General features: G+C 29.6%; 1 protein-coding gene across 3 annotated transcripts; it reads left to right on the forward strand.

Annotated features, from left to right (window-relative positions):
• Nucleotides 1–23,879: 23,879 nt before the first annotated feature.
• On the forward strand, nt 23,880–60,525 carry Art3 (arginine methyltransferase 3). Of its 3 annotated transcripts, XR_012755136.1 has the most exons (11): nt 23,880–23,986; nt 26,391–26,610; nt 27,693–27,861; nt 30,247–30,413; nt 36,973–37,182; nt 37,955–38,133; nt 47,590–47,822; nt 50,513–50,872; nt 56,108–56,255; nt 58,546–58,590; nt 60,154–60,525. XR_012755136.1 is itself a non-coding variant. In XM_075356212.1 (10 exons), exons 1-9 carry the CDS (start codon nt 23,964–23,966, stop codon nt 56,215–56,217), a joined length of 1,671 nt encoding a protein of 556 aa, XP_075212327.1. In that variant the 5' UTR covers nt 23,880–23,963; the 3' UTR covers nt 56,218–56,255; nt 60,154–60,525. The 3 variants fall into 3 exon arrangements, 2 of the variants coding, with proteins under 2 accessions (XP_075212327.1, XP_075212328.1); XM_075356212.1 differs by lacking the exon at nt 58,546–58,590; XM_075356213.1 differs by lacking the exon at nt 58,546–58,590 and having other exon boundaries at nt 60,179–60,525.
• The last annotated feature ends 1,267 nt before the right edge of the window (nt 60,526–61,792 follow it).

The raw sequence follows: 61,792 nt of genomic DNA on the forward strand, positions 1-61,792 counted from the left end.
GCGGTGACATATATATATATGCACACGTATGTATCTAGCATAACTCAAAAATGATTAGTTAAAATTAGTGTGAATTTAAGGATGGTGAAATTTTGGATTTAGGACTGTTGTAATATCTAGCTGTGCAATGCCCCTTTTGATTTCAATCAACTGGACCAAAAGTGTCCAAAAAAGCCCAAAATCCAAAATATTTGGATTTTAGTCTTTTTCTTAACTGCAGTAAATAAGACCTCATTGAGAGCTTTTCAACAATATATCGTAAGTGATACTTATTTTCATTGACTCCAGAGTTATAGCCAAATAAAATTTTAATTAATGAAATAAGTGGATCTTACAAGGGGAACGCACATTGGTTCAAATCTGACTTAATCTCCTCTTTTTTTTAACTTTTTTTTTTAAATTTAAATATATTGATTTATTAATAATTATTAACCTCAGATTGTAAAAAAAAAAACTTTATAATAAATAATAATTCAATAACAAACAAAAAATATGAAAAAATATCAGAAGTTATTAATAAAATAAAATTTTATGTTCTTTTCATTTCAAAAAAATGTGTATATGTAATTTAATAGGCATGCAAGGAAATCATGTGGTGTCCACATCAGATTTTACACTACTGTAATAGCTCTTTTTACTGCATACAGTTTTTCTTTTTGAACATAAAATGTACTAGTCACATTAAAGTAAATTGTTATATTATTTATTGAATTTAATGTATACACAGATTTTTTTTCACAGAAAAGTTTTCCAGGATTTGCACCATTAAATTTCTACATTTTCTTAACATTTTATATTTGAAATTTTTGCAGAACATAAATTTAATCTCTTCTGTACTAAAGAAATTCTACTTAATATACTATTTCACACATTTTGAGATACATTCTTATATGAAATGTCTTGGTCAATTTGATTTAAAAAAATTTTAAATCATTAAACTTTAAATTATTTAATCATAACTTAAAAACAATAGAATCTATGTAATTATTCTGTATTATAATAATGCTTTACTTTTGAGATGGGTCCCACCACCCCACCTCCCTGAACTGCACCCCTCACTATAACTGAATTTTTTACTGAAATGTATGCTGTTGCTATGACTATGAAACAACAATGATAAAATAACAACAATGAATTTTTTTTATTTTAATTAATCAAATTTATCTTAAAGTTTTAGCAGGCAAGATATCATGCTCATAATTATGAATAAAGTTATTGTTTTTATATTCATGATTTCAATCATATAACTGAGCAAAAAATATTTATTTTGTTAATCAGTTTTTTCACTCTTCAGATTTTATTCTTTAAAATTCTCATTAATTTATTTCATATTTTATGACACTTTTTCTATTCGTTGACATTTGTTATCAGAAAAGCGTCTTGGCCCAGTTTATAGGGTTTTCAAAAAATTGATATGATTTTTATTACAAAAGCAATCTTTTCAGTAAATGATTTTTTCAGTAGCAGTAAAATTATAAATTTAAAGTAACAGTATATAAAAAGAAGTAATGATATTTAGATAATTTTTTTTTTTTTTTAATTTATGTTTTATTCATAATTCATCTAGAGGAACAAGTAAACACTGTGACTGACCAAAGAAAAAAATTGTTACCCTCAAATTTATTTATCAAGAAATTGTGGTTTTATCGTCCTAAGGGAAAATTTGTAATCAACTAAATAAAAGCTATGTATTGTATGGAAATAATTGTAATGTACACTTGTTTATAGTACATTTATTTTTATGGGTTACCAATAAAAACTCCTTCAGAGAGGTAAATGCAAGTGTATTTGGTAATATATAGATTCACAAAAAAGGAGGAATTGCTTTCTCTACCTGTCACCGTTTTCTTATGACATTGAGATACTTAAGGTATCTGAAGTACAAGTGTCACTAATCAATATTTCTTTTTTTAAGACTAATCACACTCATTATACAGCCGAACTTTGATAAACAAAATGATGCTATTATTTATAGGGCTGAATATCATCTACACTTATAACTAAAAAAAGTGCTTTATCCTTCACTCTATGTAGTATACCTGGTATGGGATCTTGTTATTCTTGGAAATAACTGTTCCATTTTTTCAAGTGGCTTTCTTATATCAGATATGGTGCTAACATACTTACGTATATACAACAACCAGAAATGACATAATTGCTTAAAAATTTTCTCGAAGAATGCCTTCTCTTTCCTTCTAAATTCTAATTCTTTTTCACAATGTATTTTCAGGTACTTCGTAATAAAAGAGAAATATATTATCACATTATCTGTAGTTAATATTATATATATATAACATCAAACTTTGTGAGTCATCAATGAAGACCACCATTACATAACATTAATGGTCTAATGTAGAATACAAATTTACAGAAGAATATAAGTTGTATTTAACAGCAACAGTGGAATACTGGCTGTTTCTTGTCATCTCAAGAATTATTTCATACACATAGCTGTGTAGTCCTCCTCTATGAATCATGAGACCTTGCCGTTTGTGAGGGGCCTTGAGTGCTCAGGGATACAGAGTAGCTGGACCGAAGGTGCAACCATATCGGAGAGGTATCTGTTGAGAGCCAGACTAAGGAATGATTCCTGAAAGAGGGCAGCAGCTCTTTCAGTAGTTGTTAGGGGCGTGAGTCAGGACGACTTAAACGGCCATATCAACATCACTCAGTCCTCTGAGTACTGCGCAGCTGAAAGCAATGGAAAACTACAGCTGCTTTTTTTCCAAGAAAATGTGGCTCTCTGCATTTTCACATAGAAATAATGGAGGCGCCTTCCTTGGTAAAATATTCCGGAGGTAAAATAGTCCCCCGTTCGGATCTCCGGGTGGGGACTACTAAGGAAGGGGTCACCAGAAAATTAAAAAATAACATTCTACGAGTCGGAGCGTGGAATGTTAGAAGCTTGAAAAAGGTTGGTACGGTAGAAAATTTAAAAAGGGAAATGGGTAGGACAAATGTGGATATAGTAGGAATTAGTGAGGTTCGGTGGGAAGAGGAAGGCGACTTTTGGTCAGGTGATTTTAGAGTAATTAACTCAGCGTCAAATAATGGGCAGGCAGGAGTAGGTTTCATGATGAACAAGAAGATAGGGAGGAGAGTGGAGTATTTCAAAATGCATAGCGATAGAATCATTGTAATAAGGATAAAATCAAAACCTAAACCGACAACGATTGTTAACGTCTATATGCCTACAAGCGCCCATGATGATGATGAGGTAGAGTGTGTATACGAAGAGATTGATGAAGCAATTAAACACGTAAAAGGAGATGAAAATTTAATAATAGTTGGAGATTGGAATGCAAGCATTGGAAAAGGCAAGGAAGGAAATATAGTGGGTGAATACGGGCTGGGCAAAAGGAATGAAAGAGGGGACCGACTTATAGAATTTTGCACGAAGTATAATTTAGTAATTGCCAACACCCAATTTAAAAATCATAATAGAAGAAAATACACTTGGAAAAAGCCAGGCGATACTGGAAGGTATCAGATAGATTATATCATGGTTAAGCAAAGATTTAGAAATCAACTCGTTGACTGCAAAACTTACCCTGGAGCAGACATTGATAGCGACCATAATTTGGTGATAATGAAATGTAGATTGGGGTTTAAAAACCTGAAGAAAAGGTGTCAGATGAATCGGTGGAATTTAGAGAAGCTTGAGGAAGAGGAGGTAAAGAAGATTTTTGAGGAGGACATCGCAAGAGGTCTGAGTAAAAAAGATAAGGTAGAAAATGTAGAAGAAGAATGGGAGAATGTTAAAAAGGAAATTCTTAAATCAGCAGAAGCAAACTTAGGCGGAATAAAGAGAACCGGTAGAAAACCTTGGGTTTCAGACGATATATTGCAGCTGATGGATGAACGTAGAAAATATAAGAATGCTAGTGATGAAGAAAGTAAAAGGAACTATCGGCAATTAAGAAATGCTATAAACAGGAAGTGCAAACTGGTGAAAGAAGAGTGGATTAAAGAAAAGTGTTCAGAAGTGGAAAGAGAAATGAACATTGGTAAAATAGACGGAGCATACAGGAAAGTTAAGGAAAATTTTGGGGTACATAAATTAAAATCTAATAATGTGTTAAACAAAGATGGTACACCAATATATAATACGAAAGGTAAAGTCGATAGATGGGTGGAATATATTGAAGAGTTATACGGAGGAAATGAATTAGAAAATGGTGTTATAGAGGAAGAAGAGGAAGTTGAGGAGGATGAAATGGGAGAAACAATACTAAGATCTGAATTTAAGAGAGCATTAAAAGATTTAAATTGCAGAAAGGCTCCTGGAATAGACGAAATACCTGTAGAATTATTGCGCAGTGCAGGTGAGGAAGCGATTGATAGATTATACAAACTGGTGTGTAATATTTATGAAAATGGGGAATTTCCATCAGACTTCAAAAAAAGTGTTATAGTTATGATACCAAAGAAAGCAGGGGCAGATAAATGTGAAGAATACAGAACAATTAGTTTAACTAGTCATGCATCAAAAATCTTAACTAGAATTTTATACAGAAGAATTGAGAGGAGAGTGGAAGAAGTGTTAGGAGAAGACCAATTTGGTTTCAGGAAAAGTATAGGGACAAGGGAAGCAATTTTAGGCCTCAGATTAATAGTAGAAGGAAGATTAAAGAAAAACAAACCAACATACTTGGCGTTTATAGACCTAGAAAAGGCTTTTGATAACGTAGACTGGAATAAAATGTTCAGCATTTTAAAAAAATTAGGGTTCAAATACAGAGATAGAAGAACAATTGCTAACATGTACAGGAACCAAACAGCAACAATAACAATTGAAGAACATAAGAAAGAAGCCCTAATAAGAAAGGGAGTCCGACAAGGATGTTCCCTATCTCCGTTACTTTTTAATCTTTACATGGAACTAGCAGTTAATGATGTTAAAGAACAATTTCGATTCGGAGTAACAGTACAAGGTGAAAAGATAAAGATGCTACGATTTGCTGATGATATAGTAATTCTAACCGAGAGTAAAAAGGATTTAGAAGAAACAATGAACGGCATAGATGAAGTCCTACGCAAGAACTATCGCATGAAAATAAACAAGAACAAAACAAAAGTAATGAAATGTAGTAGAAATAACAAAGATGGACCGCTGAATGTGAAAATAGGAGGAGAAAAGATTATGGAGGTAGAAGAATTTTGTTATTTGGGAAGTAAAATTACTAAAGATGGACGAAGCAGGAGCGATATAAAATGCCGAATAGCACAAGCTAAACGAGCCTTCAGTAAGAAATATAATTTGTTTACATCAAAAATTAATTTAAATGTCAGGAAAAGATTTTTGAAAGTGTATGTTTGGAGTGTCGCTTTATATGGAAGTGAAACTTGGACAATCGGAGTATCTGAGAAGAAAAGATTAGAAGCTTTTGAAATGTGGTGCTATAGGAGAATGTTAAAAATCAGATGGGTGGATAAAGTGACAAATGAAGAGGTATTGCGGCAAATAGATGAAGAAAGAAGCATTTGGAAAAATATAGTTAAAAGAAGAGACAGACTTATAGGCCACATACTAAGGCATCCTGGAATAGTCGCTTTAATATTGGAAGGACAGGTAGAAGGGAAAAATTGTGTAGGCAGGCCACGTTTGGAGTATGTAAAACAAATTGTTGGGGATGTAGGATGTAGAGGGTATACTGAAATGAAACGACTAGCACTAGATAGGGAATCTTGGAGAGCTGCATCAAACCAGTCAAATGACTGAAGACAAAAAAAAAAAAGCTGTGTAGTCATTTTTGCATTACTAGGATTAGCATTGTCTTATCTCTCAAGTTCTCTTTAAAAGTACTAGAGAATCTATGAAATGTTTTTTTAAAGGTCTAAGATTTGGTGAAGGGAATAATGACATTCACCTCTCTACGGTAGAGAGGGGACAACGATTATATATATTAACAATTGCTAGTATAAACAAGAGGTTAACAAATGAAGAGACTGAGTTATTCCTGCTATAAGGAGTTCCCTGCATTACAAATATCATATACTCTGAACAGGATACTCTTATTGCCCTGGGATGAGAAACTTCCCCCAAGATGGAGGAACATCTAAGTAAGAGAATGGTATTAGAACACAGAAGGTACTGAAAAACCTCTGCACTAAACATCCTAGTGATAATTCCTTACATTTTGCTATGATGCCTGGCTTTTTTTTTAAATGTTTCAGAGTCAAAATAGCTTCTCATCTGATTCTCCAGAAGCAACAAAAGAAGTTAAAAGACTGATTGCATATAGGAACTCAGAATCTTAAGACTTTGTTACAGAGTGGAATATTAAAAAATCTCAAGAAGGAAATGAAGATAAGTGAAATGGATATCCGATGAGTTCAGAAAGTTGCTGTGTGCTAGAATTATGAAAGTGAAATAATGAAACTTTCTTAACAAAAACTATCTAAGGCAATTAAAGAAAGCAAAAAGGAAAGTGAAAACAGTGAGGAGACCTGTATGAGAATAAAAAATGCCATAGTAAAAGCAGCAAAGGAAGAAATAGGCTACTATAACAACAGAAATGTTAAAGAAAGTAAAATAAAGAAGCTGGATAAGAATAAGTCAGGAGAAAATGAAAGAGAAATGTATCCCAAATTATATAATGATTTGAAAAAGGAAACATAAAAAGCAAGCTAAAGTTGAAGGAAGACTACAATGATATTGAGGATCTAGAAAAGAAAGGGCAGTATGATAGAATGTACAGGAAGATGCACTACATGGGATAAATGGAAGAGTAATGGTAAAATGAGAGAAACTGAGGATAAGAATGGTGAAATGCTACATGAGAAGAAAAAAGCAACAGAAAGATGAAAGGAATACTCATACATGAAGGATCTGTATGACAATAGAGAAACCTGAAGAACTAAACAAATAAAAGGAAAGGGAGATACCTGAAGAGAATAAAGGACAATAAATATTGAAATGTGAAGTGTAGAAAGCAATTAAAAAGATGAAAAGTAAAAAAATTGACTGGAGTAGATGAACTTCCCATAGAACTGTATTAATACCTAAAGGAGTAAAATTAAGTAGGATAAACAGTATGAGAGAATTGCCTGAAGACTGCATAAACAGTAATGAAACCTATTCTGAAGAAGCCTGGTACCAGTAGATGTACAGGACACAGAACAATAAGTTTAAAAACCCATACCATTAAAATATTTTTAATAATCCTAAACTGGAGATTGGTAAAAATAATGGAAGAGAATGCAGGGGAAAATCAGTTTGATTTCAGGAAAGGGAAAGGAACCTAAGATCACATTAGGTGACTAAGGATGGTTGAAGAGAGATATTTAGAGAGAGAAAGAGGAATGAGTCAGTGTTTCATAGGTTTAGAGAAGGCATTTGATAAAATTATATGGAAGAAGATGAGAAAAAGTAGAATTGAAAGACAGAAGGTTTAATTAAATAATTACATCTGAAACGAAAGCAATGAAAGTGACTGACTGGATGGATCTTGGTGGAGCTATTAGCCATGGTGTAAATGTGTAAAGGCAATCTTTTACCAATACTGTTCAATATTTTCATTGAAGATATGATAAGGAATATATTAATATAAGTAAAGGAGGGTGAAAAATAAGATGCATATGTTTTGCTGATGATTTGGTAATTCTAGCTGATGGCACATATGCGTTTCAAAGATTGTTAACAATCCTAGAGAAAGGAATTAAAGAGTCTAGTAGGAAAACTAAAGTAATAGAAGTAAACAATAAAGAGGATTTAATGGTAAAGACAAGTGAAGGAAGAATGGAAAAAGTAAAAAAATTACAGAAGTTTGGATAATGGGGCAGATGTTTTAACACAGGTCTGAATTAAGGCTTTTGAACTGTGGATTTGGAGAATGGTGGAAAAAATATGATGGACAGATAAAGTATGGAATGAGGAAGAAATGAACAGATTAAAAAAGAAATTGTTCTTATGCAGGAAGTACACAAACAAAAGGAAACTGGTTAGGATAATAAAAACTAGTTAGAGGAAAATAAAAAAGATACAAAAAATAAGAATAAACAATAAATAAAAATAAAAGAATAGGAATAAAATACGAAAAGCCACCGAAAATATTTTACAGTCGAACAGTACTATGTACATTGTACAGAGGGAATTTCGAACAATTACTGTAACGGACTGAGGTTTATTATTCTGTTACCATTTATCATTTCACATATTTTATTTTTTTATTATGCTATATTAAGAGTAATGTTTATTAGGTACAGAATAATACGATTTTCTGTATATTTTTCACCTGTTTTGCTTCAATAAAAACCGATTTTTACCAGTTTACTTTTTATTGGCTGTATTTACATTAATTTTCTCAGAATTAAATGCTGCACAAGTTTTGTTACTAATTCTTCTGCATTTATTAGTCATTTAACAAAGCTATTGTAGTACAAACCTAAACAAACTTGTTTTTCGACACCAAATATTGTGTTTTATGTCAGATATCTTAAACGCTACTGGAATTACAGTTTTGAGACCTATTTTATCCTAACTCCCAGCTCAAATTATTGAAAAAACCACCAACTTTAGTTCTTAATTTGTGCCCCAAAAATCATAATAGGCTTCTTTTTATTAGAAGAGTTGAAATCCAGGTAAAATTTCGCTAGCCATAAGTAAAAAAAAAAAAAAAGAAGCATTTCCAGACCTATGTTTTTATGAACTTTTTTCATTATTTTCACCAGTAGAACATGTCCTGAAATTTTTTTTCTGTTCTTTGTGGGACAATCTGCATATACATATATGTGTATGTTTATTTGTTATAATTAAGGTTTTAATAAACTTAAAATATGAAAAGTAAAGCTTTTAATTGGAGTATTAATTTTAAATTGTATTTTATAGAACAATAAGTTTCTGTTGTGTACTATACACTTTTAAGTACTACATAAAAACAAAGAAATTTATTCCTACAATGAAAAATAGTTAAAAAAAAAATAGTTAAAATATGTATTAATTATGTCATTACTTGAATTAAAAGCAGTTGAGGAGAGTCTCATATTTGAACAACTGAATGAAACCTTTACCTGCATTTTTTTTTTCAAATAGAATATAAAAAGAAAATGTACCTATAAAGATTTTGTTGCAACTATTTATTTATAAGATAAATCTAGAATTATACAGCTCAGCAATATGACATAAATACTCTATGCTGTTTGAACAATGTTAATTAAAATACAGTGTAAAAATTAGGCTTCCACTCTCCATTCTGGATCCCTCAGTATCAGATTAAATTATGAATTTCCAACAAATACATAGTATGTGCGTACACTTACGCACACTAGGGACATTTGTAAAGTTATCGGCCTGACCCAAAGACGGCACAAGTATGACCAAATGATATTTATCAAGTATGGTCCTTTAGATGTAATGTTTCAAAGATTCAGATATATTCATTTAGTTACTTGTTTATGGTAGTAGAGTAAAGTAAACAAGTTTTGACATTTTAACCATTTTTTTGTGGATTCTTATGGTGTGGTGCTCATAAGCTGCCTGGAAAAAGGTAAGACCATCGCTGAAAAGTATTATGCTTCACTACTGAACCAACTGCAAAAGTGGTGTTCAGACTAAACATCCACATCTGGCCAAAAAGTGTTCTTTCAATACAATAATGCGCCTGCACACACATCTTGGCTTATTGCTGCAAAACTCCATGACCTATACTTCTAAGTGCTTCCTTATGTGCTGAATTTTGTTCCCAGTGATTAGTTCCTCTTCCCAGATCTAAAGAAATGGCTTGCTAGATAAAGATTCATTTCAAATGATGAGGTTTTTAAAAGCTGACGCAACCATTTATTTTGAAGAGTTAGATAAATTTCATTATACTGAGGGTTATAAAAAGTTGGAAAGTCATTGATCTAAATGTATTGAATTGCAAGATGATCTCATTAAAATTTTTTTTTTTTTAAATTCTGAAATATCTTGCATTTGCTTTGTCAGGGCAAGAAATTTATGAATGCACCTTGTATAATCAGTGACATCATAACATAATAACTGACCTATGAAGATTTTGTTGAGTGAAATATTTTGTGTAACAGTTGAATTAAATGTCATGATTTCAACAGTTTTTATTTATATTGTTATCACATTTTACAAAGTTGTACTGTTTGGATAATGCTGAACTTCTACAACATTTTATTTAACTGTAGCATGTTATTTTACTCTTTATTTTGTTCTTAGTTGTATTTTATATTGATAGAGCTTATTTTATTTTACGATGGTAAGACAGAAACCAAAATTTATTTTTCATAGAAAAACTGGTACTTACTCTTCTGTCCTCAACACTACCATCCTGAAAAATAAATGTTTATCCACAAAACCTTGCTGCCTCTATTGGACAAGTTATCTGCCTCAGTTTGCATTCTGCTTTCATGACTTGTTTGTAAATTATTTAAGTGGCAAATTTAAATGGTGCATCTAGCATCTAAATGGTTATACGAACAAGCCCAATGATTTTGTTATAATGTGGGATTATATGATAAAGCAACAGAAAAGCAATATTACTTTTCTGACAAGTATTTGGTATAAATTAGTAAATCAAGAAAAAAATGTAAGCTCCACATTGTGTCATGTACAAATATTGTAAAGAAAATGTAAGACAGTGATATAAAGGTATTCCTTCATTTGAGTGTTTGTTATTTTAATCATTTGTGTGAACAAAAAATTATGACAATGATTTTTATGTTGGTGTCTGCAGAATATCTGGTTTTAAATAATGTTGCAGTACACAAATTTGGCATCAGAAATAAGATTCTGCCTCATGGGCGAGATGTTCCTATTTTGACATTTAAATTACATTACTAGAAATCAAAATTTCATCCATCCTGAATACAGAAGAACAAATTTTTCTCCAGGCTTTAAAGACTTTCTTCAAATCCTGGAGAAAAATTTAGTTTACAATTTAATAAGGAAAGAAAAATTTGATTTATTACTAAGAAAAAAATAAATAAATTTTTAGGGTCAGGATTGAAAAGAAAATTGTTTATTTTCTAGAGCAATATTTTAATGATTAAGAAATCATGAAGCAGGCTGAAGTTTATTAAATGAAGCAAAAGAGGTGTTCTTATGTGCTATTGTTTTTGGTTCGTATGTATTATGTATTATTTGCTTGAGTACCAACTACTCATTCAATATCTATTGAAAAGGCTTGGCAAATTTAAACATTGTCTTAAAAAAAAAAATGTAATGAATGTGATTGGCAAGTGTATTGTGATTGGAACATATGCAATAATTTTTTAAGAAAATAGGTTAGCTATACAAAATTCGCTAACTAGTGGAATAGTAGAACCAGGTAAAGATACTGTGCGTTACAAAACTGCCAAAAGAAAAGATTTGGTGCTGAAAATAAGAAAGATAATGCAGTAAATCATGGCTTGTTAACTGACCCGCAAAAGTGTTATTACTTCCTTCTATGAGAGATTAGAGATAATGAACTACTTTTACTAGGGATATAGAAGGTTATCAGAAGGAGCAAACATAATTATTCAATGAGCAATTGTTCTTCTTTCTTACAAATAAGTAATTGAAAAAATTATTTTTAATTTTTCTAATTTATAATTTTAGCAAATAAAAAGCATAATTTAACATACTCAGTGCATTTTCTGTTTCTTGGAAAGCACTTCTTATGTCAGCATCTGGTTTTCAAGCAATGTTATTCACAAATAATTCCAGAAAAAAAAATTTTTAGATAATTTTCATTATAGAATGAATGATACTACATTGTTCATTGTAGTATCATTCAAACAATAAATAAAAAAACATTGTTTTCTTTATATGTAAAAAAGACTTCTCTGACATAAAAGGTTGAATGAAAGACTTTAGAAAACATTATTGTCACCCACCTCTGTCCATCTATTTTTGCCCCAAATCTTCTTCTTTGTCTCCTTTTATTTTCCAGTTTGCACCTCATTTATCAATTTTGTCCTTCTTCTTCCTTGCTTCCTTTCCCCTTCTACTAACCCTTCAAATGCAGTTGTCGAGATTCCACTTCCTCTAACCACATGTCCTAACCTAGTGATTCCCAAGCTGTATGCCGCAGCACCCCAGGGAGCTGCAGGCTTTTCACAGGGGCACTGCAAAATATTAAAAGCGTCATAATTAATTGAACCAAAACATTTATAATTAATTATTAATTTAATGTTAATAAAATAAAAAAATAATGAATATACCCAAGTCTTATTTATTTTTATCTTGTACTTACGAGTAGCCATACTTTTACTTGGGTTGGGCGCCATGGAAAAATTTTAATTGAAAAAGGGTGCCGCGACTCAGAAAAGTTTGGGAACCAGTTTCCTTTCATTTGTATACTCCCCATGTACGACCACTTTCTTTTTTAATCTTGTTTATTACTTCCTCATTCCTTACTTTATCTGTCCATCTTATTTTTTCCATCCTTCTCCATATCCACATTTCAGAAGTCTTAATCTGACTTCTGAAGAGGGAGAAGTCCTGAAGAGGGAGTCCTTCTCCCTCTTTCTCATCATTCATATTTTACTTATTAACAATAAGGAGAGTCTTATATGGAGCAGCGAGGTGAATAACCAGGATTGCTATGGTTGGTGAGATGAGGAGACATGACCTTCATGTCCACTATTTTATAGTAATAATTATTATTACAACATTATTATAGCATTAAATACATATATATATATATATATATAGGGAGAGAGAGAGAGGGAGTAGTACAGCCTTCTGAAACAAAAAATAAATTGAAAAAAATTCAACAAACAGTGTGTTTTATTTTAATAAAAGAAATGCAATCATAAAATTGGACAGAATGAAATTATTAAAATGATCTAAGTGAACACGTTTAGAATTTAATTGTTCTATATATGAACTTATTAAAGAAATACAGAAAAATTTTGTTGTATTTAAATGATTTAAAAACCTGCTCTAAAAAGACTTAAACACCAGTACAGTAAAATAATTTTGAAATGTGTTTAAAATAAAAATGTTATTCAGTAAAGACAAATAATAATGAGAAAAATATGATCACTTTTTATTTAAATTCTGTGATGCTGTTGCAGAATAATGTTTATTTAAAATTTTTTACAACAAAATAACATTTAATCTTATTTAAATTGCTTAAATTTTTTGAAGTACAGTAAACACTTTCCTTGTTAAAATTGTTGAATAAAGATAACTTTAAAGACATTAAGGGAAAACAAATTTATTAAAACATATAAAAACAGAGCTATTAAAAATGGTTCATTTACATTTGAAATATGGTGTAATTTCTAATTTTGCAACAGCAGAATGCTATTCTTTAAATATTTATTCAATATAAATTCATTTAAAAATGAATATGCAGAATAAAGTATGTTTTATACTGATTCAGTCCAGACTATCTACAGACATTTGCTTAAAATTATAACACAAAGAGCACAGATCACAGACCTATATAAATCATGGATCTATTTTTGAATCTAATTTTTGAAAATGGATATTTACATAAATTGAAATCTTAATTAATGTAATAATGAATAAGTAAAAAATAAGATCTTTCAAACAGAAATGAGTCATTTATTATTTGAACATCTGTCCACATAATAAAAAAGCCATTTAAAATACCAATAGAACCACTTTAGATTGTTAGTTGTATTGATTCAATTTTTGACAATAAAAATTAATGTATTATACCAAATAAAATAACCTAAACAGGAACAATAAAATTACATTGCAATCATCTATAACCACTGTAACAAAGTAACAAGTTAAAATTGATTGTTTATTATGATAAAAAATATATCTCATATCTGAGAAATTCTCATACCTTGTGAAGTAAATGATTTTATAAAGCAGGATTTGTGTATTTTCATAAAATATTTGTGGTTAGATATGAAGATTATTTATTATAATGGAGTAACTGAACTTAAATTAGATTATATATAAATTATAGTAAACAGTCATTTGTAATCAACAATAAGGAGTGAGTTTTGAAACAGTAGAAAGTAATCAATAGATCTGTTGTAGATTTGGTGAAATATCAATCCTTACATAGAACATTAATGTTAAGTTTTATAACAAGAATCAAAGTAAAAAACTTCTATGTAAGTATTGAACCTTACTTCAAAGATATTTCCCAAAATGATGAAAACCTAATCAATTAATTGATAATTAAATAGTTTTTACATACAACTGTTTTTAATTCTATATCTTTGATAATAACACAGGTCAAGAAAAAATAATAATAACTTGGAACTGAGATAAAAGAAGGTGAATTAGAAAGTATTTTTTATGCTGAATCTTAAAATGAAATCAGTTTTTCTTCATTACCCTCTGATTTTTATTTATGTCCCTTTAATAATTGAAAACTTTTTAAATAATAGAATTCAAAAATAATAATTACAATTAAAATTCCTAAATTTATTTTGCAGGCATTTACATTTACCTTAATTTCTTTTTTCTTATTTTCATTTTGTGTTCAGTGAAGTCTTTTTTTTATCATCCAGCAGTAATCACTCATCATAGATTCATTGCATCTGCCTTGATAATATTGTTACATCTGCAATATATTTTAGTGCAGCCATTCTCCTTGTTCATCGCTGATGTCACCCAAGTTTAAAGGGAAAAAGTCCAAATGAGAATGTAAAAAATGAATTTTCAATGACATTCTGCAGATTAGATTTTTGTAGTTCACTAAGAGTTCATTTATAAGCTGATCATGGTTTTCAGCTTTTTTGTTTCCAAGAAAACCAATAACATCATCTTTGAATGACTTCCATGCTACTAGTTCTTTAGGATTAAGTTTGCTGTCAAATATATTTTCATGAATTAATTTTCTTATTTGTGACCCAGTGAATATTCCCTCTTTTAATTTGGTTTCACTTAATTGGGAAAAAACCTCAGCTAAATATTCAAAGCCATCTCCATCTTTATCTAATGCTTTTACAAAATTCTTCATCAGGCCTAGTTTTATGAATAGAGGTGGTAAAATAATACGATCTGCTTCAACTAAGGGAATATTGACATTTTCCTTTTCTGGGGTAAACTGATTTCTTTTTGGTCAGTCTTTAATTGCATAGTGTTTATCTATAGCCCGACTATCCTACAAACACAAGAACACATATATCTTGTAAAACAACTTTGGAGACCAAGAAGAAGCCCTACCACTTTCAGGTCAGCAATGATTCGCCATAAATCTTCATCATACTTAATAGTTTTCAACACTTTTGACATACTTTCATATGTTTCTTTCATTCCTACAGCATGTACTACCAGTTTAGAAACTTATTTGAGTTATGTAACTACACTACCTTTAAGCTTCTTTTTGATGAGTTTATAAATAAACGCCAATCATTAGTAACATATTCAATATTCTGTTCAGACATTAGCCCCTTAACATCATGGTAGGAACAAATTAAACCATCTCTTCTAAAGTATTTAAGAAAATTTTCATTTTGATTTCTATATACTGAAATTTTAGTATCCTTGTTTAATAAATTCCATTCTTTAAGAAGTGAATGAAGTGAGTTCTGCATATTGTTTTGACAAATACAAGTCACAAATTAGGTCGCTCAGTTCTGCTTATGGGATGAGGTAAGGTTTAATATTTAATTCTTCTGGAATGTAATTAATATCTGTTGAAGTTGAGGATTCATCAGTTGAGCCTTCTGGGGCATCAGAAATTTCTTTCCAAGAAGTTGGAGCAATTGGAATCAGTAAATAAACATCATGAAGTACTAGTCTTGTAGCTGAATGAACATTTGGGTATGTAATAGTGATTTTCTTGTTTGAATTGTAACCACTAGCATTTTTTAAGCAAAAATAGTAGTCATCATAATGGTTAGTAGGCTCTCTCCAAATCATAGCTACACCAAAAGGCAAATGCTCTTTTTTCCTTTTAATCACTGGGTTAGTTTAACATAGCAATTGATGCACGCCTCATGTGGAGCCCAGGATTTATCTTGGTCTCCCAAGGGACAGTCAGAATAATGTTTGTAAGCAGTTTTCAGCAGATTCGATACTGGTTTTTGTTGACTTATCATGATGAATTCTTCACAAACAAAAAATATTTGGAAAATTTTTACAAGCCTGATTTTTATTCATTGTAAAATTCAAAATGTTTTTATGAATGAAAGTAACTGAAATATTACTGAACTACTTACTTAATTATTAAAATAATCAACTTTTAATTTATAAATACTTAATTACTTAAAATACTTCATAAAATTGTTTCACCATGGCATGCAAAAAACACATCATGAAACACACACACACACACAACTTTAACAAATCTTGGTGTTCAATAAAACAATGCCAAAAGTTATTCTGTCATAAAAATATTTCACTAAATTTATAGCATCACTTATGAAACAATCTTTATAATATATGTATAATAAAACCACTACTACAACTAACGTAAGAACACAAGAAGTCATACCAAGAGCTGAACTCTACTGAAGAAAATTTCACCATGTTGAATTACTTATTACTTGACTCACTGACATGTCTATACATGTCTCTGGCTATACATGAAATGACATCATTCGACTGTTATGTATCAAATATAGGTCTACAGCATGCATCACAATATAAATCAGATGTGAATAAGCAAAAATACAGACGTACTTACTTATTTGTATTGTTTGTTTGGCAAATGGTGGAACAAATAAATTTAAGGGGTTGTAACTTAAGATGGGTTGTTTCAGAATACATATTCAGATTCAGCATATAAAATTCTATACAGGACACCTACACCCTTTTCAGTTACAAATTTTATGTTGAGCAGTGTAATGTAAATTAGTGTTTTTCAGTTCAAAATTTCTTCTCTGCATACCAAATATCAAAGAAGACCCAATTATCAAATTTTATTTTACTTTTTATTTTGAAACAAAGTATAAAATGATATCCATATCCATCACTGCTGATAAATAACATCAACATCACATTTAAAATCACACAGGCAGATTAAACCTAAACCCAAATATTTAAAGTCTTTCCTGAGATCAATAATCAAGACTTTTATTGACCAATAATAAATTACATACAACCCAACATCTACAAACATGCTTAACAACTAGACAATATTTTCGGACAAAATATCAGTTTTAACAGACAGCCACGTTAAATATCTATCTAATAAAAGAACTGGATTAGTATATCATCCACAACTTAGCATTGGATTTAACCCATTTGCCATAATTATCTTATATGCAAATGACTTCTCACAAACACACTTAGCACCCCTGACAAGGATAATCTTGCTACAGTGGACGAAGATGGTGTCAGGTGTAAGAATGTTCGCTTTGTTGTTCTTCAAAATAATCAGGAAGGTGGCTCCCTTCAAAAGGTCTCACCTTTCCTGATTAATAAATGCATCACAGGTTGTATTGGTTCACCGAGGAACATTAGGAAATTACGTGATGGAACAATTCTGGTGGAAACATTTAACGATGAGCAGAGTTGCTCCCTATTACGTCTCACCAATATGGGCGGCATAAACATAAGTACGACATGCCACAAGACCCTAAATACCAACCGAGGAGTAATTTTTTGTCGTGACCTTCTGGAAATGAATTTAAGTGAAATTGATGATGAACTTCGTACTCAAGGTATTGTAGAAGTGAAACATATAATGAAATGGCAGAACGGAACAGAAGATCTGACACCATCTCTTATACTGACTGACATTCAGTCTTCCTGTTCCACAGAGAAGATTAAAGTAGGTTACCTCTCCGTTCAGGTACGCCCATTTATGAATGGGCGTACCTGAACGTGGGCGTACCACGGCGATGTTTCAGATGCCAAAGGTATGGTCACACTACAACATCTTCTCGAGAACGGAGATCTGTGCTCAATGTGCTAACGAAGGTCACAGTGACACTAACTGTGAGGAAAGTGCAAAATGTGCAAACTGCAGTGGTTCACATACAGCCCCCTCCCAAGATTGCCCAATCTTTAAGGAATAAAAGGCAATTCTCAAAATCTGTACTGAGCAGAAACTATCTTTCCCAGCTGCATGCAGGGAATATAGAAAGATAGTTAACTCACGAAACCTCATCAAACCAGATGTATCTTTCGCCACCGCTACGTCAAAACATACTCCTTCAAATGTTCATAATCAGCAGTGCGGTCCTGCAATGAACTTAAGAAACTCGTTCAGATGCTTTCTGATCAAGTTGCTTTGCTTACAGCCACTATTTCAGAGCTGACAAAGATGAATAAAAAGTCCTACGTCGCAGTAAATGAATCCAACAGTGTGATCCGTACGAAAGTTCCTGTTCCCAAAGTCCTACCGATACGGGCAGAGACTACCACAGTTGACAGTAAGCCAACTAATAAGCTCACCGTAAAGGGAACCCATATAGCCACCCCTTCTGGGATGTCAATAGCGGCATCCCATTCTAATAAGCCTCCTCCATCATCGCCCCATATACTGGCGGGTATGGAAGAACCTCCCAATCCAAAGGCATCGGAGTTATCTAAAATAAAGAATAAAAAAGAAAAACCGAATCACATACAACTAAATTTTATACGGTTTCCTAAGTATATTTATTTATTTATTATTATTATTTTTTTTATGAACATTATTCAGTGGAATGTTAGAGGTCTTCGGTCCCGCATTGAAAATATTGGAGTACTGGCACACGTACATGATCATGTGTTTCCAGGAAACTCATCTTCTACACCATGACCCAATAGCACTCAGAGGATACTTCTGTAAGAGATATGACTGTATAGTAGACAGTAGAGAGATTGGTGGAGTGGCTATTTTCATGAAGGATGAGGTATTGGCTACAAGGATTCAATTGACCACTCTCGTTCCTGCTGTTGCAGTAAAGGTCTCTATCCCCTTCAAGTTGCATATCTGCAAACTGTATCTCTCTCCGAAAACTGAGTTCAGTGGTCTGGGTATCTCAAGTCTCCTCACACAAATACCATCTCCATCGTTAATAGTAGGAGACTTCAATGCCCACCATGTTTCCTGGGGCTCGACCTTCTGCTCCACTCGAGGAAATATAGTACACAGTATGAGACCTTTGTTTGCTGAATAATGGATCTCACACATTCATGTCTTTATCATTTGGTATTATGTCTAACATCGATCTCTCCATATGCTCACTGAATTTACTCCCTCATCTTGATTGGTCTGTTTGTGATGACTTTCACGGCAGTGACCACAAACCAATTATTATTGATTTCGGTGTAGACCATGAGATTAACAGAAGGCCACGGAGTTGAATTATTGAAAGGGCAGATTGGGATGGATATCATAAATTCTTTCAATCAGTCACAGTATGACGACGGTGCGAACATCCTTGAGCAATGTTCCTCTTTTACATCCATGATACTTGAAACTGCCAGCAGATATATCCCACAAACATTGGGTATTCCTAAACGTCCTTCCGTTCCATGGTGGAATGATGATTGCAAATGTGCCATTAAGAATCGACGGCAAGCACTACGCAAATTTAATAATAGACCTACAACTGAACATCTAAATTTGTACCGCAGGACTGGAGCGGTATGCTGTCGGGTCTTCTTGAACGCTAAGAGGAATTCATGGATAAAATATGTAAACACCATCTCACGTACTACTCCCACATCTACTGTGTGGAAAAAAATCCATGCAGACAATCTATTTTTGACAATTATAACGATTTTCAGAGGTACAAAGAACAGATAGAAATATTGTCGTTAAACATTGGTGATTCGGTTGGTGAATTGAACACTCCATTCATATTTAAAGAATTATTACACGCACTTTAGAACTCACCGTGACACTTCCCCTGGACCAGATAACGTTCGCCTTGGTATGCTTTCACACCTTCAGCACTACATCTTTTGAATATTTACAATGGTTTATTTTCCGAACAACTCTTTCTGCCCGGCTGGTCAGAATCATTTATTATACCAGTACCTCAACCCAGATTCACAACTATTTTATGGCAACCTGAGACACAATTTCTCTACTATCAAGGATCAGACATAAAGTTGGCTTCTCCTGGCCGCAGAAATCACCACCATCTCCGTCTTTTCAGGAGCCAACTCCAGTCCTACCCCAGCCATCCACTCACTAATCCTTGTATACAACTCACTTATTTTGCCTACAGCCTCATACCTTATTTCCGCCTACACTAGCAACGCTATATCATCTGTGTAGCCAAATAATGTAACCGTTTATGGGAGAACAACCCGAAACACTCTATTATAAGTCATGTTCCAGAGGGTCGGTCCAATTTTCCGACCCTCTGATAATAATAATAATTTTCAAAAGAAACTACTCTCAACTGCTTATTGTATATCCAAACCATTCTATCTATTAAAATTATAAAAGCATGATATTCTTCTTTTCACACTTCTCATTTCTTGGATTAAGTTTCGATAATTTCTAATAAATCTTCCTACTTTCTCTGCCACAAAAAACTTCCATAAATATTGTAATTTTTCTCAATTTACTGTTATCAAACCCACATTAGTCTGTCTGTAGAATAATTTGCCACCTCCTGTCTTTCCTCTTAAGTTGGAGCAAATACATGAATTATATTCAATTCAACATGAGATCTCAGTTGTAATAAAATGAATCTTTCTGAGAATGTGATAAGTCCTTCCATTTTTTTTCTTTGTTTGTTATGATTGTTGCATTATATCTGTGTTACCTCCAAAGTAGTATATTGTTCAGTCATTCTTCAAGCATTGTCCAGATTAGGGCCAACTTGCTTTACAATGTTAATGTTTATCATTATTTGACATATTCTACTTATTCAGGCTTCCAGTTCTCAACTGTATTCCTAAAGATTTTAGTACCGTTTGGTCATTCACAGCTGTACTTAACAAATTTTTTTTTTAGCAGAATATCATTTAAAATTGTCTTCCCCTGGGACTCTAGATGGGACTAGAAACTCCAGACACATATTTGACCTTGAATTCAACCTTAGTGATTAATGCGATTAAAAAATAATGTATTTAATGTAATAGAAATGGTTTACTATTATTTTCATCAACCAACTTAAAATTATGTGCATTGTATTTTTTGGGATGATATTTGTCAATTGATTCTACAATCTGTTTATACTTTCACAGTAAATAGAAAATTTTTAATATAGCAGAATTTTAAGCAACGTGTAAGCATAGACAAATAATTAACATTACTGTATTGACAAGAGCAGATCATAAAATTTTTATGAGTGTTTAAAAAAATAACCAAGATAAATAAAAAGATGAAGGTAGGGGAAATTTTATTTTGTTCCTTAAATATAGAAATAAGATTTGTAAGAAAGATTAAACATTGCTCATAAATTTTTGTTCTATTGTGTGGATGTAAACTGGCTTCTTCAGTAGTTTTCCCAGAATTTCTCAAAAGAGAGTAAATATAACCGTAATAAATATTTTCTGGTCTAAACTTTTATTTAAGGTTAACAAAAAGTAATATCCTCTAGTCCCTAGTATTTGTTAATGAAAGATGTTCAATAACAGTTAAAATCAATTCATTTCAAACTTAAAATATGTCATATTTTTCAAGGTTTATTACATTAATTAGATAAGCGTTCACACCAGTCTCTCTTCTGTAATTCCTGTGCTTAACCGTTTGTATTTTTTTATTATTATAATAATTTAATACTTAAATGATTAAATGGAATTTTGATGGTATTTCAATTCTTTTATAACTGGACACCATACTTTGTTAGAATGTAGTGAGAAAGCAGCAGTAATACAAAATTTATTAAAAGTCTGTAAATATATAATTTCCCTATTTGGATATAACTGAAAAATTGCGTGGTTGTAATAATTTTTATCAGTTGTTACATTTATGTGCATTTGAATGCTCACTCACATATACATTGCCGCACAAACACACACCATTCAAATATAACAGACACATGTTTGTTGCGGTAGTATTATTTTCATTCTATTTACATACCCTTATTTCTCTTTATTGGAAGGACAGGTAGAAGGAAAAAATTATGTAGGCAGGCCACGTTTGGAATATGTAAAACAAATTGTTAGGGATGTAGGATGTAGAGGGTATACTGAAATGAAACGACTAGCACTAGATAGGGAATCTTGGAGAGCTGCATCAAACCAGTCAAATGACTGAAGACCAAAAAAAATTATTTCTCTAATATAAAAGAATAAAATTTTAATTTATTTTTAATCAAGCCTGGGTAATTTTGAAAATATGTGTTTACCACATTAGTTTCTAAAAAAAAAATTATTTTTAGTTATTTTTAAAATAGCTCCTACTATTTTATCATTTCTTTTATTTGTAGCCACAGCAAAATACAATATTCATTTTGTTTTATCAAGTAAAGATTGAATGCATGTTCAGAAATTCATTTCATGCGTGATTGAAATTTGTATTTTTAACAAGTTACTAAAAATGAATGCTGTAAAATGTTTGCATTCATATGCTGCAAAAAAAAAAAATTTTGTTTATTCATGCAATTAAAAAATCAGTAATTTTGCAGATCATAAATATGAAATTCTGGAATCATGTTTAAGATACTGGCAAAACAAAAGGAAAGGGAAGTGAAAGAGTTATAATAAAAATACAAGGGCATTTCACAGCAGAATATGGAAGTTTCCACTATGGAAGAGCAGCTGTACTCTTACATTCAGAACAAATGCCAGCAGTGTTTCACCATGTCAATAAAAATACAAATAGCACACAAATAGCAAAGGAACTTCAAGAATCAAATAAAGATGTTAAAATAAGTCAAGTATGGCTAAATCATTTATTAAATAGACTTGGATTACCCATAAGAAAATGTATGTCTACTTTGGCAATGTTAGCCATATGTCTATGTGCAAAAATTATTAGACTTTCAGACATTTAATTCAGTTACATGTATATTCAGAAGAAACTGAATGTTTACTCCAGCCACTTGATATTTAGTTAATTGACTTTTCATAGCCCATTTAAAACAATTTTATTTGGATTGACTACAATTCATTTGTACAAATTCTGTATTGTACAATTTCTGTACAATTGTACAAAAAAGAACTGGAAAAACCTAGTCTTTCTTTAATATGTGATGTATTTTCCCTGCATGGGACCTTCTCCGAAATGATCTGGCTTTGAGATGTTAAGAAATGTATTTTCTAGCAACATTGACGAAAATAAACATTAAACAAAATGAGTCAGCGAAGATTTTACCGTCCCTTCTAAAGAAAATTCAAACAGAATGAAGATTAAAAATGTATAAGAGGTCCCCTCTTCATATTTATTATGGTTTTAATCATATGTAAAGATCGAATAATATTGTTATCGTATAATCTTGCTCATACTTTTTGATTAAAATTTCACATAAAACATTTTTGATAGTTCTATTTAAGAGTCTATTACCTTCATTTCCGCGTGTCGCAAATTTGAAATTTTATACAAATACACAAGTGCTACCAATCGATATAATTTTCTATATTTACTATAAATCTAGAATTTAAAAACAATTTTAATTTAATTTTAGTGTAGGCAAAATAAACTGAAATAAAAACATTGGCTAGTTTTTTTTTTTGTTTTTTTTTTTTTTTTTATAAAAAAAAGCTAGTGGTAGGTGATTTTTTGTATAATCACATCAAGAAAGACAGGTGTGCTTCTTGATTTTTATTAATGTACATATATATACCTTTTTATTCTTGTCAACAATTTCTCATTAATGGATGTTCTTTTTTAAATTAGATTTTTCTCTTACTACATTATGTTGATTCTGTTGGTCAACAATTTACTTTCTGCATCAACGTAATATCAGTCCTTTGAGCCTTAAAACACAGCTCGACTAAAGCTTACAATGATCATCGAAATTCTACCATTAATCAGGGACACTGATTAAATGAAAAAATGTATTTTGATAAATTGTATGGAATTTATTTTTAGAGAAATTTTCAATTTCATTAAATCTTCACTTTGTTCTTTATAATGTTTAAATTTTAAAAATATTTTGTTGGCAAAAACAACTGATAGTTGGCACTCATGGCGATCACTTCATCATCTGTGCATTGTTTGTAGTGAGTGAAGTGTTTTGTTTGGAACAAGGCAATGGATGATATTGATAGTTCAAGGTATGGCATAAAAGTCATGTTTCTTTAAGCAGTAGAAAATCTAAATTTAATTAGTTTAATTTGAATCAATGTAATAGCTGTTTGTTTTTTCGTGTTAAATTGTTGAAACACGTATTTCTAACCTCTTATTTTTGTCACGTGGGTTTTATTATTTGTAACAATACTAAAATTAGTTAGGTAGATGGGACGTTTCTTAGTAATTAAAGGATTTTATCACGAACGAATAGATGAAGGGCGTATTAGAAGAGACTGAGGAGTGTGTTGAGTTCTGTTCTTGTTATTGAATTCTCGTTCAAGACTTACGTATACCGGATTCAATCTTCATTGTCCATTGTGACCAAATGAGGTTTACAGTTTTATTAAATAGTAAAGTTGCCGTGTAAATACTTTACAACAATAAAATAATTTTTTACTAAATCATTAAATAACCAGGGTTTATTCTTATTGCGTTACAATTTTTTAAAGTTATTTACTGTTCTTTCTATTTAACGTTTTCTTTTATTTATCACAATTTGTATGCAGTTTGGGTGTGTGTAAATGAAGTAAATTTGATTGCAGTATTATTGTTATATATTACCACTGTCCAAATCCCCCCCAATTATAATTTGTATTACTATAAAAAAGACGTTATTAAATGAATGAGATATAACAATTTTATTATAAACTTGGTTAATTTTAATTATTGATCCTGGCCGTGTTGTAATTGTTCAATACTTTGTTATTCATATGAAAATACATAATATTTTGTTTATTGTATTCCAGTTTTTAATTCACCAGTATATTTTCTGTATTACTACCAGTAGTAGTTCCTTTCTTAGTTTGTTTACGTGGTACTTTTCTTGGTACTTTGTTCATTCTTATTTCATATTATAATTTTGTTATGAATTATTTATTTTTATTTATAGGTTTACAAATACCAAACTTACATCTACTTCTGTTTGTAAAATATGTGAATTTTGTCAAATACTATTTTGTGCAGTTGACAGTTTGTAGACTACAATGTTCAAACCCACCCCACTGGGTTGGTCCAGTGGTGAACGCGTCTTCCCAAATCAGCTGATTTAGAAGTCGAGAGTTCCAGTGTTCAAGTCCTAGTAAAGCCAGTTATTTTTTCACGGATTTGAATACTAGATCGTGGATACCGGTGTTCTTTGGTGGTTGGGTTTCAATTAACCACACATCTCAGGAATGGTCGAACTGAGAATGTACAAGACTGCACTTCATTTACACTCATACATATCATCCTCATTCATCCTCTGAAGAATTATCTAAACGGTAGTTACCGGAGGCTAAACAGGAAAAAGAAAGAAAGACTACAATGTTTACATAACATTTAATAACGACAAACATTAAATGAGATGACATAGTTTACTATCACAGATTTTCTGTCCATTATTAATGTAATAAGCTGCATCATGAAATGAGTATCTCCTGGTTTAAGTCTATAAGTTCTGATTGATAATTTATGGTAATAAATTAATTTACTTTTGATAATCGATTTTGCTTGTAGTTAATTTTTGTTAAGTTATAGTTTTAATCTACATAACTATATTTATATTTTTATTCATTAGTTACAGTAGACATATTCCCAATTTCAGTCAAGTAAAATATATTAATATGTTGCATCTATTTTTTATTTACATGATTAACTTTCCTTTTTTTGCTTTTATGCATGTTCCTTACATTGCATTAGCTTTACTGTAAGATTGCTTAAAATCTTATGTGAATATCATTTTAGTAAGTAAATACTTTAATGTATTACATTGATTTTTGTCTTACTAATCTTTTATTACATTGAATATGAAGTTTTGTGTTTGGAAAAAATTGTTCATAACAGAAAATTTATTCTTTAGAAAATCCTTTTACTCATCTACACCTTAAGACAGTGATTCCCAAATTTGTGTGTCGTGGCGTACAAAAAAGGGGCGCTGTGAAATATTGTAAAAGCGTCATAATTAATTGAACAAAGACATTTACAATTATTAATTTAGTGTTAAAGTAAAAAAATAATGAAGATATATGAGTTTTATTTATTTTATCTCTTACTTACAGTAGTTGTACTTTTACTTAGGGTAGGGCATCATGGAAAACTTGTAATTGAAAAAGGGTGCTGCAACTCGGAAAGGGTGCCATGAAATCACTACGTTTATAAGATATTAATTGCTCTACAATTAAAAGAAGTTACTATATTTGATATGCTGTTATATTTTCCCCAAGAAAAATAAGTTCTTAATCTATTGTGCCAATTTTAGTTTCCTTTTCTTAATGAATTTTATTTTAGGAATGCATAGAAAAAATTCATTAAGAAAAGGAAATTTTTATTAATTTTAGTTTATTGTGGGTTCTTTAATTAACTTTATTTTTATCTTTATCTCTATTAGTATTATGTCTTTTGCTTTTCTAGTGGATGTTGTGGTGATGATAGTGATGATACTGGGAGTAGTAATGGAAGTAGCGATAGCAGTGGTTGGGATGAAATTATGACAGATGATCCAATGGTCGATGGATCGGCATTTAATGTTAGCAGTGTGTCATGTCTTTTCTGTCCACAGATATTCAGATCTGTTGAAGATGCAATTAAACATTGTTCTGTTGATCATCAGTTTGACCTAGTGAATCTTAAGGTGATTTTTCTTATTTAATTAAAACTAATTAAGGGGAAACTTAAGTACCTCAGTAAAACATAGTATATAATAATATAGTAACTATTTTATTAATTTTTTTCAATAACCTTTTAGCAAGAAGTTTGTAGGTGCTATTTTAGATTGTAGTCTGATGTATTGTGGTATTGACATTTGTAATATAGATTACTATTACACATTTCTTTAATTAAATTTGAATATCTTTAAAACTAATAACATACAGTGAAACTTTGATAACTAGAAGTTGAGGAATGCAGAATTACAAATTGTAAGTTAGCCAAAAATTTATTTTAGCAAGTTGTAAGTAATGCAGCAAGTTCAAGAATTCAGAATTGTAATTGTCCCCTCATTTATGCGGAGATTTTTCTCAGGAAAAATTCTGTGTAAACTGCTAAAACATATAAATAGTACTTTAAAAAAAAAATCAACAATTTTCACTTTGAAGAAAATTTATTGCACTCCCATTTTTTCCATATTTAGACATAAACTGTATTTAATTTCTTTATTTAAAACCATCTAAAAACATTAACTGTTACCTTAAACAAAATTTTTATCCCGATTCAGAAATTAATTCCTCTGTTAACTGTAATTAAAGTTCCACATTGGAATATTTATGTCTCATACTTTTATAAATCATTTTTAACACATAGTGATCAATTTTAGGATTTTTTAATACCTCGTTTGTTTTGATTTAGTTGTTTACTTCAGAGTACAATTTTAAACACTTGCCTTTATTCTTTACTGATCCATCCATGTTTCATACCAAAATGATGTCTGTTTTTGTTTATGTGACCAGCAGTTGAAGTTTTCCAGGTGTGCAGTACAGTTGAAGGTTGCTGTTTGTACAGTACAGTAGTGTAGTCATACTGCTTTGTATGTTAGAAACAGTACAATAAACAAACATTCTAATTCCTTACATAACTAGAAAACTTAAGGGAGTATACACAGGATACATTGAAGGTAATGAAAAATTATGCAGTAGAAAAGATTAATATTGTTGTTGCTAGTGGTTCATTAGAATAATTTCCTGAGTTTGTATACATTTAAAATTTTATTTTTTTTAGACAAAACTTAATATGGACTGTTACTCATATATAAAAATGATTAATTATATAAGAAGTATTAAACCAGATCCAGGAGTGTTGACTGAAAGTGTAATTGCTAATAACCAATTATGGCAAGATGATAAATATTTAAAACCTGTTTTGTACGATGATCCATGGCTTCTTTTTGGTAAGTATCTTTTTTTTATTTTTTTTTTAACTTGTAAAAATTTAGTTAGAGAGTTGTAAATATTAGTGAGGTTTTTTTAACCATAGGGCAAATAAGCTGGTGCTTGAAACCTTCTGCAGAAAAAGTCGATAAATTTCTGAAGAAGATACCTTATGAAAATATCCAGTCATTTTGGATATATTTAGTTACATCAAATTAATACAAAACATAATCATCTTGACACAAAATTATGAAATACATATTGTAGTTACCATTATTATCACATTAAACTAAAAAAAAGGTTTATTACACTGCAATACTCTGCATCATACTTATAAAAATAAGTCTATTAAAGAAATTATTTTTTTTTTTATTAAAGAAATTTAACCTTGGGATGGACCTTAGCCTTATTTTTTATTTAATGAAACTGCTTAGAATGTACTTAAGTACAAAAATCTGTTAAACTTAAATCTTTGGTGCATAAAGCCAACAAAAACAAGTGTTTTTAAAAAAAAAATCATCTTTGTCATTCATCAGACATCTTTTAGATCAAGTGAGACAGTGGTTCTTGTATGTATGTATAGTTAATTAACTTATTCAGCCACTCCACAAAGTACAGAATTAAAGAACATTCTTACCTTACTTTTTTTCTTCATTATAGCGCATTTGGACCATAAGCCCATCTTTAGTAATGTTTTTTTATTTTTTTACATTTACACATTAGAATACATATGATTTGTTAAAATTTATAGAACAAATATTTGTAGACAATAATTTTTTTTTAATTAAATTTTTAAAAAAAGTAATATATTCTATAAATTTTAACATATCATATGTAATTCTAAAAATTCTAATGTGTAAATATAAAAAAAGAAAAATTTAAAAAACATTACTGAAGATGGGCTTATGCCCAAAAGCGCTTTAATGAAAAAAAAAAGTAAGGTAAGAATGTTCTTTAATTCTGTACTTTGTGGAGTGGCTGAATAAGTTAATTAGCTAGAATTTACATACAGAGGAAATGTGGACTACAAAAAATTTTATTTAAATAAATTAATATATATATATATATATATATATATATATATATATATATATATTTATACATTTTGGAATTCAACAGAGTGAACATTTTGTGCAAAGTAACTATAACAGATTTTATTGAAAATTTTCTTAATGAAAAACTTACACTCATCCTCTTATATGGAGTTGAACTCCATATGCTCAAAAGACATTGTACTACATTTATATATTGTTGACGAAGCGTAAGTCCCTCAGTACTCCTCAGAGGCCATTAGTAGTTATATAAGCCTGCTATAGCAATAGCTGCAATACAATATCAGCAATATTTAAATAAGATCTGGTTCTACATCAAGCAGCCTAATATAAGGAGTATCACCAAATATATAAACCTAAAACAACACAATACAATCATCAAACACAGTAACAGAACCTGTTGGTGGTTATTTTCTGTTGTTTTACATTATTTGGCACACTGGTCAGGATGTATATATCACTGGTCACTATATACATTTATATATTTATATATATATATATATATATATATAATTTTTTTTTTTTGTTGTGATGGTCCTTATTAGGCTGCTTGATGTAGTACCAGATCTTATTTAAAATCATTCTTGAAAAAACACCCAGTTATTCATATGCTGAGCAATTTTTAGTGTTTCCATTTTAGTGCTCCAGGTTCTAGGTTTACATCCAGTTAAAACATAATAAGTATTTATGAAATCTAAACATTCTTGTTTCAAACCTGCCTCAGCCAATGTAGCATGATGTGAGACAAGAGCAATATTATAATGTAATCGGACTTAATTCTTATTGTAAAGCTATACGTGTGCATATTTATTTACTCTATAGGTATATGCCCATAAATATTTTATTATGAGTTGGCTGCATCTTTCCTTCTTTCATGATTAATGAAATTATCTGTATCTGTATGATTTTGTTTATTCATATAACATTAATATCATAATATTTTTTCCTTATTATTCATGCATTGTTTTTTCTCACAAAATATTGCATCTCGTGAACTTGTAAGCTCTCAATTGCCCAGAGACAATTCTATCTACAATATATATAATACTGACACATAATTCATTAAAAAGCATTTGGAAGAATATGTGAATTATATTGTTATTTATTTGAAAAATTTTAAGTAGTTAACTTAAACATAATGTGATATTTTTCATTAGTTTCTATGTATCAAAGCTTCACATAAAAAAAAATTAATGTATTCTAATGTATGAGACTCTTGATTATGTATTTTTTAGATCTGCAGGGTAAATAATCATGTATTAAAAATAATACTTTTAAAAATTGTAGTATATAAAATTATGTTGAATAATCTATTTTTCCTGTTATAAGTGTATTTTTAAATTTATTTTACAGATTTTGATGATATGGAAGAAATGGAATTTGGAAATGGTAGCAGTACAGCTCAGATGTCATATAGTGGTAGTTGTGGTCATCATGTTAATGCTGAAAATGGGCGTGTTACTCTATCTGAAACTCATTTTTCTGAGCTACAGAAAAAAATACAAGAGTTATATGCTCAGGTCTAATTTTGTGTTTGTGCATCTGCATGTTGGAACATATGCATGTGCTTGCATAAGTTGTAGTATTATGTAGTTTACAGTATAGAAAAGATAGGCACAATTCACCTTTACATCAGTAAAAATAAAATTTTTAATTACTGGTTTAGTATTAGTTACCATCATCACTAAATTACATGTTCTGGGTTTTACTACAGAAACCATGAAAATATTTGTTATGAAATTATTTGTATCATTGGATTTGAATTACTATGTTAGAGATATTCTTTGTTGGAATTAACTTCGTAGTACTACCTCAAACATATTCTACCTAGATTAAATTAACAGGCTATAGTTAGGATGATGTGCTGTTTAAGTTTCAATAAAAATATTATTTCTGCCCTTTTTCTTTCTCTCTATTGTCTATATTTTTGTATTCTCCAGTAAATTTCAGTATTTTTTTTGTTTGTTACTAAATTTATTTTAACTTTTGAGAACATTTTCATTGTATGTATTTTTCAGAATAAAATTTAGATATTTTTTATTCAACAGATTAACATTTGTTTGTGATGAAATTCAATTTAAATCAGAGTTGAGTTTCTGATATTTTAATTTCTGAAAAAAGTACATTTCATTGACTGTACAGTGTAGTTTCATAATTAAAAAAATATATATTTGTTTTATAAAAAATATAATTAATGCATATTGTACATGTTTTCAGGCTATTCATCATACCTCTTTCTAATCTCCAACATTTCTCTTCTGTAATTAATCATTAGAATAAATATTTTATTATGAGTTGGCTGCATCTTTCCTTCTTTCATGATTAGTGAAATATGTGTATCTGTTTGATTTTGTTTATTCATATAACATTAATATCATAATATTTTTTCCTTAGTATTCATGCATTGTTTTTTCTCTCAAAATATTGCATCTCGTGAACTTATAAGCTTTCAATTGCCCAGAGACAATTCTATCTACAAGTATATTCTACAAGTATATTTCTAACCAGATCTTTATCTAGTATCTAACCAGATCTTTATCTAGTATCTAGCCAGATACTAGATAAAGAACTGGTTAGATCCAAGAAAATGCCTTTGCAATTTATTTTTATTAGGAGGCCTAGCCTTACTCAATAAATTCTTTAGTCAGTTGGTGTATGCAGTTAGAAAAAAGCAAGAATCCACTGGTAGAGTCTCTCTACCTGAGCGAGCTACCAAACAGAAACATGGCTCTCTCAGTTCCTCAACATAAAGGACCCAACAGGATAAATCCTACATCCACAAAATTAATAAGAAAGGAGAGATCAAAAATAAGAAAAAGTGGTTTGTTGTGAGAAAGGACAATTTGCTCATTATAATAGATATTATATATTAGATATTATTATATTAGATTCTATTATAATAGATATTATTATATATTAGTTTTTCATCTTGCTCAGAACCTACATTTCCTTAGTCTTGCTGGCAAATGTTCTTAAACCGTAGACTTCAAACACTTTGTACTCATTTAATTTATTATTGCAGTTTTTATTTTTTTTATCTTTGGTAACTATAAGAATTATCAAAAAAATGGAATTTATGCTCCTGACTTCTCAATTACACAACCCATAATCTATTAGTTTTTTACATGTATACTTTATTAGTATATTTATTAAAATAAACAGACTGCAAAAGAGACTACATGGGGAGACAAGGGGAGTATAATAGTCTGCAGCTGGAGTTGAGTCTCCTGAAAAAAAATAAAAAAGTGGTGTTCTCAAAAACAAATGCTCAATGGTTTTCCCCATTCTATGCCATAATAACTGAAATATTATGGCTTCATTTGCTTAATGACACACCTCCCTTCCATCCAGTTTTAACTATGGAAGATCATTCTGCTAGACCTTCCATAAATAAAAAATAAATACCAAAAAAATAATTGAACATACCATAAATTTGGGGATTATTCTGATGAATAACAAAAACGTTCCTTATCGTATAATTTTTTAAAATATATATGGTAGATTTAAAATGTAAAAAAAAAACCTGTTTTTCCACCAAATTTTTCTGTTATGTGTAGAATATCATGAAAAATAAGGATGATACAGTTTTGCGACCTGTTTATTCTCTTTTCAGGTCAAAAAACTTAGGAAACCATCAAATTTTTACCCCTTATTTTAATGCCTTAAAACTTTCAGTATGACCTCATTTCACCAGGGAAACTGAAATCCAGGTGAAATATTTGCTAGCTGTAACTCAATAACAAAGCATTTTCGGATGTATGTTTGTATATTCCTTATTTCAAGCTGTAGAATCAGTTGCAAAATTATTTCCCTTTTCTCCTGAATCATCCTGTTGAATTTATTAAAGGTCAAAGATAATAGGATTCGGAACAGTTATCCATAGAATTTTAGCAAATTGTATTTGCATGAACATTTCAGATTTTTTTCATATTACCACCACCAAAATCTGCTAACGAGAAGATAAAATCCATATTTTCATTTTTCTATTTCCCATTTTAAGGTATTCAAAATTTCAGTACACCTTATTTTTACATATTGCATTTGTTTTGAAAATTAATTATAACCTATTATCTCTTTTGTCTTCCAGTCTTATAAAAATTACTGTATAAGTGTATTTATCTCCAGAGCTACTTAGGCCAATACCATAGATAAATGCAAATACTTATTACATATTATTAATTTTAAACATCCAAACTTAATTGCAGCTTTTTTATGTTTTTCTATACAGTCTAAATTTTGAGAAGATTTGCTCCTACAAATATGTACAAAGCTGCTTATTTTACGTAATGGGTGGTTCATATTCTGGATCACCTTGCAGATTATCTTAATTTTATTCTGAGGATTGTAACTAAATTTTGAAGTGACAGCTAACTGCTGCAAATTTTTATTTATCAGAAAGCATTTTTGAAAATTTAATACTGATTTCACAAAAAAAAAATGTAATGTTTTTAACATGTTTTCTCAATAACTCTGTAAAAAAATATGACTATATTTAAACAAATGTTTTTTTATGATAAATACAGATATGACTATTTTTTATGTATAGTAAAATCTCCCCAAAATGGAATCTGACAGGACTTGAGTAAGAATTCTGTTTTGAAGAGGTTTCCATCTTGCAGATTTAAAAGTCGAGCTAATTTATTGTGAGGTCCTGTGCTATGAATTATACAAATGTAAAATAAAGTTAGACAATGATAAACATTTGGAATAATCCAGAAATTATACTACTGCATATAGAGAACATTAACAACAAATTTTGAAAAATTGTTCAGTTACCTAAAAGAGGATTTTTTTATTTTTAAAAGTTAGTACCTAGCCTAAAACATAACATGATCTAATGCTAATTCTAAAATAAAATCATTTTCTAAAATAATTAAAGTATAGTTTTTTTTCAATAACATCCTCGGAACGTTCGTGTGCAATAATGATACACTTCAGTAATACAAGTAAATAGAAAAAATTCACTTAGCCTAAAACACAACATGATGAAATACCAATTCTAAAATAAAATCATTTTCTAAAATAGTCAGGTACAGTTTTCTGTTTCAATAATATACTCTTGGAACCACTCTTGAACGTTTTCAATAATATTTCTAGCAGTTAACATATTCTGTCACAAATCATCGCTGTTTATAGGAATCAAATTCTTCCAGCCGTGCGATTATACTCAATTCTTCAACAAAGCTGTTAATTTTGTTTACTGTGTTCTCTTCATGTCCTTCTTCTTCTTCTGAACTTTTGTTAATCTTGCTAGTTGCAGACAAAATAATTTCATCTACAGTCAGAAATCCTTCTTCAGTGACCAAATCACTATCAATACCCAAATAGTCTTCAGCATGGACTGATGTTTGACTACTTTCTTGCAACAGAAATTCAACTTGACGCATTATTGTTGTATTGTGCAAAGTACATGTATCAAAAACATAATCATTTCAGTTTCCATGCAGAAACAGCTTCTTTAAATGCATTTTTAACACAGTTATTTGTAATTTATAATCTGTAATCAGTAATTTTGTGCATCAATTCTTGAGCAGATGAGCATGAATCCATATTGGCAACTAGCGACTGCAGAATATGTTTCCAATAATAATCTTTCTGTTTTTAATAATTCCCTGATCCATTGGTTGAGTTACACTAGTTGTTTTTGGAGGAAAGAACACAAGTTTTACGTTAGAATAATTTCCATGAGGGTGACACGACGAAGTGTCTAAAAACAGTAGAATATTTCTATTTTCAGTAAACATTTTTTTCATTTAAATTATATAGCCATTTTTCCATATTATTTATCATGTTTCCATATATTTTTTATTTGCATTCCAGTCCAGTGGTAATTTGACAGTTTAGAAACGACTAGGCTTCAGAGATTTACCTATCACCAGTAGTTTTAAGTAATGTGCTATCTGCAAAACCGCACACAAAAACAGTCAGTCTTTCTTTGGATTGTTTGCCTCTCCAGTACACTTTTCATTTTTGAAATACAGTGTTTTGTTCAGTAAAGCTCAAAAAATAAACCAGCTTCTCGCAATTACCAACATTTTTTGATTCGTAACCTGCGGTTATTTCTTTAATTTTATTTTTCCAGTCAAAAACTATTTCTTGTGTCTACATCTTTAGCCTCGTTTAAAATTTGATTTTAAGAAATAGAATGCCTTACACAGAATTTTTCTAGCCATCCATTAGAAGGGCTAAATGTGGTAATTCCTAACTTAGCTGCAATTTCTTTTGCCTGTTGTTGCAGGATAGGCCCTGAAATAGGAAGATTTTTTGATCTTGCATGTGTGAACCACTTAAATAAAATTGAATCTATTTCTTCATTTTTACTCTTAATCTGCCATATACAATTAGCATTCCTTTCACCCTTCAACCATTCTTTCTTGATTTTATCATATTTTTTAAAATGTAAATTTGTGTTTTTCCACAACTAAACTTTTCACTAAGTTCTTTAACGTTCATTTTAGAAATTAAATTAATAACCTCTGTTTTGTTCTTTAAACATAGTTTTTTTTTGGCATAATTACGAGCAATTCTAAAGAAGAAAAGCACATGTAATTAAAACTAAAATAAGTTACAGTTTCTCAAGTGCTGAATTAAAAATAAAGACACTTGTGTACTGCATTTAAACTCTCAACAGATAACAAACAGAACTGAAACTATAACAATTTACTTCTACAGCAAAATGAAAACTATACTGTTGCTTACCATGGTGTTCAAGGCACTAAATAAAATTATTCTCAGAACTGTACATGGATTGTTCTCATAAGCTGCCGCCTGCTATCAAATTTTATTAATGACCGTCAGCGTACATGCTGGAAGTTTAGAGCCAAGAATGTGACTGCATATAATTAGATAAACAACAGTTACAGTACTGTATTATAATAATAATCTACCGGATTTATAATTTGCAAATTGTGGGAATGTACAATCTTTTTTTTTTAATTTCCTTTCCGTCTTAAGGGAAAAGATTAATACGCAAAATTGAAAGTAAAAACTATGTTTCCTTTCTGTTTCTGTATTGCGAAGTTTTAAAAGTATATAAGGACTTCGGAAACCGTATGTTTTGATGAGGTTTTTGTTTTATAGAGATTTCACTATATTTAATTTTAGGTCTTCTCTCTAAAAATGTATTAATATTTTTAATTTGTGAGGTAACACTAATTTGTGAAGTATTTTAACAATCTTAATCTGCAATTATTCGTGTTGGCCAATACACATTTGCTTATTTTATGATATAATATAAAAATATTACCAAAAAAAAATGAATATATACATACACACACAAAGTCAAAATGAATAACTGTAAATCTAGTACCAAACAGTCTATACAAACATAAGATGTTTCCTACATTTTCAAATACTGTTTAAACAGAAAACTCACAATTTTACCAACTTCTCCTTACTAGACTAGAATGACAAAAAATTACTATTTCAGAATATTGTCTGATGCTACTCACAGCCACACATTACTGATACAACATGAAAGAATTCTTTCTGCATCCAGTATACTGCTTGTTCAAACACACATTGAGGCATGAGTTGAATTTACTGTTGTGAACTTTGTTATTTCTCTATGGTCTCCCTTTTGAAATATGGGTAGTTCAAAAATTGCAATTTTGAAAAAATTTGAAATCCCTATACCTTTTGAAGGAAGAGGAAAAGTATTTTTTCTGATAAAATTTTAAGAATAGTTATTTAATTGGGAAAAAGATTGTGGATCTTAAACCTCCCTTCATTAGAAAGAGGTCTAAAAAATCAGCATTTTTAAAAAGATTTACTTTAATATGGAAAAATTTTATAAAAACAGAATAGGAACAAATTTCAAATTGTTTATAATTGTTTACATCTATAAAATTTGTTTCCTTCTGTAGATGGAAAATTTGTGATAATAAAAATTTTGTAAATATGTATTCTTCTGTTTTATATAGATTTTGATCATAAGGACATGAAAAAGAAAAACTTGTGATAGTTATGAAACAATTCAAAATTTGATATTTTCTTTAGGATGACCTGGAATGAATAGGATTGTTTATTATAAATATTGTGTTTCTCACTTATTTTAATTGCCACTGGTTTTTATTTCAGGTCCGTGTCAAAGAATCTTTGTTGAAGGATGCAGAAGATGCAATTTGCAGAATGAGACAAACTTTAAATAATGTTATCACATCTGAAAATAAGAGTGATACAAATAAGTTGAATTCAGTTCCACGTTGTGTTAGCTCAGTTGATGTAAAAGATGATCATTGTTATTTTAATAGTTATTCACATTTTGGTATACATCATGAAATGCTATCGGTTAGTTAATTTTTTTTATTTTGGAATTATATAGTAAAAGTAGATTTTTAGTTTTCCGTGTTGAATGTTATAATAATTAAAAATTATTAAATATTTTAAAATGAAGATTCCTAAAATCAGAATTAACTTATAAAATTTAGTTTTTTGCAAATTGTTTTTTGTCTTCTGTTTTATCTTTATAGATATTATTTATATATTTTTTATCTTTGAATTTATAGCATTTCCACCACCTTTAAACACTTCTGTTAATCCACCATTAACACAGAAAAGAAATCCAAAAGAATTTTATTGATGCCAGTGGTAAATTTATTTTATTAAGTTGTCAGTTGGCACAATATTTGAAATACTTCGTTAAGCTTCATCTGCAGATGTCTCAGCTGCTGAAGATAATCCTAACACTTTAGTTAAAGTAAGATTAAGGAAATTAAATACTGTAATTTAATTTCAGTAAATCTTCAAATCTGCCCAACAATATGGCTATGTGAAGCTCAATTTATGCCTGCCCAATTGACAGCCTTAGTCCAGAAATCAGTTAGGTCATTTGGAGTTGCATGTGTGAGATTATTTTTATGCATCAGTTAATATTTAAACATGCCTGTATGTAAATAGAAATGATTATTTCATGAAATTTATTAATTATTTTATTGCGTTCAGATTCTGTATTGTTATTTTATGAACTGTTTTTTCTGTGTTAAGAATCTACATTGTTAACACATTAAAGTCTTTTTTAAATATATTTGTTTTATGTGCCTTTGTCTTCTCTTTATTCAAGGATAAAGTGCGCACAAATAGTTACAGAGATGCAATTAGTCAGTGTGTAACTGGTAAAAATGTGATGGATCTGGGGTGTGGTACTGGTATCTTATCAATGTTTGCTGCTACTGCAGGCGCTAATAAAATTATAGCTATTGACCAGTCTGATATTGTTTATCAGGCGATTGATATCATAAGGTATGAATCTTTTCCTTTTGTAGTAAGTATTTTTAAATTAATCCTAGAATTGCTACCCTAGAAAAAATTATGTGATAGTTTTCAACCAAAGTAAAAATTACTTCTTCATGCTAAATAACTTTGGTTTCTTAGAAATATGTGAAATACTGAAAAAATAAGGTTCCATTAATTATAATAAATATACTTTTAAATGAACAGCAAATTTTTATTGCATGAAAATATACAAAATTAAAAAAAAAATAGGTAGAAGAATATACCATTTGGTAAATTTAACATTTTCATAATTTTTTTTTTAATAGCATTGATACAATACATTTTATTTTTTTTTAATTAAAATCACGCAGAAAACAATACTTTCAAGGCAGGTTGTTCATTAACATTATCAGTTTTGTTGTGGAATATTTAAAAACTGTTCTATTTCATTTTTTGGTTCCCAGTCATAGATTTCTGTAACCTAATGTTAGATAGAATCTGCTGTTTGATTTTGAGTATGTGCTGCATTCTTATAAGTAATTTACTTCCTGATTTTATAGCATTTTAAAATAAATAAACTACTATTAATTATTGAAGTTGATCACATAATATCATAAAATATGTATAATTTTTCCTTCTGCACACATGAAATTTATAAGTATCATTATACAATTATACACAACTTGTAATATGTGGTTTCTATCTATTTTCATTCGCTAATTCTTCTGAACACATAAAAGAAACTAGTAGCGCATATTTTATCTTTTTCTTATCATATGATGTCAGCATTAAATTAATATTACACACTAAAAAACTACTTTTAAAATTTATAAGTGCTTTAAAATATGAATATCCTTAAGGTCTAAGCCAGTTGGTGCTAAAATAAAACATTCTTCTACAATATTTTTAATTGTCTATCATGGTCACCACGTAGGCATTGAGCAGAGCCCTTCAAAATCCCCATTTATGCATATTTAACAGCGCTTCTTCCCTGGCTCCATCTTATTCTGTTTAGGCAGCACCAAAGTTTTCTTAAGAGGTCCATTCCAGAAACCTCTTTGGTCAGGTCTGCTTTCAGCCATGAGTTTTTGTTTCTTGATTAACTTCCCAGGGTGTTTCCATTTTTCTCTTATAATAATAGTTTCCTTGAAGGTTTTCTTGATTTCAATCTTCTAGGAGCAGCATTTGCAATTTCTTTACTGATTAATAAATACGTGTTATTAAATTTCTGTATTTCTAATAAAGGCAAATTCATGGAAGATTTTTGGTGAGGTGATGTTTGTCAGTACTGGTAGCCAAAGTAGAGGAGTAGTTCTTTGTGTTTCTGTAATTATTTTCAACACCTTATTTAATCGGACATATATTTTACAAAAGTGTGAGCTGTTACACCAAAATGAAGATTAGTATTCTGCTACTGAGAAAACCAATGCCCGTGTAGGTATTTGAAATATTTTCATTTTAGCAGCTGGTACTAGCTAGTCACCTTATTAAGTTAATTCTGATTTTTAATTTCAGGGCTAGTTGATTAGATGCTTATTAACACGTTAGGATATGATCAGGTGTAACTACTAAGTAGCTTGATGTTTTATTATTTCTTTAAAAATTCATCTTCAAATGTGACTTTCACATCTTCATTGCCTTTATGATCATTTAAATGAAATGTTGCTACCTCTTATTTGGGACGTAATTGTGGTAATTGCTCTTCAGTTGTAGGTCCTCCTCAAGTGAAGCTGCTCAATCTCATGGGTGCACACTTTGGCTTTGGCTTTGGTTGGTAGTGATGTCAACAGCATACTGAAATTTTTTGCCTTTGTCGTCAAAGGATGATGTAAATATGTCATCATGGATGTAAATATTGAATAATAACAGTGATAAAATTGATCCTGTGATAGATCATGATTCAGTCTCTTCTATCTTTGATCATTATTGTATTAATCGCCTACCATTCCATTCACCAGTTTATAATCTTAGGGCATTGTATAGTTTTTGTGAGTTTTATTTTGATTATTAATCCCTCTTTCCAGATTGTATAATAAGCTGAAGATAAGGTCCAAGAAGGCTGGTACTGACTTCTTCCTTTCAAAACTGTTTTCAATAGACTGGGTAAGTGCTGCAACTAGTCACTAAAAGTAGTGCTATTGGACAGTAATCTTCTGGCTTATCACCTTCCTTCCTTCCCTGGTTTCAATATCACAATAAATTTAGCTTTCTTAAACTCTTTTGGTATCTGGTTAGTGCCCAGGATGTGGTTAAAGAGGCTCCTAATAGTCAAAGCTCCTGGACCTAGATTCTTAAGGAATTCTGGGTACATTGCATTGAAATCTGTTGCATTACAATTTTTAGTCTGCTTGATCACTTTTAATTTCTGATATGGATATTGATTGTCTTGGAGTATTCTGAAAAAGGCAACATAAATTTTATTTGTTGACCAAGTTGCTTCCTTACTTATATGTGCATCTCTTTATCTTTTCGTCTTGTAAAAAACTTATAAGAAACCATTTTTTTAAATCTTCTATCAGTTGGAATCTGAAGTATTGGCTTGATTTTTTTTTCTAGGAATTATTTATTCAAGAATTTATATTTTACTTTTGTGAATTGTACTCGCTGCAGTTTGTTTGTTTGGAGGAGCAAGTAGTTTGTTCAGTTATCAAATGTATTATTTCTGTTTGAACCAGAGATTAAACAGATCATTTAAAGTTCCTTCACAAAATAATCACACAACAGTCTTTCTCCAGCATTGTTTGAATTCACAAGATGTGGAATTGCATTTATATCAAATTTTGTGGAAACATCAAAATGTAGATTATAAAAAAAAATTCCATGCCTCATCTTCTAGTACAATCTTGTTGAGAAAATGTTGATCTTAATCAACCATACTAATGAGGTCTGTCAGTATAATGTTAATTTTTTTCTGATCTGCAGATAACATTTTTGGAACAGTATGTTTACAAACAATATGCATGTTCAAATCATTATGGAAAATACTGTTTGCAAATCCCAACTATTGACTCTATTTCTATGATAGTTTTTCTTTTATCACTTTGATCATTTTCAATATTCTATATTTTCTTCATTTGTTGAGGTAGACAAGCACCTATTACAAATGTAATCAAAACATTTAACACAATCATCACTATAACACTGCTAATTGTAAACTGCTATTTTCTTCACTACTGATTCTCTGTATGCTTGTTGAAGCAGCATTAATGCCTCTGACAGTGTTTTTTTAAGCAAAACATAAAATTTGATATTTGTAGCTGTTGAATTGCAGACATTTTTCAGTATAAAATGAACACCTGTACTATTCTTGTATATGAAATAGGAAACATGTGATGTAGCTCTATTGTGATATGAGTGCTGCAAACACAAAAACCAAAAACTTGCTTATTAAGATTGCTATTTTATTGTGTGTGAAAAATATTTAATGGTTTTTTCTGTTAATTTTTATTGTTAATGATTATTCTGTATCAACCATCCGTAAGGTAGGTTCAAAAGGTTCTCAGAATTGCTTCATTCAGTTGCAGTTGGACAAGGATATTAAGAATAGCACATGTTGGAATTCTTACAAATACTATTTATTTACTCTGGAACAACTTATATGTACAAAATAAGTAAATTGTAAATTGAAAATGCAATTCTGATTTCATTATGAACTTTACAAAAGCTAATAAAAATTAATACAAACTTAACAAATGATTATAACAGTGAGATAACAATAACAGAATCAATAATTAACTTTGTATAAGAATTATTTGCTTCTAATATTTACCAAGAGAAACCAGCTTACACTTTTATCTATGAATAATATCACCTTTTGCACCCTGTTTATACAAATTCACCGAACAACTTCTTGTACTTACCACAGACAAAACACCATTCCTAAATGGAATACTCTAGAAGTTAACACTGACTGCATTAATTGCATGCTGTCTAATGTTCACTGATCCTTGGTAGTATTTATATGTGTGGGTCTAGGGGTTGAATCTGTGGTAATAGTAACGGACCCACTCTTTTGTTCATTCAAGCATAATGGATTCTATCATTCAAACCTTCTATGCTATTCTAGGTATGATAATTTATTGTCTCTGGAATTTTTTTCATTTTCTCTTTTATTCTGGCACTTTCAATTACTTGAAGATTCTCCTACCCCATTAAAATATGTATATATAACATTGTGAAAATTCAAAAATTCATCAAAACTGATCACTGTGCCAAATAACCTAAAACAATACAAAATAACTGTCAAACACTGTAAGAGAACTTAAAAAATTAATACCAAAAGTCGACTTTTGTTGGTTTTTAATTAACAATTATAAATTTTTTATTGATTCATAAGTATACAGTATACGGTTATGTATGGAATATCATATCGGGCAAATGACCTCCATGGCTTTGTGGCACATACGCACTCTTTTGTCAAAATTTTTCATGACTTGCATAAATGTGGCTGAATTTCGTTGATATAGTGCTCAATTTCCTCCACGGCATGGGTGTCATGGATTTGTTGGCGCAAACCTTAGACTTAAAATACCCCAAAGAAAAATGATCTGGATGGCCAATTTTGATCACCAAAACAGGAAATTACATGACCAGGAAATGATTTTTGCAATAATTGAATTGTTTCCCTGGCTCTGTGGCATATGGCACCTTCTTGTTACAACCACATGTCCACATCCATATCTTCCAATTCTTAATTAATCTCTTTACAGTTGATGAAGTATTCCTCTGACCATATTTTGTACGAAAATTGTGAACTGTAGCTGTCAAACCTTCCATTATTTTAAAAATGTCTTTAAAAAATTTTCATTGTCAACAATGAAAACACGTTGTTCTATCATGTAGCGCTCCATTGTTAATAACCCTGAACTGTCAGCTGCCACATTCTTTTTTTTTTGTTGGCAACACTACCCAGAAATGGTGCAAAATCAAACTTGTGTAAATTTTGGGACACACAATATTTCCTTCTTAGATTTGTTTTCCTTGTATAATTTAAAGCTCTAAAAATCGGGTTTTTATATATAGTTATAGGAGGGTAATCAGGTTTTTATGTATTGATTTTATAGTTTTGTTGGGGATGAGATATGTTGATGATATTTCATTTATATATGATACAGTAAATAAATAATGAACATTTGATCATTTTGAATAAACTTAATTATAATTAATAATTTAAAATTTATGTATAAACTGGAAAAGAACAGAAAAAAATATTTTTTTAGATATTGAGATTTGTTTATAGAAAACCCACAATGAATGATATTATAACTCAAAGAAATTCTAATCACCCATGGTCACAAAAAATTGATACATATAAAAATTTAATTTAATTAAAAACATAGTTTGTTTGTAGCAGTTAGCAACAGAGTTTACAAAAATGTAGCTGCATGATATTTTTAATTTATTATCATTACAGTTGGTTTTATATTGTTCAAGTGTTTTGGTTATTAGGGTTTAAGTTTTCTGAATTTTTAGTTTTTAATTATTCATTTTTTGCTTTTGTTTGATGTAATTTTTGAATTTTGTACTGACTGATGATGCGGGATTCCACGGAAGTCTACTTTTGGTATTAGTTTTTTAAGTTCTCTTACTGTATTTTGTGTAGTTATATGTAGATTGGTATTTTAAATTCTATTAATATAAACCACCTAGTACAGAATATTAAAATACATCTTACCATAATTTTACCATGAAAGTTCTTTTGTGGGATCTCACATCCTCAGTCCTGATTGGAATAATTTAATTCTAAAATAATTGAGTGCTACCATCTATTGCAGTTTTTTTTTTATGAGATTGTTCCTCAAACATTGATGGTTTATCAAACTGAAATTTTGTTTGTATTTATTTATTTAATATTTTAAATAGTTTTTTAACACAAAATTAAATAATTTTGTGTCATCTTTATTAATTTCTAAATTTATGTTAACATCAAAAGTAGATTGTTTACTGTTTATTAGATGGTCTTATCGTATTAGATAAACCTAAATTATTATTTTTGTAATTTCTATAATGTTCAAGAAAACTAGTTTTCCTAAAGACAAACACCATCACAATCATTAAATTTAATTTTATAAATTCTATACAGATTATTTTATTATGTTGTTATTAGGTGGTTTAAATCTTCTCATAAATTTTAGTAATGTTTTCAATGATAATACTAGTGTATAATACTATATGTTTTCACTGCTTTGTGCCTTATTATGTATTGGTTTAAGATAGTTACTTTGTTATTGTTTTGATAGCTGTTTTTTTATAAATATTATTACTTAAAGATCATATCCATTTTACACCTAATAATATATTTCATGTTGTTTATTTCATTATTTAAATTTTCCTTATTATTATTATTATGTATATACTTGATTGCCCTATTAATCATATTTGTATGTGTTAATTTTGTGAGACTAAGGGTGATGCGATTTTTTTATTTTATTTTTTTTTTATCAATTATTAAATGTAGATTTTCTACATACTCATGTTTCAATTTGGTTGTCCTTTGTTTATTTGGTAATGACATCTAAATAATTTAACATTCTACTATTATCTGTTTCAAATATGCATTTTAAGTTTTCATTATAAGAATTTAATTATTTAATATTATTGGATTTTTAACAGTACCAAGGAAGAATATGAATTACTAAATTTTTATTTTTAGTAAAATATAATTTTATGTATGTTATATGAAATATAAACCACCAAAACACAGTAATTAGCTAGTTAATTAAACTTACCATCTTAATTTCTAATAATAATCAATTATCACTGCATCTCGCACCTTCAGTTGGTATTGAATTCTATAAGTACATTAAACATATTCTTTATAAAAAGAATGGATTATTTGAATTTTCAAAATATATATACATATAACAATATTTTACTCTTCCACTGAATGAACATTGTTTTTGGAGGTGATTCTAGAGCTATAGATAAAAAATTTCTCAACCATGGTTACCACTGATATATTTAATAAATTATTAAAAAAGTGAAAATCCACCTAAGGACTGAAAGATCTAAACATTTAATTTGCCAGTAAGGTGGATTTTCACTTTAATTTATAAAAAATTTCAGTAAAACATAGGTTTACAAATGTTTTTAGTTGCAGTTGCTGAATTGGATAAGCCTCATTTATGCTGTGTAGATAATATGAAGTACTAAAATTCTTTGTACTCTACATATGGTAAAATATTAGTACTTTTTTGTTGTTATTTGATTTGAAAATTATTGATAAAACAGTCTCCAGGACTGTATCTCTAAATATATTTTAAAACAATTAAACATGAAACAATTTTTTTACTTTGGTGTAAAATAATTTTCCAACAAATTTTTAAGGGTCTTTAATTCTGAGAAAAAGTCAGAAAAAAATAATAGTTTCAGAAATTTAATAGCAGTGTTGCTTTACTGAGGACTTATGCTCTTTCCTATTTTACCATTTATACTGTGACTTCTTTAATGAGCACTAGCATTAGCTTTTTTAATTTTCCATTTGCACTACTGCATATTCCAAATTGAATATTATGTAGTATGAGATCAATATGGTTGTGTATATTTTGTCACGTTATTCTGTCTTGTATGTCACTTACTAAAAAAGAACTATCAGTTTTTAAAACTTATCAGAAACAGAATTATAAAGGTAATGAAATGTAGAAAAAATTAATATTAGAATGTAATAAAAAAGTCTTTACAACCTATGCCACCCCTATCACTGTCAAACTGGAGAAAAAAATATTTTGGAGAATAAATTTTTTTATCCAAAAAATACCTTGTAGTATGAAAAAAGTAATCATTTGGTACATTTAATGATAAATGAAAAAAGTCATTGTTATTACAATGGTTTAAGAGTTAATGGATTTATAAAGCTGGGTTAAAGATTAGCTGTAATACTTGCCAATAACCAATGACACTTACCTGCTGCTCACCCAACTTTGAGATCATTCATATTTTTATGTGGTTTCTAATTTTAAATTTCTTGAAATTTAATTGTTAAATATATTTTCTGTTAAGGTTGATATCACTTTTTTTTACTTAATTATTAATGTTTTGTATAATAATGCTCAATAATAAATATTATTGAAGTAATATAGTTAATAATTTTTATTAACGTACACGTACCAGAAACAGAATTAGATTATTTGTAATTTTTTTTTTGTCACAAAGATAATCTGTTTATTTCTCTTTTCCCCCTACCTGTTAATAAAAATTTGTCATTATCCTTGCGGTTTTTCACAAAGAACTATTCGAGTCTGGATAGACTTATTAATAACTGATCCACCCTAATTATTTATCAGAAGGCTTGTATCATTTTTATTAAAAACTATAAATTATCCTTCTGAGGCTAATGACTCTTGATTTATATCAAAAACCCTTGCAATAAAGTAAAAAATGAAAAAGGTACAGGAAGAAAAAAAGTAAACTTTTTTACTGAAATGTAAACACATTTTTAAATTTTAATATAATATTTATTGGTTTAGAACCTATTTTTTTCTCTCCTATACTTATTCTCTTTCTAAAAAATATTCATGTATGTTAAATATTTGCAATAAAAATACCAATTGTTAATCAATATTTTACATACAATATATTATTACTTTTCATGTAAGTAATAAGTTGCAGTGAATGTATTATGTAAATGGTTCACTTACGTTTTCAGATTATGTTAAGGTTGTTGGTTAAAATAACTAGAAGCAAATACTAGTACTGAAGTACTATTTACATTCATGAAGAAATCTTCATGAATTGACTGTGCTTCTTGTCAACGCGCATTAAACTTATCATCCAAAAAGTCTTAAAAAGAAGAAGAAATTACTGATCATAAATTCTAATATTAACATATTTTGCATCAATGCAAAGCGATTAATTGATGATAATTAAAAAATTTTTGTTTGTATCACAAATGATAAATTTCTCCTGAATTGTGACTGTATTTCCTTAACTTGGATAAATTTGTGGAACTATTTTTTTTTTTTAAGTTTTGTATTGTTGGGTAAAATATTTCATTATATCTTTGATTTTATGAAGAATGTTAAATTTCTCTGCATTACTTTGTTGCAAGGAGACCACACAATCCAGTTTATGAACAGCATAAAATAAAATATGTAAGTATAAGGAATAATTGGTGGGGTATAACTGTGGCGTAAATTGTAGTTATTTATGTTATAACAATAAAGAAGAAACAAGCTCATTGATATAGTTCAGGAATTCCATAATTAGAAAAGCTGGATGAAATTGTTCATAGCTTTTTTTAACTGATGTTTATTGAATGTAGTTCCAAAATCAGAACAATTTCTTTTTAAGTATAAATTCTTTTAACAATACACAAAATTTAGTTTCTAATCTAATGTGCTGTTATTTAAAACAAAATTTTTCACAAGTTTTAACAATTATGTGTCTGTTATTAAGTGATATGTATATATAAAGTTACTCTGTACATTATGTGGATATATTTTTTTAACATCAGGTTAAAATTATCAGTGGTCTTTATTTTTACAGAGAGAATGGACTTGATCAACGAATTAATGTAATTAAAGGTAGATTGGAAGATACAATCTTTCCCAAAGATTGTGATAAGTTTGATGTAATTGTGTCAGAATGGATGGGTTACTTTTTGTTATTTGAAGGCATGTTGGATAGTGTAATATATGCTAGAGATCACCATTTGGCTCCTGGTGGTCTCCTATTGCCTAACAGATGTAGTGTTAGTATAGCAGGTTTCAGCAGTCCAGGTATTTGTTTCATTAAAATGTAATATTTAAGTATTATTTTTTTTTAAGAATATCATATTTTGAAAGTACCCTGAAAAAAAGAACTCTTTAAGGTTTTAATGTTTAACTAACAAAATATTCATTTACAACAATGCCTCTAAGCTTCATAAACAAATTACTAAATGCTATGTTTGCTTAATAGTCATTTATGCTTTTCTTCAGACATGCATGTATGACAAGTCGTACAATCTCATATAAACTGTATAAACTATATTCATATAAACTGTATTTATCTATTCTAAATAGGTTTATTTTCTGTTATTTTGAAAATTTTTTTTTAGCTATAATTGCTTTAATAGTAAATTTGAATTGCAGCTAGTGAGTCAATTACTGGGAAGTTTTTGTATAATTATTGCTTAAATGACTTGTACAAGTGCATTTTTGTAAGTTTATTGGTAGCTTACTAATTGACGGCCAAGGGGGTGATTTTTATTAAACCTTATGGTTTAATAAACCATAAGAATTTCTCACAATAAGACAACTGTAATTGTCTTTCAACTCTGCCTTTTGAAATGAGTTCATTTTCAAGTTATCATTTGCCTGATTAAAACATATATGTCGCCCATTAAGTAATTTCTGAGTTACTTAATGGGCGACATATATGTTTTAATCATGATGACTGAATATGAGAAATAAATAAATTGCTTGAAAAATTGAGTTGGTTTAATGGTTTTAAGTTAAATTATGCTTCTATTGAGGTAACTTAAAATGACAACAGTTTTTATTTACTTTATTCTTATTTTAAAAATACTTTTATAATATTTTATATGTACTACATATTTGTTAATTTATATTCTTTTTTCATCTATTTTCTTACTTATTTTATCTTATGTTTTTTCCTCTGTGTTTACTGATAGTAATTTTTTGATAATTGAAACTGTATTTATGTTTTATAAATTATTATCACTAAGCTCATTTTGTGTTTTTTTAAACTACTTTGAAAATACACCGAAGTTTATGTATGAAATTTCCATTCAATATAATTGTCCCTTAAAATAGTTAAACTTAGGTTAACTGTTAAACTGGGCTGTAGGCAAGAACTTACTTGTAAATTTGAAATGTACTATGTATTGAGATGGCAAAATTTGGTTTTTTGACTTCTAAAAGTCTTCTAAAAAGACTTCTAAAATCAACTTGATTTTGCAGTGTGTTATAATAATAACACTTTTGGAAAATATAAAAGTTATTTCCAGATAGATTTAAGCAAATTTTTATCGTAATTTATAGGAATAATAATTCATGTCAGAAAAATATTGTTTCTAAAACATTATTGGTGTACACTATGAACCAACAAATAGAAGTGTAAATGACTATGTTCAAATTGAAAAACTTTATTTTTTTTTTGAAGATATGTTATTTGTTTATTCAGATTTTTAGTAAAATAATAATTTCATATTGAGTAAGTAATGTGTAAATAAATTAATTAAAGCAATGTTTATAGAATTTCTTTTATCCTAGAAATAAATGAAATTTTAATTAGAGGAGATTGATTTTTTGTTCCTAATTCCTGGAATGTAAGTCACAAAAAAGAACACTAGTTTTTAAACTTTAATCTCCAAAATATGGATCAGCTTGTTTGCCACAAGGTTTCATTAATAATTTTGAGGGGATAAACACCACCAGCCTGTGCATATGCACATCCCCTTCTGCATTTTAAAATCTGTATTTAAGTTTTAGAAAATTGTGTTATTCTGTTGATCATTCCTCTGCTTTACTCTCACTGTTTAATGAATTTGGCAGTATTTTGGCATTTTTTATCTTTTCTGTGGCTTCAATTTTGTATTTTCAGTGAAATAATATCTTTTCCATTTGAAAGATGGTTTAATTCTTGAATCCTTCACTCCAGTAATTTTTCACCTCTTTAATTTTTTACATTTACCTTTGCTGATCTTCATTGCTGTTATTAAGCTATTGACATCACAGAAACACACACATCAAATTCTACTAAGAAAAAATTGTCCAAGTGAGTGATAGCCAGGTGGTATTATTTTGAAATACTGACACTACAACCACCCAGCAACAATTTCTTAAACTTTATTGTGAGATTTATACATTAAATACCACCAATTTAAGTTATGTTTCCTGATGACTTTGTGTGAAGGTTTTGTTTTAAAACATCTTTTGTAATTATAGATTTTTGAATTTTATTTAAAATTCCTTCTACAAAGCTCCATCCTTGGTTATTACAAAATAAATCTATTCTTTTGGCTTCTGGAATTAATTTTATCATACCTTTAATGATACTGATACAGTCATATTTGTCTTGAATATGTGAATTAACGAATATGAAAAACTCAACTTTTTAAGAGAGCTAAACAGCAGTTTCAATGTTAAATTTTAAATAGGAATGCGTATTCATGAAAATGAAAAGGTTTAAACTAGCCTTCCTAAAAGAGATTCGCATTGGATAATTTACCACAATATGCAGAACGTACAGATTAGTCATAAATTGACAAATCTGTTAAATGTGATTTTTCACATTAGTTTTTTTTCTTTTACAAGTTAGTTTAGTTTTATGACTTCATTCAATTTTGTATTTGACAATCTTGATTTTTTTTTTTAATTTATTTAAGAAATAAAAACTCAAAATTATTTGCTGATTGTTGCTTAAATTTGATTGCCTTTACTAATTTTAAACTAACTATTTACAGGCAGATACGAAGAACTGATTGGATTTTGGTCTAATGTATATGGGTACAAAATGTCATGCATGAAAAGAGAAGTTGTTGGTGAAGCATTAGTTGAAGTGATGAATCACGATGAGCAAATTACTGATACTTTTGAAGTATTTACTATTGATCTAATGACAGCTACAGTTGATAGTGTTAATTTTGTGACTGAATTTAAATTAAATGCATCACGTGATGGTGAACTAACATCTATTGTTGGACATTTTGATGTGTTTTTTGATCTTAAAAATTCAATATTTTTTTCTACTGGTCCTTCTACAACTCCAACACATTGGAAGCAAACTGTTTTCTTTCTTAAACAGCCAATATCAGTTAAACAAGGTACATTTTTATATTTATTATATATCCCATGCTGAACTGTTTCTCTATTATAGTTTAGCTCATTTTATAATTTATATATTTTTTATTTTATGAAAATAAATTTGTTGTATATATTGCCATTAGAATGTAAACTTAGTTGCAATTATACTTACTAATCACTGTATTTGGTTCATTTGTAACAAAAAAAAAATTAATTGAATTTAAAAATAGATAAAATTTTAAATTTTAATAGATAAAATTGAATTTTAAAATAGATATTGAAAATTAGATCGATAAAATTAAAGTGAAATCTTTACAAATAAGAAGGGACAGAATCTTAGAAAAAGTTTGATTGGCCTTACATAAAGACATATCAAAATTTAGATAATTTGGTAATAGAAGAATATGTAAGGTGTTAAATCTTAGAGGAGAAAACAAAGATAGGGATATATGAAATATTTTAAGGATGTAGGGTATGGAAATTAACTTACTACTTTACATAATATATTCAGCACAGGAGGGAGGCAACATAAAACAATTTCACTCCTCACTTTTAGAATGAGATGGTTATTATTCTTGAAAATAGCTCTGTTGTTTTCAGGACTAATTTGCGACTTGTATCAGGTCATATACAACCATTATGATTGTGGTACTTCCTCAAAAATAAGTTTAAGAAGCTTTATTAAACATTTTTTGCACAATTCATGAAAAAAATTAATTCAAAAAAAAAATTAACTGCCATTGTTTTGAAGTATACTCTCCTGCCCGTCAAACGTTTTATTGTTTTCAAAATGAAAGTTTTTTATTAATGGATGATGGTTCTACAAACATTTCATTTATGCCTCTTTTTAATTAGATAAATTGTAATTAATGAGAAAAGAGTGACTTGAAATAACTTTACTACTTTAAAGTGTATGTGTATGGGGCAATAAAATTATTCAAGATAACAGTGTAATAACTATTTATTTATTTGCATACCCATGTTATATTATTTGCTTAGTAGTTATTTAAATATTGGTAACTCTTTACTGGTTTTGGTTATTGTACATACCCTTATAATTGTTATTACAGTTGACCTTTGATGCTGCCTTGTGTTCAGATCAGTTAAGGTATAGTTACTTAAATTGAACTAATTCCCATGATGCTTGAGTTCTATTCTCCACAAAAGCATGAACAAGTTTATTATGATTTGACACTTCCATATTCAAAGACATTTTGAGTATGAGTGAAGGCCTTCTATTAGGAACAATGAGCATGTATGTTGGTAAATGAAACCCAACTTCCCAAGAAATTTAAATAGGGTGGATACATTTAGATGCATCTAAATAAAGAAGTAATGGGTGGAATGATAGAATCTTTAACTTTCCTCCTTGGTATACTAGATTTTGGCTGGTTGTATTATGGTTTTAAGGGAATTATTGAGTTACTCAATCCGTGGTATCGTAGTTTGGAAGGGGTATCTCTACTCTACAATTTTCTCTTGGCTGTAAAAATAGTCCAGCCTGCACTGAGCACTTACTAGAAAAACCAGGCCTTTCAGTAAATAGAGATTGTTACTAAAGAGTATTTATAACGGCTGAAAAGTAATTACACCCCCGTGTAACTTTTTTTTTATAATTGAGATAACTGATTGCGGTTTCCAGCATTCTTCCTTGACCTGAAGGGCTATTTCAACGAATGTACGAGTATATTTTGATTTTTGGATGGCGGAGGGCAACTCAAAAATTTCAAACTGGTCATTTGATATATCATTTTAAAGAGCTGAGTGAAACAAGAATAATGGTACAATTAAAACTAAATTCTGGTTGCCTAATCCAAAATGTCGGCCAACAATGTGTTTGTTTGAGGTAGCTAGAACTATGATTGGATGCTCTTCCTTTAATTTTATTTTTATTTGAGGTACACCAATTCTCTCTGAAGATCTCTGTTAGGAAAGGCTAAGTCAGTAATCCCCAATGTAAATTATTAGGCCTTCAGATGAATTACTCGTTTTTGGCAGCTCGAAAATCTGAGACTTATGGTCCTGTGGTGGCTTGTTTCAAGGGGATAATTAACCCCTTAATTTTTAGTGAAAATTGCCACAAGGTAAGCCTAATTTCTATTATAGTGTATTTTTAACCTCATGTCATGCATTTGGAAATCACTCCCCCATCTTCACCCACCCTTAACGAAGTATGTAAAATACTTACAGTTTTTCTTCATGTGTCAAAGTTTTTTTGGACAGCTTATAATCTGCTTCGTACCTTTTTTTCTATGTTCTCTTTAGTGTTCATCTCGGTGTAGCATCCAGCAATACAAGTAGTCTGCCATCATCGTAATAGTATTCCTTGATACCTCTTTTCCATTTCTTTCATGTCCTGAATGACACCCTAAATTTTTATACTTTTACAGCATGTTCTCAACTATTGATTTGAAGTTCAGATCCTTCTTATTGACCAGAAACTTGGTTATTACATTTATAAAGGCTCCCCTGGCTTCTTTTTCTGCAACTTATATTTGTTTCTCAAAATTACCATCTTTGAGAAGTTTGACCAATAAAGACACCCTGAGAAGTTGATGACTAAAGACAAACCCTCTTTTAGTTTGGTGGTTGGTAAGACTGGAAATTTGTCACAGATATATCTAAAATATTTACCTTGATAAGCAGAGATGAAAGTAGAACTTCATTCCGATCTACGAGAGCTTATCGAGCCCCATTTTTGGTTCCAGGTTCTAATGAAGCTCTTTTTGGCCAATCTTTCCTTATCCAATGATTTTCTCTGTCTCTTCGCTACCATTTACACAAAAAACAAGGAATCTTTGTGTGTCCTCCTTGCTGTCTTAGGAGCATTGATATTAGTTGGAGATCGCCACATGTAATCCACTTATGATTGTCATATTTAATTTTATCAAGAATGAATTACAAATTATCATAACCCTCTATTAAATGGATAGAATGTCTGACATATGTATTCCCATTGTGAAGGACAACTTTGAGTTTTGTTTTTAACGAATCTATATGAACATTCTCCAATCTGTACTTTCATATGGAGTGTTAAAGAGTCAAAAGTTCAGGTACATCAGTGCAAAAAACTAATTCTTCTGAAAAATATGAAAGAAAAACTTTTTCTCTGTACTCAACCAGGAAAATAAGGTACCAGCTGCTATTAGGTTCTTCTCTTTAAGCCTCAAACAAAGCATTTCTAAATTTTCTTTTGTCAGATGTACATCTTCAATCAAATCATTTTTAGTTCAGACTGAATAAATCTCTGGTGCAAAGCTATCTCCGGGTTTGTACATACTTTATGTTATCTTCATTTAAATCACTTTTAGAACCATCTATTTCTGGTAAATTTCCTGGTGGAATTGGCACTGGTATGTCAGGAACCGGGCGTAAAGCAGATTGCATATCTGGATAGAAGATTTTTTTTTATTAATAAAATTGAAACCGACCACCAGTCGAGCAAAAGTAACAATCATTGGTGTGATTATGTGGCTTCCGCCACACCATTGGAACTCCAAATCTGAACACTTTTTTTACACCCTTTGACCACCATCCTTCAACACATGTGTAGCAAACGTAGCAGGTTGCCCAAGTTGTGTCGTGATCTACTATTTTCACTCCAAAATATGTGAGGTACACTTGTTGAACGAAACTTGTTATATTTATTTTTTGTCTTTCCACCATTAACTCGTGTAACAAAATGAATCTGCAGAATTTCTGCAGCGTCTTCAAGTCATTTTGAAAACGGGAAGTTTGCTTTACGGCCTGAAAATATATTTTCCACCAACAAAAACGCATTTGATCATGAAAGATAGAAAAAACTCTACTTACGCACGCTGATGGTTTAACAGCACTGATAAACAGTAGTTGCAAAGTGTACAAGTGGCGCAGATAGCTGCCAATAAACATGTTACATCTTGTTAAGTCTTGTCACAACTTGTCAGCCAAGCTCTCCCACTGTCTCGTCAACTTCAACCCAAATCCCCCCACACCCACCTCCTCCGACCAGGCCACTCAACTCAAAAAGTGAATATATTATATTAATTTATTTTTTAAAAAAAAACATTTTTGTCTATTTTATATCATGTTTTTGCAGTTTTTCAACTTCTTACAAATTTTGAAATTTGCGAAAAATTCTGATGTGACAGAAAAAAATTAAGGTTATTTTCGGATTCAGCACTAAAAAATACATAGAAATCAATTATAAAAAATTAACATTCCATTACTCAAATTTTGCAGGCTTATGTTATTTAAACCAATATGGCAACCACAAATGCAATTACATTAATTAAAAATTGAAAAATTAATTAAATTTTTTCAAATACAGCACTTCTTAAAAGTAAAAGTAAACTTAAGTCTTGAATAATTTATTTAAGTAAATAACAGTTTAATTTACTGTGTATAATTAATCCTACATTTTATTTAAAAAAAAGTCCTATAATCTCATGAATTAAAAATACCACCTAATAAAATTATTGCAGTTAAAAAATGTTATTGCTTCTCTTATTATTTTACTTATTCAAACTATCCTACCTGTTCTTCATGCATAATACTGCTCGAAAGCATCTCTCACATTTTTAAAAGTTTCTGGTAAGTCTTACCTAAAATGCCTTAGGAAAGTCTCTGTACAGAAAGGATGCTTAAGATTTATGTAGTTCATACTGTTCTTTCAACGTAGGTTGGTTGTCCTGTTGGTTTGTTGAGCGTTATTCAGTAATAAACCAAGAAGTCAGTTGAGTTTTGTTGCTTCATTTATCAGAATCAATAGATGTGAGAAACAATTTTGGTAGAGGAATGTGTTTTTCACTTTGAACATGTCTTTCGTGAAGATAACTTCATGGCACTGTCATTAGGTTATGGGTGTAACTTATAAGCTTCATTAAAAAAAAATCCTAATATCTGACCAAAATTGATTTTAATAATATGATACCATTCCAAGCATAACACAATTGTCAATGAATAACTATATTGTTTATAAACATACATTAAAAACGAATATAACTTGTAATCGGAAGCAATTTTTATACACCACAATTACAAGTAACAGCTGATGTTTTTACAGTCTTGTAATAAATAAAATGTGCATTTAGTGTGTGAAGGTGCAGTGGATGAAGGATTTAAATATTACATTTGTAATATAACTCTTTATTACATCCTCTAAAGGTAAATTGAAGAACATAATACTGCTTACTTTATAAGCAGTATGAAATTTTATAAGGTTGTTCAATTAAAGTTTATAATTATGCTTAAAATTTATTTTTTATTGCTTGCAGGTGAAGTTTTGTATGGTAAAATGATTTGTCAAAGGCATAAAAAAGAAGTAAGATCTTTAACAGTTACAATAGTTATTAAAGACCAGAAACAAATATTTATGTTACATTAAGTTTAAGAATTGACATCTATGAATCTTTTATTTATGATGTAAGTATTTTTTGTACCTTTATATTAATATTAGTAAACCTTCTGGCTTCTTTAATAGATTATCTGTAATGAAAATTTATTATCATTACAAATAATTCTAATTTATAATGATAATTTTTTATCCTAGTACAGATAAATCATTCTGTTTGCTGTATTTGGATTTACTTCATGTACCAGTTACTTGCAGATATTCTCTAAGTGTTGTGCTTTGTAAGAATCGTGGTTTTATTAAGAACTACAAAATATTTTTATATGTTATAGTATGAATGTCACTACATAGTTGTTACTATATATTGTTTATACTTACTACTAAATAGTTTAAATTATAATATTATATAAACCTATTAAGTCATGTATTCTTTTTGTATCCTACCTACTTGCATTTTTTTGTGTGGGTACGAGGTTTGTTCAAAAAAAAAAACACGCCAACGGAGGAGATATTTAGTGATGGGCCGTTGAAAGCATTTTGTTCTGTATAACCTCTGTAAACACATGTTCTTGGATTGTTGATATCTCGTTTAGTTTTCAAGTTATTGTTATTACGTGCAACACGTTTAAATGTTAGTAGTGATTTTTGTAATGTGAATTTTTCAGGAGCAATGATATAACACAAAATTTTGTGTAAAACTGGTGAAAACTTTCACAGAACTTTTCAACTTTTGAAACAAGCTTCCAGAAATGCTCTGGGTTGTACACAACGCTGCGAATGGTTTTCATGATTTAAAAGTAGTCGTCAGTCAATTGAAGATGACCCTCGACCAAGAAGGCCTTTGACTCCAACTGATGACACACATGTTCAGAAAATCAATGACCTGGTATGTGCAAATCACCAATTGACTGTCAGAAAACTTTCAGAAAGAGTTAGCATCTCGATTGGATCATGCCATGACATTTTGACTGAAAAATTGAACATGCATAGAGTAGCAGCAAAGTTTGTTCCTCATTTGATGATCGAACAGCAAAAAGAACATTGAATGGACAATTGCTGGCAACTCCTTGAACAAATCAATGACGATGAAACATTCATGCAAAGGATCGTAACAGGATACAAAAGCAGGGTTTACAGCTATGACATTGAGACAAAAGTACAATCATGAAAAAATCACTACTAACTCTTAAACATGTTGCACTCAAATAACAATAACATGAAAACTAAACAAGATATCAACAATCCAAGAAGATGTGGTTACAGAGGAGGTTATGTGGAACACATTGCTGCCAACCGCATGTCACTAAATATCTCTGTTGGTGCGTAATTAAAAACATTTGGTTATTTTTTGAACAGACCTCATATATGTCAAATGTTATATTGATGAGTAATTTTTGTTATTTGTTAAATTTTACCTTAAAATGAATGACATACTACTAATATAAATAATTAAGAATGAAATATCTAATATATTTTTTCAATTAAAATTGCAATATCTTTAGTGACAAGAATTTCTTTCTGACAAATGACATTGTTTTTAGTCTTGATGATTATACTAACTATTCATTAACAATTAAGAAAACAATAATAAACATGTAAAGTACTAGTGTTACATAATTATAAAATATTAAGACTGCACCTGTAAGTTTATGTAAAGAGTTTTGAAAAATCTGGAGTGGAATGAGTTTGTGTTAGGTGAAATAAGTAGGTGCTAAAACTGTAAAGAAAAACTTTATTTTCTCTTTGTAATCATTACTACATGATTTTAATACGATATAATAGCAACTTCATTGTTTATTTTTCATCTTGTTTATTTTATGCCTCTAAGGCAGATATGAAACATTTATATTTCAGTTCAGTTGTTAATCTGCATTTGTGAAATTAATTTTAACAGTTTGATTAATTTTAGATAGTAAACAACTTTTTTTCATTCATCACCAAGGTAAGTATTGTAAAGTTAAAAAAAAATAAATATATATATATATATTAATGTTTGACTTAACATCAATAAAAAAATAATCCTATATCATTTCTGGTTAATTTATATTTCATGAGAACTTTTCTTTCATGTAAACTGAAAATTTAACTTAACTTAGATTTTTCTTTAAGAAAAAGAGTCAGTAAATGAAATAAGTGTTAAGCCATTAAAATTGGAAAATAATACAGTGAAACAAGTTGTGTATAGTTTGTTATAATTTATTACATTTAGTCAGTCACTCTGGGACTTGAAAACTTTGGTTGGGGGTACCCAAAAGAAACAAGGATTATTTATTTAAATTTAAGTTAACATGAAAATATCAATATTCACTGTTTGAAACATTTTTTCTTAACTTTGAAGTCCTGAAAATATTTTCCTTGTAGGTTTTTCTTCATTTTTGGGAATAAGAAGAGGTCGCAGGAAGCTAGGTGAGAAATATCATATGGTTTTTGTCAAAAACTGGTTGATTTTCAACACTGGGCAGACTGGTTGTCACAATGAAACAGTCAGTCCTCCCCCAGTCACAATTCAGGTAGTTTTTCTCACTGCCTTATGCAGTTGTTCAGCACTGGCAAATAGTAATGTTGGTTCATATGGTGATATAAGGAACAAATTCAATATGATTAAACTCCTTTGATGTCAAAAAAACAAATCATTGTGGACTTCACATTTGATTTCACTTTGTACTTTTTTGTCTGGGCAATGAAGTTTGTCTTCCATTGGCTGGACTGCTGTTTTGTTTAAGGGTCATAGTCGTAACACCTAAATTCATTCCTTCTTATGACTTTGAAGAAAAAATCTGGGTCAGTTGCCTGTTCTTTCAATTCCTGGCACACTCTAATGGCTTTTCCTCTGATCATCAGGAAGCAGTCATGGAACAAACTTTGCGACTTGTTTCATGTTCAGATTTCCAGTTAGGATTCCTTGGCATGAAATCCAGAACATTCTAGTTATTTCCTCCAATTCATAGATTGTTCTGCAATGATTAAAGATAATGGCATCCTGTGCTTTTTGAACATTCGTGATGTAGAGGGATGACCCAAAAGGGGTTCACCTTTAAGTGAAATTTGGCCACTTTCTGAACCAGGCAAACCACTTGTAAATTCTTACAAGGTAAATTCTTATCTGACTTAAAACTTTCTGAAACATTGAAACTGTTTCTGCCAATGCCATTTCTCCTTAAATTTGTTTACCATTGCTAAATCCAGTGTTTAGAGCACTGGGAGGGGCTTAAAAAAAACAGTCACAATTCTACAATGGTTTCTCAAGAATGCTACCTGGCCTGCTGAGCAGGGAGAGTGTCTCTTAAACATACCGTGTGGGAGAAGGCATGATTGCCAACCCACTTGCCTACAGAAAATAATTCTCATTTTTATTGGGTACTCCGTGTATATGATTATATCCATTACATAAAGGGACTAAATGTTTTGCTAATCAAGTTCAGTGCTGTTATTTGATTGTTTACTAAAGTAACTGTGTCATTAATCATTCTAATTTATATTGGACTCTTCTACAAAGATTCCTTGGTCTTCATTTGCTCCTGCATTTAGAATGATTATTTTTTTGCTATCCCCCTGTTTGTATCAGCTAGCCAACTAAGGTTTTACACTGAAAAATTTTGTAGGTTGATGATTATCTAGAACCTATTGGTTCAGTTACTATTACGGTAACCTTGTAAACCCTGAAGAAGTAAATAAATATGGTTGAAATAAATTCTCTACAGAATTTCTTGGAACGTTTTTGAGTATGTTAGATGTAACCACATGTGGTTGTGATAATCAAGTTCCACATTATCGAACTTAGTTATGTAACATTGAGCCAAGTGCTGGAACGATATTCCATAACTTTGAACATAACATGTTCCTAGTAGGAAAAATATGGAAGTTGAAGAAATAAGTACAGAAAAATGTTATTAATTTATTAGTTTTAATGCATTTTTTATTTAATTATAAATAAACATTTTATGTGTTGTCTTTTTTTTTTTCATTCAGTGAGGTCATTGGAAAATTGTTTCAGTTTCACTACAATTAATCTACTGAAGTCCATTTTTTGTTTTACTGCAAGATAATGATTGTTTTATCATATTTTTGATGAATTGAAGATGTTATATAATGAAGAATATGGAACATAGGAAGTTTTTTATCAGTAAATGAATTAAAAAAAAAAAATCATCTAAAAAGATAAGCAACTTTTGATATTGCAAAATGAAAATCTGGTAATAAAACAAACTTTTAATTAACAAAACAAATTATCATTAAAGAGATAATGACTATAGAAAACAGTAAAAAAAACACTCTTTCTAAATGAAATAGGTTTTATTAAAATACATATAATTTGTGAATAAAGCTTCTTTTGCAAACATAGTAATTCTACTTTTTTTAATGTAAACACCAATTTAATAATTAATTCTTAATGTAGAATGTATTATGCCACCACGACTGAAGCAAAATTGAGTGTACACAACTGTTCTAGAGCAATCCATGAAACTACGGTAAGACAGTTGACGGGATCATCTATGCTACAATTTGGTTGATCACATTTTGTGATCAACCAATTTTTTTTTTAGAAAGATCCTTTTTTAAATTCTTCATTACAACTGCAGAAGGAAAACATGAAAATTCTTTCCTTAAAAAGTATACTGAAAGTGTACATAAATTTTGTTTATTATCAAATTTCTTATCTTGTCAGTTATAGATAGGCCCTAAAGCAGCATTTCTCTTAAAAAGATAAAAGTTGTTTATAGCTTTCTTCTTCTACTACATGAAACAGATCGCACTTAGTAATCTTCACTTGATTTGTGGAATCTGATCTACAAATTTGAAAGATTGAGTTCATCATGGTATATAAAAGAGGAAATTTGGCCTTTTAATAGATACCAGCTGTTAGCAAGCAATTTTAAGTGGCCATTTATAACATAATTGGAAAATAGTGTACAGTTGAATTACGATCCATCAGTAAAAATATTAACTGAAAAATATCAGTAAAATATCAACTCCCCGGGGCCTTAACATTATGAATATAAGGAAATTTTATATCGAAGAATACAATTTTGATTAAATAATATTAAAATTATTCTTTTTTAAAAGATGGAATTTCAAAAATTTACTATGGTTTTTGTTTTAAAATTATAGAAAAATCCAAATTAAATGGAATTTTCTCCTTTAAAAATGGTATATTGATTTTTAAAGGTGCATTTAAAAACTAACATATTCCTTCTTTACTTAAACAGTTTGATCATGCTTTATAAGGCTTGATTCTAGAGGAGTGGGTAAATTAAACACCTATACTACTATTGAAGGCTTTTAATACTTCATCTGTTACTATATTTTTTACAATAAAACTGTATGTGTATTGTTAATGGTATCTGATGTAATAGTATAGCGACAGATTTATTAATTTAATTTTTTTTTTTTTAATTAAAAACATCCACAATATTTTCTAAAGTTTTGCTACCTTTAGAAGATTGAGATTTAGTCTAAAGGAGTTATACTATTGATTTATTACATAAAATGCAATTTATAAAATTTTTACCTCAATTTTTTTTCTGAATGAAATTTTTAGATTTATAGTTATTTTTTTAACAATTTTTTTTAATTGCCCGAGAAATCTACAACAAGTTTTGATAAATTT

Source organism: Lycorma delicatula, chromosome 2, assembly GCF_047948215.1.
Source record: "Lycorma delicatula isolate Av1 chromosome 2, ASM4794821v1, whole genome shotgun sequence".
NCBI classification, from domain to species: Eukaryota; Metazoa; Arthropoda; class Insecta; order Hemiptera; family Fulgoridae; genus Lycorma; species Lycorma delicatula.

What these genes read in the sequence shown, in the direction of transcription:
- Art3 (XM_075356212.1), top strand. Translation starts at nt 23,964, where the DNA reads ATGGATGATATTGATAGTTCAAG. An exon ending in TACAAGAGTTATATGCTCAG is followed by an intron (nt 30,414 to 36,972) that starts GTCTAATTTTGT and finishes TTTTTATTTCAG; the next exon opens with GTCCGTGTCAAAGAATCTTT. An exon ending in GCCAATATCAGTTAAACAAG is followed by an intron (nt 50,873 to 56,107) that starts GTACATTTTTAT and finishes TATTGCTTGCAG; the next exon opens with GTGAAGTTTTGTATGGTAAA.